We start from the raw sequence: 72,089 nt of genomic DNA on the forward strand, positions 1-72,089 counted from the left end.
CCACAATATCAAATGAATGAGAACTTCAAGTTCTGTAAGTTTATATTAGGACTAAAACCACAGATTGGAGTAGAAGTTGACATGCATGGTCCTAAAACCATGACATCGACATTTGAGAAGGCCACTAAGCAAGAACAGAAATTGAAGCAGGCATATGAAGCTAGGAATAAAAATTCAGAATTCAAGAAGAGGAAATTTCAAAACAACAATCAGAAGGGTGGAACTCAGTTTATCAAAAATATGAAGAAGAAGAACATTGGGGACAACAAAGGACAAAACCTCAATAGGAATAACAACAAAGGGAATAATAATTCTACCAATAACAGGTACAACAATAGGAACAATAATGGAAAGGATAAGCCAGAGTATAAGAAGGGGCCTAGAGATGGATGTTTTGTATGTGGAGGAAACCACTATGTTAACCAATGCAATCAACGCACAACTGAAGTAGGAGGGAAGAGACAGACTCAACATTAGATTCATGTCGCGGTTGACAACTGACAAGTAGACTTTCAAGTCTCACCAATTCAACTTAATGGTAAACTTTTTGGTCACGAAGTCTCCATTCTTATAGACACAGGTACTACTAAATGTTTTGTGGATCCCAAAATTGTATCTATATTAAATTTTAAGCTTGATTATATGTCTAAACCTTGGAATGTTCAATATGGAAACCAGGCAGAGCGAAGAGTAGACAAATGTTTGGCATGTAGCGAATTACAACTTCCCAACTTCCTAATAGAAGTGAACCTATATGTGGCTCCATTAGGAAGTTATGATATCATCATAGGAATCAATTGGTTAATTGAGAATAAGGCCATAGTGAATTGTCAAGACAAACTTGTAACATGCCTTGATGATTTAGGAAATCAAATGGAGATACAAGGAGTTAAGAAGCCTTTACAAAAGGCAAATTTCAGCAATGCAACTTAAGAGGGCCCAAAGGAAGGGTTGTGAAATCTATACAGTCCACATCAAGGACTCAGAGAATGATAAAACTAAACTTGATGCACATCTTATCCTTTGAGAGTACCAAGATGTCTTTCCCGAGGAATTGCTTGGATTGCCTCCCAAGAGGGAATTTGACTTTACTATTAATCTACATTTAGGGATTGAACCTCAATCTAAGGCTCCCTATAGAATGGCAACCACTAAATTATATGAGCTGAAAGTACAGTTGCAAGAATTATTAGATAAGGGCCTAATCAGACCAAGTGTATCACCATGGGGAGCACCAGTAATCTTCGTCAAGAAGAAGGATGGCACACTCCGCTTGTGCATTGATTACAGGATGTTGAATAATGTCACCATCAAGAATAGGTACCCACTCCCTAGAATTAATGAGTTGTTTGACTAGATGAAAGGTGCAATAGTGTTCTCAAAGATTGATCTTAGGTTAGGATACCACCAACTATGGATAAGGGATGAAGATATACATAAGACAACCTTTCGAACTCTCTATGGACATTATGAGTTCGTAGTGTTACTGAAGAGGGGGAAAACCAGCAAGGTAGATTGAGGTGGTTAGTGCACAAACAAAACACTAAAAGATATTAAAACACGAAACATGCATAAAACCACATAAAAAACATTAAGACAAAGCTTATACCTTGCTATTTTTACCTCTCCCTCGGATTGAGCTTGATGAAGTGGATGATGAGGATGCGCCCTTGATGCTCCACTTGATGTGCTGCTTGCTCGATTTTGATTTGGATGTGGATTGATCTCCTTTGCTCAACAAGAATAATGGATTTGATAGGATTTATTGGATGGACTTTGGATGGATTTGAATTTAAAGATTGGAGAAAGAAGAGGAGAAAAGAGTAGCACGACAATGCATGAGAAGTGGATGATTTGTGAGGAGAATAGGCTCCAATTTATAGATTGGAGAAGGCCAATGGAGGGCCAAGATTGATTTGATTATGAAGGGTTGAGATTGATTTTAGATAGAAGGCATGGATCAAGGGTGCCTTTGGAAAATAAACAAGAATATAAAATTCCTTGGAAAAAGCGGAGGAGAAATTTGAATTTCAAATATGAGGAATTAAAAATTCCAAAATAAGGATGCATTGAGGGATTCAAAGAAATTTGAATTTATTTGAGAGGCTCATTGTTGATGTGACATGAGTGGGAATTAAAAATTGATGGATAATGATAAGCATGATTATGAGAGATTCTAGAAGGATTAATTAGGTTGAGTGGGATTAGGAAAAGTGATTTGTAGGAATCACATGACTAGGTTAATTAATTAGAATTAATTAACTGAGTGGGGTTTAGAGGAAATAATTATTGAGATGACTTTAAAAGAATAGGGGAATAATTAATTTATTTGATAAATTAATTATTGGACAATAGTGACAGGATTAATTAAATTAGATTTAATTGATTCTGAGAGGAATAAGGATAACACAATTAAGTTAATTAATTATGTTGATAGGCTTAAATTAATTAAATATTAATTTTAGGTGTCTACATTTTTCCCGTCTTTGATATAGCGTCGTGAAATGATTTTATATCAAAGAAGAATAAAAAATAGTGGAGGAAAAGGATAAGGACTAGTAGCATGATGCCCCAGTCATGAGATGAAGAAAAAGGACAAGGACTAGTAGCATGATGCCCTAGTCATGGGATGAGGAAGAATGATAAGGAGGAAGGATGACAAGGAAGTAGTGGTATGCCCCCTCAAGAGGACACGTGGGTTTGAAGAACATGGGTGTGCTCTCGAAAGGAATTAGAAGAATAAGTGATGAAAGGATGAAGATAATGAAAGAGGGAACTAGGATGGTTTGGAGTGTTGTGAATGAAATGAGACAAAGAAGTGATAAATGGATTGGATTTCTTGTTGAGCAAATATAGAGAGCAAACCTAGATTTGATATTGCCATGGATACTCTACACCACTGACTATAAAAACCAGGATGATATGAAGATCCGAGGCATGGATTGACGCTCAGTCAAACAGGAATACCTTGCACACAATCATGCAAGTGTTGATAAACACTAATGCAGGGTTGTCGGTTCGTACAAGGAAGACCTTTAAACACACCATGCCATGAAAACTATGCCCCGTTATACACCAGCCAAGACATACCTAGATATAGGATGATCAAGGCAGTCCTGAACAAGTATAGTCCTGGGACACAAGATGAAAACAAAGCGAAAAGCTCAATCATGCAAACAACATGCACATGACCAACTGACATCTCTTACCAAGAGTAGGACATGGATTTGGATAAACTGTCGGACTAGGGAAGGATGCATCCCAATGGGCAGGGGATGGATTGATTGATGGATGACAAAAGACACGTTGGATGTGCAAGATCTGCAAATGAGAGGATTGCCAATTGGATTTTATTAACAAAGGATGGATGGGTGCTTGGATTAGGCACAAGTCAATGCGAGCTCAGGTAGATGGGGGAAGCTCAGTTTGATGGATTGGATAGGATTGGAAGAAGGATAAACGATTATATAGGATGAAAAGGGAGATGGATGACTGAATAGGATCAGACTGGGGATGGGATTAATGATTGAATTGGAAGAGATGGAGAATATGATTGGATAAGACAAGATTGGATTGGATGGGGTGGATTGGTGGATAGGATTTGATTGAATGGAACCAGTGACAAGGGAGAACCAAGGATTGGTAAGAGGATAGATGGATGAGGGATTTGTTTGGATAGCAGATGGAGGGAATAAGTGGATGGATATGGATAGGAAATGGAGGAATAAAGGATGGAGGGTAGGGTGATGGAGACCCAAGGACTATGCTGCAAAGGAGTGCAATGCCCCGCACTAGAGGTAGTGTAATTAAGGATGCAAGGATGGTGGGTAAAGATGTATGAGGTGGAAGGATAATGTGTAATTGATATGGATGGTAGAGGATTTAAGGCTTGTGTTCTCCAAAGCATGCATGCATATACATTGTTTTGCCTCTATATGATCAAGACGAAAGATAGGAATGGAAGATTCATTTTGATAGGATAAGGGATATGAGATGCAGGATATGGATAGGATAGTCAAGATCAAAGATAGGAAAGGAGAATGTGATTAGATATGATGTAGATGGATGAGAGGATTGTGTGGATGAAGCTTGCCCCCAAGTGTAGAGTGCAAGGTGATGAGGGGTTTACACATGGTGCTTGTTTGCCAAGTTTTCATCATGGTACTTACCCAAGGAGCCACAAGAAGTGGTTTTCACCATTGGATGAAATGATTTTTCTTTTCTTTACTTTTTTTGATTTTTATTTTTGAATTTTTGAATTTTTGGAATAGTTTGGATGGAGAAGGATGAGGATGAGTGGATATGGAAAATAGTGGATGCGTGAAGGAGGAAGGGAGGACTCAAGCATCTAGTTCCATAGATGGTATCCCTTAGTATTTTTTTGAACTAGAGGTATGCTCATCGATGTTGGTAACAATAATTGGGGTGATGAAATGGATAGGGGATGGAAGATAAGGATTTTGAAAGGATTGGACTAACAGAATGGGATTGTGAAAAATGGATGGTGGATAATGGATGGGGTTTTGAAGAATTTGTGGAAGATCAACATTGGCACACACCTTGAAGGGTGGTGGAGTAGTGGGGGAGAGTGTTTTGAATTAGATGGGGGATAGAGTGTGGATTTTGGGAAATGACGACCCAAAATAGAAGAAGGGGATGATGGAGTTGGGATGGTGGATTTGGGGACATAAGGACCCAAAATGGATTTTGAAGATGGAGGAGTGTTAGATGGAGGATTGGAGGACTTATGAATGGATGGAGCTTTTGGATTCGCAAGTTTGGATGCCAATTTTGATTTTGCTTTGGGATGCATTACTTCTTTGGGAATTCACATAGTTTTTTATTTTTTCTTTTGGGGCCTTTGTGGCCTTTTTTATTTTTCTTTCTTTTGAATCACATTTTTCTTTTGAGCGTGTCGTTTTGAGGGGACATGTTGATCCTTTGATTTTTGTGGATTTTGAGCTTTATTCTTTTTAGATTGGGCATCCAAATTGCTTCTAATAGCAATGGGATGGGTGCATGAGGATGAAGGATTGATGGATTTTATGGATGGGATGGTGGAAAGAGAGTGTTGGGAGGCATCCAAGGATGTGTGCCTTTGTTGATCTTGCTTAGGGATTATTTGAGGTGATGGAATGGTGGATGGAGGGATGTAAGGACCCAATATGGATGGAAGGGATGGAGGATTGAGCATTGGAACATAGGGGCCCAAAATGGATGGAAGGAATGAAGGGTTTAACTTTGGAACATAGGGTCCCAAAATGGATGTGGAAGATGAGGGATGGCAGGATTTTGATTTGTATGAGGGAAATTTGGATTTAGGAGGAGTAGAGGATGTACCAACATCTTGAGCATTATCTCGAGGACCTTTATTATTTCGAAAACAAGTTGCGAGTCCAGTTTGAGGGGGATGAGATGTGGAAGGAAGATAGGATCTTTAGATGGATTGGGATTATGACATGGAGATGAAGGGATACTTTGATCTTGACTAGGGAGGGTATCGTGAGATGGAGTGGGAGGGGTGATTGGATCATGAGATGGAGGAGGATCATGTGATGGAGGGAGAGGGTTGGACAGAGGAGTCATATGATTATGAGAGGAAGTGGAGGGGATGGGATCATTAGATGGAGTGGAGGGAGATGCATCGTGAGATGGAGAGTATTCTATGCTAGCATGCTTTGGAGCAAGCTTTTGACATGTTGGGAGTTGTGGGGATTGTGTGATGGAGGAAGATATGGAAGCTTTGATGTGAGTAGATGGGGAAATGGGAGTATCATGAAGTATGGGGGATTGGGATTTGTTTTGAGGTGGAGGTGATTGGGGTGGATGGAGGACTTGAGGAGACTTGGTCACTTTGCTTTGAGGTGAGGATTTTGTCTCCTTTGCTAGCATGTCTTGGATGAGATTATGGATGATGGATTTGGAGGATGTGGACAATATGGATTTTGGAGTATTAGGATTAGATGGAGAATTGGGATTAGATGGAGGATTGGGATTGGATGGAGGATTAGGATAATGGATTGGCGAATTAGGATTAATGATTGGAGGAATATGGAGTAAAGGATTTGGATGGGGAGTAGAGGTAATGAATGCATTGTAGAAGGATGAGGATTGGGATGTAGATGGGGGGGTGGAGATGGAGGTATACATATTGGATTAGAGGAGTATGTGGATGAGGGATAATATGGAGATATGGATCAAGATGGAGACATGGATGGGGAATAAGATGGATTTCCCTTGTTGAAGGTAGATGAAGGGTAAGAGATATGGTATAGATTGGGATTAGGTGCAATGTGTTGAGGTGAGATGGATGGAGGTATGATAGGTGGGTGGGAGATTATGGGACTAACTTGGTAGGCAGATTCGTGAACTTCCATGAGCATCTTCTCATACCAAGCTTTGAAATTCTGGGTATTCATGTTGAGAGTGGAGGATTAGATTGGAATTGGATGAATATGTTTTGGAGGGGAAATATTATGAAGATGATGTTAAATGAAGATGAGGATTAGGAATTGGCTTGGAATGATGATGGATTAGATTTGATTGGATTTTGATTGGATTTGATTTGACTAGATTAGTCCTTAGATTAGGACTTGATTTGATTGGATGATTGATTGATTGGATTGGATTGAATTGGATTGGATTGGATTGGATTGGATTAGTCCTTGGATTAGGACTTGGTTTGATTGAATTTGGATTGGATTTGATTTGGATTGGAATTGGTTCAAGTGGATTTGATTTGGATTAGGACTTGATTTGATTGGATTGGTCCTTGGATTAGGACTTGATTGGAATTGATGATGAATTAGATTTGATTGGATTAAAGGATTGGATGATTGCTTGATGGAGGATTGGATAACCGAATTAGGAAGGCGGTGGATTTGATTGATTGGAATTTTGGAGATTTGATTGGATTAGAGGAAGAATGAATATTAGTTGAGGAAGGATGATTGCTTGAATGGATGAAAGTGGATTGGGGATTGGAGAATTTCTTGGATAGATAGAAATGGATTAAAGATTTGATGATGACAAGATGGAATTCGGAAAGAGGGGTGATTGATTGGTTGTGGGGGATGGACTTGGCAATAGATGTCAAGTAAAGAAAACACAATGGTCAAGAGAAGTTAGACTCAAAAGACACTCATACTCCTTCACAACATATCCTATGGCGAGTAAGGACAATAGTCAATGGATCCCAATTGGTTTCCCAGCTACGCTTACCCAGAGCAGACACTTAGATGTTTGACCCCACTGGCTCCCCTCCACGACACTCACTTCTCCGGGGCAGCCAAACATCAATTCCCATGAAAAATCCTCATGGCGAACTTTGTGTCTCTACTAAGGGCCGTAAAAATATGGGCAGCTTCGAAGGTCCGACCTCCTGCACCAATGACTATAAGGTTTTTGGACACTATGCACAAGGTGTTTAGTATGGCTTCCCGTTAGGAGCTACCCTTCACAGTTGCACAAGTGCAATTGAGGCCTATAGCCCAACGAAGCACCAAGAACTTAGTAGTCACGCAAGTGTGATTGAGATCTCTAGGATCCTACTAAGCACCCAATGTGAGAGTGAACTCTCATATAGCCCCAACCATTGACCCTTTCATCATCAATGGCCTATTTATTTAAGTGAGTTGGGAACCCCAGGTCTGGGTGTACTCACTTGGGTCATTCCCCTCTTACCTTCTCAAAGAGCAAGTTGGGAGGGCAGGCCCACTAAGGGTAAGCATGCAACAAACGTGAAAAACTTGGAAGGTCTGGATTTCTGATTGTCTAGTTAGAGGAGAGCATACTCTCCTACCTTTACTCTTTTCACCAAACACACAAGACAATAGTCCATTTACCCTCTAATTAGATCTAGGTGCCTAAAAAAGGATTAAAAGGACACAATGTTTGCTTGTATCTCCTTAAGCAACCTGCAAAACAATTTGATTAATAGTTTGAAAATGAAGTGTTCAACAAGCGTCCTGCAAAAGACAAAAGTGACAAAATAATATTTTTTTTTAATTTTTTGGGAATGAGTAGAAAAACAAGAATAAAAACTTTTCTACTAATGACAAATGTGTATTTGGAGGAAACTTTGATAGGTAAATGGGGTTTGACTAGGTTTTTGCCACTTTCTAAGGGATAGGCAAGCATAAAATGGGGATTTTAGAGGAGAGGTGAAGGAATGGAGAAAAATTGTCCAAGAGAGACAAAGAAGCAAAAATTGGAGATAGACAATATGTTATATTCAGAGGTAATTAGATAAAACTGGAAGAAGTTATGGCAAACCCTAAAAATAGAGAAATGTGGGATTTCGGGCTTCAAAAAGTGGAATTTGGGAAAGGCCCTCAAGGAAGGATATGCACAAAAATGAAATTGCGGGGGATCTAGTGAAGTTTGGAGGAAAACAAAGTGAAGATAAAGAAGATATGGCGAAAAAATAGATTTTTTTTTTGTTTTTGTTTTTTGATTTATCCCTGCGATCGCGCTAATGCGTGAGCGGTCGCGCTAACAGACTAAATATTAATATTTAAATAGACAACAAAAAATAAATGCAGATGCGCTGATTAGCAGGCGCTCACGTCAAAACAAAGAGTTCGCGCTCAAAAATTAAAATTATTATTTTTAACAAAAACGCTCGCGCTAATCGCAGAGCGGTTGCGTCGAAGCGATAACTAGAAAGAAATAGAAGGGAGAAGATAGAAGAATGCAGAAGAGGAAGAATGAGGAGGAGATGGACGAATTTTCGCGGCGGTCGCGCTGAAGCACCAGAATTTTTTTTTTTTTTTTTGCGGTGGCGCCGAAGCCAAGACGATCGCGCTGATTAGTAGGCGGTCGCGCTGATTAGTAGGCGGTCGCGCTGATCCAGAAACGGTCGCGCCAATGCACGTGTGCTCGCGCTGAAACGTGAATCCTGCGAGAAACCTTCACAAAAAACTCAAATCTTTGTTAAATTCGGGACGTGGGTCCCACTGGGCGTGCCGGAATGAAGAGGGGAAAAACCAACAAGGTGGATTGAGGTGGTTAGTGCACAAACAAAACACTAAAAGATATTAAAACATGAAATATGCATAAAACCATATAAAAACATGAAGACAAAGCTTATACCTTGTTATTTTTACCTCTCCCTCAGATTGAGCTTGATGAAGTGGATGGTGAGGATGTGCCCTTAATGCTCCACTTGATGTGTTGCTTGCTCGATTTTGATTTGGATGTGGATTGATCTCCTTTGCTCAACAAGAATAATGGATTTGATAGGATTTATTGGATGGACTTTGGATGGATTTGAATTGAAAGATTGGAGAAAGAAGAGGAGAAAAGAGTAGCATAACAATGCATGAGAAGTGGATGATTTGTGAGGAGAATAGGCTCCAATTTATAGATTGGAGAAGGCCAATGAAGGGTCAAGATTGATTTGATTATGAAGGTTTGAGATTGATTTTAGATAGAAGGAATGGATCAAGGGTGCCTTGGGAAAATAAAAAAGAATATAAAATTCCTTGGAAAAAGGGGGGGAGAAATTTGAATTTCAAATATGAGGAATTAAAATTTTCAAAATAAGGATGCATTGAGGGATTCAAAGAAATTTGAATTTCTTTGAGAGGCTCAATGTTGATGTGACATGAGTGGGAATAAAAAATTGATGGATAATGATAGGCATGATTATGAGAGATTCTAGAAGGATTAATTAGGTTGAGTGGGATTAAGAAAAGTGATTTGTATGAATCACATGACTAGGTTAACTAATTAGAATTAATTAACTTAGTGGGGTTTAGAGGAAATAATTATTGAGATGACTTTAGAAGAATAGGGGAATAATTAATTTATTTTGATAAATTAATTATTGGATAATAGTGACAGGATTAATTAAATTAGACTTAATTGATTCTGAGAGGATTAAGAATAACACAATTAAGTTAATTAATTATGTTGATAGGCTTAAATTAATTAAATATTAATTTTAGGTGTCTACAGTTACCTTTTGGATTGACTAATGCCCCAACAACTTTTATGAACCTTATGAATAGTGTCTTCCAAGAGGTCTAGATGATTTCATCTTGATTTTCATAGATGATATCCTCATCTACTCTAAATCCACAAAGGAGCATGAGAAACACTTAAGGCTAGTCTTGTAGTGGTTAAGGGAACATAAGCTCTATGGTAAATTGTCCAAATGTGCCTTTTTCCAAAGAAAAATCCATTACCTATGACATATCATTTCCAGAGATGGAGTTTCCATTGATCCTGAAAAGATCAAAGTAATCACAAAATGGCCAACCCCTTGAAATGTTTCTGAGGTCTGTAGATTTATGGGGTTAGCTAGATATTATAGGAAATTTGTAGAAGGATTCTCTAAGATTGCAACTCCTATAATTGCACTCCAAAGAAAGGGAAAGAAATTTGATTGGACAAAGAATTGTGAGCAAGCCTTCAACTTACAAAAATAGAAGTTGACCTCTGCACCTATACTTACCGTACCTGACCCAAATGGACCATTCACAGTTATCACTGATGTGTCACAAGAAGGAATAGGAGGAGTGTTAATGCAGAATGAACAAGTGGTAGCCTATGAATCTAGGAAATTGAAGCAGCATGAAGTCAACTATGCACCACATGACTTAGAATTGACTGCTATTGTCCATGTTCTCCAAATGTGGAGACACTATCTCTTGGGTAAGCCATTTGAGTTAAAAACTGATCATCGTGAGTTAAGGTACATCTTTACCCAACCTAATTTGAATGCAAGGTAGAGAAGATGGTTAGAATTCTTGAGTATGAATTTGGGATAGACTACATTAAGGGCAAGGAAAGTAGAGTGGTTGATACTTTAAGCAAAAGAAGACACCTAGCAGTGATAGCAACCACAAGAACTACCTTGAGACAACAAGTGTTGGATAGTCTCCAAGGGGATGAACATTATGAGTTAGTCAAGAGTGCCTTAGAGACTGATCCTTCCAACCACCATTTTGATGGGTACACTTTTGAGCTAGATGGACTTCTTAGATATGTGAGGAGGATGTATGTTCCTAACAAAGGAGGGTTAATAGATTTAATCATGGAAGAAATGCATAATGTTCCTTATTCTGGACACCCTAATGTGAATAAGATGGTTGTGGATATAAGACCCTTATATTTTTGGCTGGGACTTAAGAGAGATGTGATAGCCTATGCGAGGCAATGTTTTGAATGCTAGCGAGTCAAGGCTAAGCATATGCATACGATAGGGTTATTATTTTCGCACCATGTGCCAAATTATAAATGGCAAGTGATAAGTACGGATTTTATTCAGGGGTTACCTATGTCCAAGAACAAGCATGACATGATATTGGTTGTAGTAGACAAATTGACTAAGGTATCTCATTTTATACTCGATAATCTTAAGGATGGGTCAGTGGTTTTGGCATAAAAAATTATTAAGGAAATTTTCCGATTACATGGGGTACCTAAGACAATAATTTCCGACATGGATGTGAGAATGACTTCACGGTTTTGGACCACTTTGAATGCAACTTTAGGTACGAGGTTGAACTTTAGCACAACCTACCATCCTCAAACAAACAGACAAATCGAGAGGGTAAATTAGGTAGTAGAAGATTTACTAAGGATGTACTGTATGGATCAATAGTACAAGTGGGAGAATTTCCTTGCTTTAGTTGAGTTTGCTTACTGTAATACCCTAAAAATGGTCATCTAAACCATGAGCCCCTAATCTCGACAACGTCACCAAGGTCCTAACCAAAGGCAATTAAATAAATCTTGAGCACACAATTAATTCTTTAATCATCAAATGTCACATGGCAAATCAATCACTCAATATTAATTAAATATTTATTTAATTAATTAATCATTCCAAGTAAATCATTTTAAACAATTATCTTATTTATTTTAATTAAATATCCTAGCATATTTAATTAAATAAATCAAATTGCCATAAATCTTCAAAAAAGGAAACAAATCAAGAAAGAGGAATTAATTTAAATCAATTAAATCAATTGAGCACAAATCTTCAAAAATGGAAATAAATCAAAAAAGGAATTAATTGACAAAAAAATAATTAAAATTTGAGAAAAGAAATCAATTGGAGATAATCTTGAAAAAAACAAATTAAAAATTGATAGATAATCTCAAAGAAAAGAATTAAAATAATTAAATATTAAAATTGAATGAAATAGAGAATAAATTAGTTTTTTTCTTGATTTTATCTTAATTTTAGTTCAATTTCCTTTAAATCAGTTTTTTCTTGATTTAATCTTAATTTTAGTTCAATTTCCTTTAAAACTGAGAAAAGCATCCAATCACATCAATTCACCTAGATTGTGCTTCCTCTTGGAAAATCCTGACTGCTCATCATCATTTGATCTCAACCGTTGGTTTCTTTCTGAATTTTCTATAAATTCAGGCTCATCTCTCATTCAAAGAGAGGCTGGAGAATATATTGTTATTATACTATTTTTGCTCTAGACTCATTGAATATTGCATATTAATTATTTCATATTGATTAAATCATTTAGTTTAATATTGCAAAAATATTGTTAGATTAATATTGCATCCATCTAGCATCATCATGTTCATATAGATAAAATCCTTCGTCTTGATGTTGTCTAGTCACTGGTATTGCTAAATAATCTGAGAGCAATCTTATACTCGCATCTTTTAGAAGGCAATGGGTCGATTTGTTATGGTTTATTTATTCATTGATTATATCTGATTAACCATGCATGTAATGACTTGATTGAAGTGTTGTGTATTGCAGATACAGATACAGGTCCACTTTTCACACACCACACTTACAACAACTCCTATCACTCATTTATAGGCATGACACCATTTGAGGCTCTTTATGGGCGTAAGTGTAGAACACCTATCAGTTGGGATAGAGTAGAAGACAAAGTTTTAGTTGGTCCTGAACTACTTAAGGAAATGGAAGAACAAATTATGTCAATAAAGGCTAGACTTAAGGAAGCAGCTGACAAACAAAAGAGTTATGTAGATAAAAGCAGGACATTTTGACAGTTTTTAGAAGGGGATAAGGTCTTTTTGAGGGTGAGACCTCAGAAGAGCTCCATTTCCTTCGAGAAGTCCTCAAAATTGACACCTAGTTATGTTGGACCTTTTGACGTCCTAGAAGTGGTTAATCTAGTTGCCTACCGACTTGCCTTACCACCTGCTCTTGCCTAGATTCACAATGTTTTTCATGTTTCATTACTTAAGCCCTATCACCCAAATGTTTCTCATATTCTTGATTGGCATGTACTACAGGTACATGACCTTGGGGTGGTGCTAGTGGATCCCACTCAGATTATTAATAGGCGCACTATTTAGTTCCGCAAGAGAGAGATCTTGCAGTATAAGGTCTAGTGGGACCAATATTCGAAGAGTAGTGTTACATGGGAAAACGCTGAGGATATTGAGCATTCTTTCCCGCATTTAATTTGATGGACTTAGTTATTATTTTTATTTCATGCATGTTTATGAAATAAGATATCGGGGTTATGTCTCTTCCTAGTGGGGAAGGATGTCATGAATCAAATTTATACTAGTAATTTTTACTTTATATTATTATGCTAGACATTGATTCATGATAACATTTTATATTACAATGCTAATAAATGCGCTTCACATTATGTTATTTAATGCCATTAGCAACATTATTTTATGTGATGTTAACTATCATATGATATTTGATATTATTGATGACATTTTAATTATGAGATGATGTTAGTGAATTTTTATATGATGATCTGATGTTTCGTCAAGTGTGAGGTGGATGCAAGGTCGATCGTCGAAGACAAACATATGATTGAGGAGGAGTTTTCTAGTTTGTCAGCAGTAACTCACAGAATGTGAACCTGTACACACACACACACTAATAAATAATAATTAAATAGAATAATTACATTGTATTAAAACCAAATATAAAAGTTTGAAAAAGTTTATAACTAAATAAACTAATTATAAAATTAAATTAAATTAAATTTGAATTAATATTTTCGAAAGACAAAATATTAAAATTTAAAATTAAACAAGTTGAAATTAACACATGAGTTTTAAAATGGGAACATGGAGTCAAACTATCTGTAGCTTCCCGTCAACTCTCAATTTGCATTTTCATAACTGGCTAATCTATTTTCTTTTCTTCACTTCAACTCCCCATTTTTCCTTGATTTAAAAAAAAAATCAAGATCCGTGTAATTTGGAACAAAACTTAGCCAAGATTTATCATAAAATAAATCCAGCTACCTTTCTAAAACCTCCAAGAATCTGTTTATTTTTCTTGGATGAATATTTGAGAGGATGACTTCCACATATCCATCGCATTCTTTGTGCTAAGTCCATTTTGTTGCAGGGCATCCAGGTTGGCTAGAACAAGGCGCCACTTCCTCCCCTTTTACTTTTCTCCTTCCCACAGTCTCTGCAGAGTAAATTTCTTGGGTTCATGCTTATCACTCCCCTCCCACACAATCTTCTTTATTTATCCTTTGACTCAAATCAATTTCTTTTGGTAAATGTGGTTGCCATTTCATTAAATTTTTGTATATTTCATTAAAAACGTGATAGATAGATATATTAGCATTGATTGATATTTAATTGCTGATGTTTTTCTTTTGGTGTTTTAAAAAAAAAAGTTTATCTCTTACTTTAGATTGTAGCTTGAATTGACTCCTAAGTGGGCTGTGGGTATTATGTTTCTCCCTCTTTCTCCTCTCCATTTTCCTAACCATCGACTTTGCAAAGTATATCTTTGTTTCATTGTTTCTTTTCCGCAGATTTCTTGTTGGAACATAGCCTATACATTTAGCAAAATTCCATGAATTCTATGCTAATTACCCAGTCAAACTTTTTGTTTATTGCTGTAGTCTTCACTTGCAACTTTCCTATATTTATTTTCATGCATTACCCTAGCTAATCGATGTGTATTCATTTGGACATAGTTTTCTAAATTCTTGCTTGGTTAGCAAAATCAAACCCTTGAGGGTAATCGCCCTCTCCCTTCTCTGCATATTTCAAGCCAGTAATTCTTATGTTGTTGAGAAAGATAAATGTTTTAATATTTTGCTTGCAATTACTTATCACAAGAATCGCCTTATATTCATAATGCTGACATAGTATTGATAGCTGATATAATATTTTTGGGAGAACAACTATTAGATTATCTTCTATTCATAACCAAATGAGTTAAAAATTATCAATCATATATATCTATATACATCTTTATATACATGCAAAGGGATTTGCTTATTTATATCATTTTAGGAACTTATAAAAAAAAGTTATATGAATTGGGAATGAATAAGAATTAAAATTAACTATAAGTGTCTTTAATCGGGAAGGGTGACTTACTGTTTAGGAAGGATATTTTGGAAAGATGTGCTTGATTATGGGATAAACCAGGGAAGGGTGAATTTTATTCTCACCTACCCCAAAAGGGTTAAAATTTGGCCAAACAACTTAATGAATATTCTCCCTGCCATAACACATGTAGCTAAGTTCAACAGTTTGGTTGCTAGATTATACTTGCATGGACAAGTTCCATTCCCGATAGTTGGTTCCGATTTGCTAGGGAACTTCGTCGTGAGGGACGGGAGCTCATCATGAGCACCGGGAAGCGTAAGATTTATTTGGTTGGACGGATAAAATGCCTAGGTCATATATCTGTCTTCTAGTTTGCTGATGGAGGTGAGTCCGATGGCAATGGAGACAATACATCCAGAGACAAAGATTCATTGTAAAGTCCTATGGACTATTATATATTTTTATTATTGTATTTTGCTAAATTGACCATAATGGTCTCATGATCAAGCTATGTAAGCTATGCAAACTATGTAAAGGGCTTAAGTGGTCTACTGTCAAAGATGCGATAGGAAGTCACCTTGAATATGTAACTAACAAAAAGTAAGGAAAAACCCCCAACCCACTAACCTACTAACATGTGTCAATCATGTGCATGACTTATTGCTTATATGTTTCTTTGATTAGTTTTCTTACTTTTCATTTGAGAATGCTTAACGCATGGGAAGAATGATTATATTGATGCTAATACAAGTTTGATAAGTTATCCTTATTTATATGCACCTTAACTTTAGTTATAATAGTTGTTAAAATTGACATAACATTTCATAACTTTGAGTTATCTTTACTTTATCATATTTTCATTTGCACACTAATTATGGGTTTGCAATAATTATCATATTTGCGTGTTATTTTCTTAGTTTCTACAAGCACGTTTACATCTAGTTTATCTCCCTTCTATTTATATTATATGAACACATGTTTTTATTTGATATGCACGTTTATTCTTGCACTTAACCTAATGGTAATTTGTAATCTTTTGTTTAAATGCATGTTAGACTTTAATAAGATTTGGTTATGATACTTAGTCTAAGGTTAGGACTAGCAGGGCTTTACAATTTTTTTGCTAATAATACATTTGGTCCATGCTTTGGACAGGGGGATTCCTTCCAAAAGAGTTTTCTTTGCATAAACATGTGCGTTATCATATATTTTTTTTGTGTATTATTTTTTGTAACTTAAGAGTGGTTGTTCTTATACAAATCTTCGCTAAACTTTAGTGTAGGAAGTGTATTTTGCACCACTATTTTGTCTCTTCAAAATACTAGCATATAACATCAAAATATATCAAATGTGTGTTTGGTTGGCTTAAGGTATGAGGGTAAATGAGATTAGTTTGTTACAATCTTAATATTCTACATTCCCAAGTGTAATATTTATTTTAGTTATTCTTTAATCTACTCAATTCGAATGACAATATGTGTCCATACATAATTATGCCTATAAACAAGGAAGATAAAAACTCTCCCAAACCATCATAACCTTTGATATTGATTTCATGTTATTATTTTTTAGTTATTAAAGGTCACCCCTTCAATGTGATTTGCTATTTTATTAATTTTTGAATTATTTTCAATAACTATCCAAACACAATCAATCAAGATGTGATTTAAATTTTTATAAAGAAACAAGTCCTCGATCACAAACAATCAAATACATAAAACTAACAATGATACATAGATGGTGTGTAGATAAATGCAATAAATAAATAGATAAAACAATAAACAAAAATATATATAAAAAAATGAACTCAACTTTATCCAAGATTGCACCATTTGTCATATATACATTTATCAAAACATCCCCTTCCCATGACACCTTTTCACCTTTCAACCCCCAACAAAGTTTTAAAAAAATCCTTATTTATCCTTTTGAATAATAGAAAATCAAATGCTGAAACCGAGGAGACATTAAACAAATATTATAAAAAAAACAAATATTGGATTCCTCGTTCAACAAATAAGTCGATGAAAAATTGTTCTTTTTCCAAATTACCATTCATTTAAAAAAAAAAGAAAAAAAAAAACTTCTCCCCTCAAAAAAATCTCCCGAACTGGGAGAGGGTTTACAAAGGGAATCCACTTAATTTTAGACGGTAAACTCAATAAAACACACGGACGGTGACGGTCCCACTCTACATGGCCGTCAGTCCCGACGGCAAATCAAACCTAAATTGCATCACAGGAATAAAACGTGGACTTTTTCCGTCTAGCTGTATCACAGAGTAACAGATTCCTTCTTTTGATCTGTTCATTTATATTTATCAGGTCGCGGTTCGAATCTGGTCTTTCTCGCTACGTCTTCCGATAAGCACGGCCTGTGAAATGATGGTGGAATTTGGTTTGTGAATTTATCTGCTATTGCGCAGAAGAAGAAGAAGCTTCTGGAAGCTTTTCAGAACTTTCTGGATAGTGCTCCGGGCAAGACGGGGGTTTTAAAGGGAGTCGCGGAAGATGTCGATGGATAGTAGTGTATTGGATGATATAATACGGAGGCTATTGGAGGCAAAGGGAGCGAGGACTTTGCGGCAAGTGCAGGTGACGGAGGCAGAAATCCGGCAACTCTGTCAGGCGTCTAAGGATATATTTCTCAGCCAGCCTAATTTGCTCGAGCTCGAGGCCCCCATAAAGATCTGCGGTTAGTTTTCCGAATTCTTTTTCTTCTATCCTCTTCATTTCTTTTTCTGTTTAGGTTTGATAGTTTTAGTCTTTCTTAGTTTTCTTAATTTTTTGTTTTCTATTTTTAATTTTTTGCATAGGTTTAGAAAATTGTAGAACTCGTTATGTACTGTGGCCGGCCTGTGTTATTTTCCTGTATGGTCGTTTTGTGTTGCGGTTTTGAATGTCTTTTCAAAAGTGTCGGTGCTTACTGGCTTGATTCCCCGTATTTACATTAGTTGAGGGTGGAACTCTGTGAACTGCTTGAGGCTTTTCCTAGATTTGAAATGAAAAAGAACCCTAATTAGAATTAACTCTCGTCTTCTGGTTTTGTTAACCCCTGAGGTTTGCTAACTTTTTTTGTGCAATATATACTTTAGATGCTGGAAAATCTACAAAATTTGTATCGTCTTTCTTATTTTTACTAGAGCTCTTCTTTTGGGTTTCTTTGCTGCCGTCCAACGTGTTAGAGGTCCAATCCTTGTCATAATTTAGTAGATAGATGTTTTTTAACAAGTCAGGAGACTGGCGGCTGCAATATTATAGAGTTTGCAACAAGTTTTTTGAATTTTAAAAGATTTATTATTAGTTCATTTCATTTGGTGCTTTGACAGCGTCCGCAATGCCTATGTGGTCGCTACTTGTTCTGCCTTGAGCAATAAGTTGCTTGGGCAAAGTTGTTATTGTTTTCAAAGAAGCACCTTACTCAATAGAAGACATAGCTTTGAATTAAGGAAATATTGAAAGGCAACGAGGCCAATAAATTTACTTGCATAGTGACTGTGTTTTTAGTTGTTTCTTTACTGTGAATATGGCTTTTTAGTTATTTTGGCACAATTTTAGACATGGTTAGGGGTACACCCTTCTCAATGGGTTTAGAATGTCTGTTTTCTCTTGCTTGTTATTAATTTTTAAATGATGCTGTGACCCGGAGCAGTATCTAATTCGAAGATGTCTTTCTTTCTGTTCGTTTGTCTTGTTTACAATTCACGTGAATGGAAATGTTTGATGTCAATATATTTTATCAAGCTTGTTGCACTTAAAAGTATTTTGCTATTTATGATTTCTTATGCAAGCCAAATAACTTGATTTTTGTCTTCAGGGTCAAATTCTACCAATTGAATTCTATTACCAGTTTATAGAAATTTTATGCCTCTGTGTATTGCCAATGCTTTTATCACCATTCTTGGATTTTGGATGATATACTGCTTGAGTTTCATTCAAACTTGAACATGACAATTCAGGATTTGACCTTATATCAACATTTAAATTGGACTCAAAATAGTGCCGTATGATTTAATGTTAAAATTGTCCATAAATGAAGGCAACAACTAGCATACAATATGTTTGCCAGGAATTTTATATTTATAAATTGTGCATCTGAAATTTGCATTTTGTGCTGCAAATTGATGCAATTAGTTCCTGTTATGTTCTTCCTACCAATGTGCTCACAATTATAATAAGAACAATTTTCTGTGCGGGTTTTCTATTTTTATTTTCCCAATACACCCCCTTTACAATGCGACTAGAATATTTGGTCTTAATTGTTTGTTCTTAATTGATGACGTGATTTGCATTAGGATTTAATATGAAGATTTTTTTCTTTCTATTTATATGTCTGGTTTGCAATTTATTTGTGGATGGAAATATGCAGTTTCAACATATATTATTAAGTTTATTGTACTCTCAAAAACCATTTAATATTTATTATCCCTTATGCAAGCCAAAATAACTTGATCATTTTTCCGGGGGGTTACACTGTGCTAGTTGAATTCTATCACCAGTTTATAGTTGTATACTGCTGTGTTTTGCCAATGATTTTATTATCATTCTTAAATTTTGGATGTTTGAATTCCAATTCAAATCCAAACATGATAAATTAGGATTTGGACTCACAATGGTGCCGCATGATTTTATGTCAAAGGTTGTCCATAATGAAGGCAATGGCTTGCATATGATAAGGATGTTTGTATGTACTATATATCCAGATAGCTCCTGCTGTATCCTTACTACTGGTGTAACTGCAATTATAATAAAGATCAGTTTTCTGTGTATATCTTGTTCCGGGAGTGTTTATCTTAGCAATGGAATCATTCAGGCTTCATGTTAGTGAGCATGTTTGCATATTTGTGTTTGAAGAGTATTTACATGTTGAAAACTGGCATTGAGCCAACAATATTATCACCTGGAAGCTCAAGAGGCTCATTGGTAAATGAGAAATAGAGCATTTAAGTGTTATAAATTGTCTCTGGAATAGTTTAGTAGCCGTGACACGTGTTGCTAAAAATTTAAAAGACTTACGTTGTCTGGTGTAGACAAGATTATGTTCCAAGAATTACATGCTTTACTGAAATTCCATTATTTTTTTCTGCAATCGCAGTTCACACGAAGAACACTTTCCTCAGGCTCAGGCTTGAAGTTGATTTCATGTTCCTTATTGGCTTTTTTTTCTAACTGTTGTACCACATCTGCTTTCTTTCTTGGGATCTCATTTATTGCAGATGTAAACTGATGGAAAGATTTTTTTTTGGCAGGCAAAGCTATCATTCTATCCCAGCTGTGTTTTGTACCTTTTTGTATATTCGAATTTCTCTCTTCCCTCTCTGTACTTTTGTCTACTATTTTCTATTGTCCAAACTACCTTTATCCGTCAAAGTTCCTTTTCTTTGCACCCGTGTCTGTTTCAAAAGTACTTTTTTTTTAATAGACAAACCTTTCCCTTTTCATATATCATCTCTACGTTACATGTTTCATGTTGCTGTTGCCTTCCTTAGATTATGCAACCTATCACTTTCTGGCACTCTTCATTATAAGTAAAACAAATCACTACAATTACATTCAAATTGTACATCAGTGTCTTGTCTATTATTTGTTCCACTTCTACTTTCTTGTCTTGCTGCATTCAATTCAGAATCTTTAGCTTCTCTTCTTTGAGTCCTCCAAACCCAAAACTTGTATTGCAACTACTATTCGAGGTACTTTATTTATTTATTTGACCAAGTTGTTAAGTCTTAGGGCTTAAGTGCTGGCCCAGACTTATTACAGTGCTTGAGTTCAAAGTTTATTGCTGGAGAAATTGTCAAGTAGACTGTATGCATCAGTTGTTTGAGACCAAGCAATCTTGTTGTCCAGGGGTTTACTCTTGATTGCATGGGGAATTACCTCAACCCTGTGAATAATTGAGGTCGAATAATCTGACCTGTTCTTTCCTGACAAGGGGTTTTCCTACCTGATAAGAGAGTTTTATGGAGGATTGTTTGCAGTTTGCACTACTCAATTGTGCATCATCTCAAGGCCAATTATGCATTGGCTTAAAGTTGGTTGATTTCTTAGTTGTTTGACAATCTTCTTCTTCAACCTATTTATTTATGGCATACTGGAAGTGTAATCTGTACTTCATTCTATTGAAATATCCTAATCAGCAGGTTTTATTCTCAATGCTGTTCCATGGTAGACTCTTTAAGTCCTCGTGATTCATTTTTAATGTGTAACATGATGAATTGCTCCTAATTCTTGCACACCAGCATTTCTTTCTTCCTTCAATTTTGAACCTTTTTATAAGTTTATAACTCTCATGGTAATCTGAATTTTTCTTAAATAACTCATGATCTTTGTCTGTGTTTTGATCTTTCTTTCTATTCCTCATTTTGTATGTTTGCAAATGGTCCTACCAGTTCTGGGATTTCATCTGAGCTTACAAGCTGTCAATATCTGTTATCTTGTATTCTAATTTCTAATTGTTTTATATAAAAGATTTACTCTGGCTTCTGTGTTCAATATTTTAATTTTTAATGAATTCCAGTTGCAAGTTATCTACAGATTGTATTATGCTGATTCTGTTTTTGTTCTTTGTCTTGCCAAAGATTGAATAAGCTGTAATTTATATGTACAGCTTGGTGGATGTTTTTACTTTGTAAGGGATATAATGACTTTGATTCTCAATTCTTTGGAGATGCTGGCATACTCAGATGTTTTGTTTTAATAGAATTTCTATAATGAGAACAGAAAATGTACTTACCATATTAATGGAGAAAACAGTTCTCTTGAGCATCAGATTTTCTTTTATAAAATAGTTCAATGGTCATGAAAGAGGCATGTGTTTACCTATGCCAAAGAAAATGTTTTTTACATATATATGTTTCAGGAATCACCTAAACTGAAATTTTACTCTGGTATTAGATGTAATAAATCATCATTAGTATCTTTTGATTTGTAAAGTAGATGTATAAACATGGTAGATACTAAATACTAATTATTAGGACATTTTCACATGGATCCCATGCCTTCCTTTTAATTCATTGTAGGGTGTGGCATTTGTAAATGGGTCAAATGGGTCATACTTGAAATTTCCTTCTGATAGTTACTCCGCAACTTTGACATGTCTATTGGAGTTATTGGGCCACCTTAGTTAGGTGAGGGAGATTTGAAGCTGGGCAAAACTCTTACAAGGCCACCATTACTATTACACCACTGCTCCTTGGACTTTGAATTTTTAAAAGCATTGGTAGATGGTTATCACGTATCCCTACTGAACTAAGGTTTAGTTATTTAATGTCAGAAACTGCAAATGTGTCCCATCTTCAAATATTTTTTTGGCAGGCTATATAGTCCTTCCTATATCTGTCTTGTTTTCTCCATCTTTTTTGGTGTGTTGAATTCTTCCTTATGCCTTTCTGCATCCTCAAATATTCTATCATGTGTTCTTCATTGTTCAATTTGTTCTCTTTATTCTCCACTGTTTTAATTACCTTCCATTCCTCAGCATTTATTACTTGAGAGCAGTTCATAGTGTTATTTTATGCTGCATTTTTTTCATTCATTCTGCAAATTTACATGCGTCAATTATTTCACTATGCCCTTAAATATGGTGCCCCTTATGAGTTAATAGTCTACAATGGCTTCCAGGGCTGTGGATAATATAATGAGTCTCTCCCTCACTTCCTTGCTTCTGCAGCTGTTTTTGAAGCCATTCCAATAGGTTCACTTTGATAAGATATGATAAGTGTAAAAAATTTGACATGTTGTTAGATACATGCAAAAGGTTCAATTTCTTTATTTCACTATATTGGTGTAAGTGATTAATTAAGCAATTGATATTTTATTATAACTTTTATTATTTGAACAATTGGGATTTCAGGGAATTCACATGACTGCATAACTTGTGTAGTACACTACATATCACTGATATGGTTGGGGTATAAGCTAGTTTGACATTAACATTTCTTCACTTTCCAACATACATGCATTACAAAACAAGTTGATATATCCATTATCCAGTATAACATTTATTTAGTTGATTGTTCTATAAGAACTAAATGAATATTGAACTATGTGTGCCCTTATGATCTTTTGTTTTAGAATGATATTAGATTGTCTTGAGTTCTGATAATTTTATCTGAGGTTGCATGTTATTCCCAAAACTTTGTCAGTTATTGTAATGTGTAGTTTTGTTATTGCATTAACATTTTGAATTATTGAACATTAAGTTGTAACTTTTTTCAAAGCTCAAAGGTGACAAGCCTGATGGTACTGAGTTGGACATCAATAAATCGGAACAATGATATGGGTGCAAGTATTATTTCAATAAGAGATTGTAAAAAATGTTTGGACAATGAGCTTATGGAACTGTATGAATGCAAGATGCTTATTGTAATGACTTGGAAAGGCAATTGCTTACATTTGTAGGTGTTATGTCTTGGGATTAAGAGCCATTGGTACATTTTGTTATCATATGAGCAAATAAATCCAAGATAGATGATAGGAGGTATACATGCCTTAAATACTCAAACTAAGTTGCCGGTTTTGGCTTGAAGTTTGGGTATGCAATACAACAATTTTCTTTTGCCTGGGCTTGTATACAGGTTTGTGTATATATATTAAAAGAATATAAAGATATAATACTCAATATAATTTTAATTTTAATTTATTAAAAAAATATAAAATTATTAACACTCGTAATTGACAAAACGCAAAAATACTTTAGAATTCGTAAAAAGAAAACTACTCATAAGATCATAATTCAATAATTTTTCAAATGTCAATACAAAAGTAAAATTACAATCAACAATCTTCACATTGTTCTACATCAAGAGCATTAACGTCAACATTCAGTTTATTTGAATCACAATTAGTTGCAATGCTGCTCTTGCTAGCCATGTCATATGCAAAATCTGCCCCATCTAAAGGTACTAAAATGAGTTGTGCAATAGAGGCATCTAAGTTGACACACTCGGGGGTTAGATCACAATTTCTCATCATCCCATCATTATAACTAGCTTTCTACTGTGACAAGAGACACAAGTTGGAGTGCATAGAGACCAAATCCTTGACTTCCTTTGAGTGGATAAAGGAGTATGTATTCCAATTTTTCTTAGTTGAAGAACTTGCAATAAGCATAAATTATAGTATCTAGTAGCAAAAGAAAAGTAAGAGAGTTAAAAAATTAAAAAATGCATACTTGAGAGAGATTTTTTATTGGAAGAGGTTGTAGAGCTTTGGCCATGTTGACATGTAGCTAGGTCAGATCCCTAGCGAGGGCTGACCTAGTCTTGGAATTGCTAATTGGCCTTTCGGCCTTAGCAATTCTCCATAAAATGCGCAGCTTATATGTTTAATACAAAGGTATTGGTCTGGCCCTAAATAAGTAACTTGTAATTAAATAGGACTGACCCTATTCTTGGCGTCAAATCAGTAAGGTCGACTTGAGGTCTTTTAGGTAGTATTACCTCATATATATTCAATTGTCTTGTAGTCTTTCACACACAATGAATATATGAAATTCGCAGTAAGCAAACTTGTGCTTGGGGGTGACAATAAGACCTTATCGTCTATGGTTGGGAAGGCAACAATCTGATGTTTGCCTGCGGTGAACAAGCACAGCCCGGAAATTCAACATGGTATCAGAGCTACGACTTTCCTAAATTGCAGATTTAGTCGGATGCGGCCCGAGAGAGTTGCAGTTGTAGTGTGACAATCTCAATGTTCGCTTGGCAATCATCGTATAGTCAAGGGTAAATCACATTTCGAGCTTAGTGATCACAGTCGCAAGGTACTCACAATCGCTGTGGATTGCATTTGCATTATCCGCATGGTGGTCGTGGCTTCGCAGCCCCGTGTTCGTTGCAGAGTATTCACGAAGTATTCGCAATGGACATTGGGGTATATCCAAATCATCGCAGGATCATCGCAGTGATCGTGTTAGTGATGTTCGCGGTGTATTCGCATTTGCATCCGCAGTGTGCTCACATTATCGCATAATCATGATCGCATTTCAAGTTTTGTATTCTCCATGTTCAAAATGAATCGCAGAAGTGTATGCATTGTTTGTGACCATTGGCAGCCGCATTCACAGTGTGACTGCCAGACATTGTAGTCACCATATTCACCTGGAGGCGTAAATGCAGGGAGGAAGCCGCTATTCCTCACTGCTTGGTATATTCGCCTTGTTTTGCACGATCATGGTGCTGAAGATATTTGCAGGGAGCTGTGTTCACAGTGTGAGCCATGGATGGTTATAGTTGTGTAGCAGGGAGGTGTCCACGAACATGTTTTTAATCCGCACCGTGATCACCATGAGAATATTCGCATTTTTATCACTGAGCTGATCATTTAATCGTGACAAGGTGGAAACTCGAACCAGATTTGGGTCGTGATGGAGTTATTGTGTTTGCCAGGAGTCGTGGAGGCATCAAGGTCGCAGTGGTGATCGTAGCAGGCGTATTCACACATGGAGGCCGCATCTACCGTAAGGTGATATCAATAATCACAGTGCATCGAGGGGGTGTATGGAGACTCATCTCGATACACTGAGATCGCAGAAGGTGGTGACTGCAGGCTACTCACGGTGATCTCATTGATCGTAGGGTGTATCCGTGTATGATCACAGGGGTATGTCCGCAGTATTTGCCTCGTCATAGTCATTCAAAATTGGAGGGATGGTCGCTGCCGCAGTGCTCGTCGAGAGCCATATTCACGGTGTTTGTATGCGCAATAACCTCGAAAGGAGTTCGTTGTATTTGCATTTGAATGGGTCGCAATATAAGAAATTGGCAATCGCAGAATGTGATCACAATGCATGGTCGACATTCTTGATCGTTTGTCGATTACAGTGAAAGCGTTTGGTGGCTTGGCATGTTGACGCCACCAAGATGGAGATAGACGATGAGCAATGGCGAGGGCCGAAGGCCATGCAACCATCTTCGCTAGATACTTCAGTATGGCTGGAAGCTCTGATACGGAGCAGAACGTTGGTAGAAGACCAACCTAGAAAGAGATAAGTATTCATATGGTTGAATAAATTTTGTTAAATCATGTATGATTTCAGTATTGACATTTCAGCTTCATGTTTTGAGGTAATTCTCAAGGTCAAGGGGTGTAGGCTTTTCAGAAAGTTCATCGTCATGCACATTGTTTGACCATCAACAACTTTGGTTGTTATGCCAACATTCTGAGCATCGTCACTAAGCTGAAGGTAGATGGCAAGATCCAAAGGCCGCTCAGCCACCAGAGCTTCATGAAACAACTTAAGGACGCGGGTAAAAGAGAAGTTTTATATATGCTTGTATCATGTTCATGCTATTATTAATCATGTTTGATTCTAATTTTGATGTCAATAAGTCTTAAACTATTATGCTTCAGAGGGAGCTTGGAATAGGCATGAGAGCCTATACAAGTCATCAACTCATTTCCTTACTTAAAGAGATGACTGACGATATGTCATTATGCTATGGATCCCTTCGTAGAAAGTAAAAGTAAAGGAAAAGGAAATTTAGCATTCTTCTGATTTATGAAAATCCTATGATTGTTTTCCCTAATAGGATTCTTATATTATGTATCTCATTTCAAGGATTAAGAGGGAGTCCTACGTTCCCTACAATCCTCAGTAAATTCTAGATGGAAGAATTGACAATATTCGGTAAGCTTAGGATTTTGTAAGAATTAGCAGCAGAATTTGAAATGAAGGAACTAGGTCTAATGCATTTCCTTCTAGGATTAGAAGTATGACAAAGATCTAACTAAATCAATTAATTTTTTGAAAAGATTTAGAATGATGGATTGCAAATCTATGACTACTCCTATGGAAACCAACTTGAAAGGTTGAGTATGTTTGCGGCTAACTTTGATTTGGCAGATCCATTTGAGTACAAACAGTTGATTGGATCCTTGATGTATCTAGTTAGCACTAGACCTGACACCTGTTATGCAATGAGTGCTCTTAGCCAATGTCCATTCTTCGCTTGTGTGCAAGAATGGAAGGTTCCATTCTATGCTTGTGTGCTAGATGGAAAATTGTAATTATGTAAAGACCCACTTGTGTATTACACTTTCTATGCTTGTGTGCTAGAACCATCCTATGCTCGTGTGCTAGGTGGAAGATGTAATTCTACGCTTGTGTGCTAGATGGAACTCTAAAGGTTCTGATTATGTATTCATTTTCTTCCCTAGTTAAGAGGGAGTGTTGTTTGTAACTAGGCTAAGAAAAAGGGGGATTCGGATTGCCTAAGGCAAAATCCGAATCCCTAAAGCACTGGGCCCTTTTGCCAAAGGGTAACGTGTAGAGCTGGACCCTTCACGCCAAAGAAGATAGCGTGTTCCTAAATAGGGCCAGCCCTATAATGAACACGCCACACTCAAATCAAATTGGCGCCAAAATATATATTCAAATAAGTCGACTTAAAAGGGTATAGGCACCATATAAATAAAGGCTATTTGACAAGTTTAAACACAATCATTCATTCATGCTCTTAGCGAAATTCATCTGCCTCTTGGTGTGCGAAAATAATCAGTGAACCTGGCGAATTTATCCAAGGAAGATATAGCAAATTTTGGTGCTCCTTATTGCACTGAGAGACTCATTCTTGCACACCTGAAGCACACTTGAAAGTGCAGATTCAGTTGTAATGAAAGAGCAGACCTGGTGAATATAGAAGTGCAGACCTGGTGTATTAAAAGAGGAAGACCTGATTCATTCAAGTGTGCAGTTTTGGAGGTTTTCCCAGGGTAATTGAGTTGGTCTCTTGTGCACTTGTTTTCTTTCTTTCGTTTACTTGCTTATCATTTACTTAATGTTAATCTGAAATTAAATACTGAAAGTCTGACTGCTGGTCTGAGACACTAAAATTTATTCCAACCTGAGAGACATTTGCAAGGCACTGTTGGTTATGGGCCATAGATGTGGATTACATGATGCATATCATTTCATGATGTAGAACGTCATTTGGTTTTCATGGGAGCAGCCATGATGTGACTTGCTTATTTGGAAGTATCCTCCCTAGCTAAGAGGGAGTGTTGACATGTAGCTAGGTCGGATCCCTAGCGAGGGCCGACCTAGTCTTGGAATTGCTAATTGGCCTTTCGGCCTTAGCAATTCTCCATAAAATGCGCAGCTTATATGTTTAATACAAAGGTATTGGTCTGGCACTAAATAAGTAACTTGTAATTAAATTGGATTGACCCTATTCTTGGCGTCAAATCAGTGAGGCCGACTTGAGGTCTTTTAGGTAGTCTTACCTCATATATATTGAATTGTCTTGTAGTCTTTCACACACAATGAATATATGAAGTTCGCAGTAAGCGAACTTGTGCTTGGGGGTGACGATAACACCTTATCGTCTATGGTTGGGAAGGCAACAATCTGATGTTTGCCTGCGGTGAACAAGCACAGCCCGGAAATTCAACAGGCCATTTATGTGTTATCATTCATGAGTGTCTTTCCTATGCTTGTCTTGAAAAATGGAAATATCATGATTTCTTGAAGATATTAAATTGCCAAACTCATTTAAGAAAACACTTTATATATCTACATTTTAGAATATTCTTTTGAATGCAGTTTTGTATCCAATAGCAACCTCTTCCTCTCTATATGGTGTCACCCTCTTTGACAAAGAAAATATCCATGTTGTAATATTTTGGAAACAAAGCAATTGTTAGGAGATACAAAGGTGTGGTCATTTTGTTCCAATGGTAATCAAATATCATTCACGAGTGTCTTTCCTATGCTTGTCTTGAAAAATGGAAATATCATGATTTCTTGAAGATATTAAATTGCCAAACTCATTTAAGAAAACACTTTATATACCTACATTTTAGAATATTCTTTTGAATGCAGTCTTGTATCCAATAGCAACCTCTTCCTCTCTATATGGTGTCACCCTCTTTGACAAAGAAAATATCCATGTTGTAATATTTTGGAAACAAAGCAATTGTTAGGAGATACAAAGGTGTGGTCATTTTGTTCCAACGGTAATCAGTATTTTTTTTCACTTCTTAAAAATGCTTTTGTAGGGTTATTCTCCTTGAGTTCTATTATGGTCCTTATTTTTTCAACTATGGAGTTTATGCCATCATAAATTTCTTCTCAATTTGGTTGATTTGTGTCCAACATATCTAATCATTCTTATAATGAGCTTCATGAAATTAAAAATGTATTTCATATGAGCCCACCAGCCATTGTATAGGATTAATGTTTTGACTTTTTGGGCTCTCTTTGAATATTCATACACTCTAAAGAGTGTTGACGACCATGGTGCTCAATGACACTTGCATTTTCAAAGTCGCCTCAAGATGATTATGTGATGCATATTGAGACTTGACAATCTATCATGGTGTAAAATAATAAAAGCTAAGTTAGTACTTTTGGTATGGGCACATATATGGGTATTAGAACTTGGTATAATGGTATGACAATTTTTTTTGTGCGTGAGGTACAATCGTATGACAATTTTTTTCGTGTGCGCGTTTGTGTGTGTGTGTGTGGTTGTGCAACCAATTATATTTCGATTCCTTGTCACCCCACATTGTAATCAGGTTTCTTATAACTAGAGGGGGCTAGGGAGTCGAGACCACATTGGGGTTGAAAGGCAACACCCCTCATGGGGGTTTGGTGGCAATGCCCAACAACTCCAATGGGGTCGAGGGGCAGTGCCCCTCGTGGGGGTTTGGGCACAACTCACAATGAGGTTGACAAACAACGCCCTTGCCACTTAAGGGCAAAATTATGTACGTGGGCATTTTTTTGTTTATACAAATGTTTTAAAAAATAACTTTTTTTTTTGTTAGACTACTCTTGGGTCCCCTTGGGTTTGGCCCAGGTTCGGCCAGGGTATCTCCCAAAAGAACCCACAAGGAACTTGGGTGCTCGAAATTTATTGTGGGTGTACCCATGGCCAGTTCGGGAACGAACTTGTACAGGAACTTGAGGTTTATCTTCTACTATTCCAAGTTGGAGAAGGTTTAGAAATATGATGATTTGTCACAAACATTTAGTCTCCTTAGTCTTGGTGTAGATTTCTTGAACCCACTAAATTTTTGTGCCAATCATATGTATTATTGAGTGGAGGGAGTGGATGACATGTAGTGTCCAAAACATATGCACCTAAATGTACCCTCCACTATTAAATTAGTTTCCTTATGCCAAAGGCATATTATACTCACATATGGATGCAAAAGCGTCCGTCAATAAAAACTAGAAGTATTTAATTTGACGTGTTTGTGACACTTAAATGCATGAAAAATAAAAAAATCAATTTATTATAATTTTTAATTTTAAATTATTTTATCTTCACTTCCACCTTTCAACTCCCACTGACTTTGAGTTTAACTGATCAATCAATTTTGTCCATCTCCATGATACAATCAGTTGACTTTGTCATTATGAGATCTCCATCATTGATCGATATCAGATAATCTATAAAATGGTAGTATAATAATAGATATGAAATAATCTTATTAATTATGAGGGATTGAAAATGTCCCTACATAAAATCCAATTTTTTCTCAACAATAAGGATAAGAATGAATATAAAATAAAAATATAATGATATGATAGTATTATAATAATGATGTAGTCTTAATAGAGTTTTTGTTTTGGTTTGGTCAATAGTTTAATAATAATATAATAATTTTTTAAGTGGAATAATGAACAAAGATGATATCTTTGGCGTACTTTACCTATATTCCTCTAAAGATAGGTATGCTAATTATTTTTGTTCATTATGACCTGAACAATGTTTTTGATGCCCACCATATCACTGGATTGTATAAAGATATTGATAATGAAGTTTGCATCCTTCACTTGCTCTTCACAATTGAACTATTATTTCTTTAGTTCATTCTTTGGACTACTATTATTTCTTTGTAATCAGCTTTATTGGTAATGAAGTTTGCATCCTTCACAACCATATCACTGGATTGTATAAAGATATTGGTAATGAAGTTTACATCCTTCACTTGCTCTTCACAATCGAACTATTTTTTCTTTAGTTCATTCTTTGGACTACTATTATTTCTTTGTAATCAGCTTTATTCAATAAAAAAGAAGTTTGCATCCTTCACTTGCCCATCACAACTGATTATCATTGAAACATCATCCCATTAGGGGTCACTGCAATGACAATATTGAGTGGCCTATATTTGTTCCTTTGACTATCTTTTTTATTCAGCCTTGGACAAACTCTTATTCCCAAGTCAATTATAATGCATAGGTGAGCTTACATTTGATTACATGAGCACTTATTCTCATTCTCAGATTGACTACAGTGCTAATGGAAACCCCTGCCTCCAGGAAGCTGCTCAATTTTGCATGTATGTCACCAAGGAGGTGATGCTGCATTAATTTTGAATGGCTTCTTTGACTCTAGGGTAACTGAACTAGAACTACCAACCATTTTGTATGAATAACAAAAAAAAATTACAACTCTACATTACATTAACTTGAGAAAGACAAAAAAGTGGTGGGACATTATTGTAATTTTATATCCTAGGTTTGTTAAACAGATTTATATCCTTTAAATATGCCCTAGATTGTAATCAGATTTGTAGCATTTTTAATAAGTCATAATTCAGTAAAATCAGAAATGAAGGAAGTAGATCAGAGACAAACACAAATACCTTGGGAAAACCTGAAGGAGGAAAAACCCAGCATTAAAGACCCTTAGGTCAGATTATATATTCTCTTGATAGCAAAAGTACAATACTTAGCTCCCTTTACAAATCTGAATCCTTCACGAATGACAGATCTGCACTTCTTCAAGTCTGTACCAAAATTGCCTTTGTCCTCTAGAACTAGTTCGCATAAGTCTGGACAATTTCGCACCCTCAAGAGCAAGTTCGCACTTCTTCAGGCAGAGCTAATTCGCTGAATAAATGAATGAGTGATATTGACTTGCAAGGTGTCTTATTTTTATATGCATCTTTAACTTTGTTTTATTGCAAGTCGGCCTCCTTTAATTTGGGTGCCAATATTTGTCGTAGCGTGGGGTTTTTAGGATAGGGCTGGGCTTAACCTTGGGGCACGTTACCCTTTAGGATAGGGCCCAGTCCTAAGTGGGTTCAGATGTTGCCTTTAAGGCAATCCGAAAAAGGCAACATCCGAACCCATACATTATCCTAGTTAGAAACAACACTCCCTCTTAACTAGGGAAGAAGAGAATACATAATCTGAACCTTTAGAGTTCCATCTAGCACACAAGCATAGAATTACATCTTCCACCTAGCACACAAGCATAGGATGGTTCTAGCACACGAGCATAGAAAGTGTAATACACAAGTGGGTCTTTACATAATTACAATTATCCATCTAGCACACAAGCATAGATTGGACATAATTCATTCTTGCACACAAGCAAAGAATGATTCAAAGTGCTGCAGAAGAGTCACTGAGATTGAAGCTCCCTCTCAATCAGGGTTCCGTTTTCCACAACGCCAAGTCTGTCTCTGAAGTATTCGAACTTCACTCTGGATAAAAGTTTGGTAAGGATGTTCGCAATCTGTTCATCTGTGCTAATGTACTTTAGATGAATGGCGCCTCTTTGCACCATGTCCCAAATGAAATGATAGTGAGTTTCCACATGTTTGGACCGATCATGGAATACAGGATTTACTGACATCTTTATACAGGTTTGACTATCACAATGAATGGTGGTAGGACCACTAGCTTGACCAAATAATCCAACAAGGAGCTTGCGAAGCCACACTGCTTCGTTGGATGCAACAGATGCGGCAATGTACTCAGCTTCTGCAGTGCTTAATGCTACCGAAGATTGCTTTCTACATGCCCAAGAGGTCACTGCAGAGCCCAAGTTGAAGCAGATACCTGAAGTACTTTTTCTGTCCTTGACACTTCCTGCCCAATTTGAATCTGAGTAGCCTTCCAAGAGGATTGAGGTATTAAGTGAATACTTCAGCCCATAACCAATCGTGCCACGCAGGTATCTTAGAATGTGCTTGGCAGCAACCGGGTGAACAAGTTTAGGTAAGCTCATGAACTGACTGAGAGCATTCATAGCATAACAGATATGTGGCCTAGTATTGACTAGGTACATTAGGGAACCAATCAACTGCCTGTACTCATCAGATGGATCTGCAAAATCAGAGTTAGCTGCAGAAACACTTAACTTCTTTAAGTTAGATTCCATAGGAGTATGCATAGGTTTACAATCTATCATTCTAAATCTTTTCAAAATATCAATAGTATATTTTCCTTGACTTAGAAAAATTTCATTGGATCTTTGCCATACTTCTAACCCTAGGAAGTAATGCATTAGACCTAAGTACTTCATTTCAAATTTTGAGCCTAATTCTTTCTTACATCTTATGATTAATTTACTTTCACCAGTGAGAAATAAATCATCCACATACAAAACTAAAATAAGCATCTCATCATTATAAACTTTCAAGTAAATGTTAGCATCAACATCATTCTTGCAAAATCCTAAGCTTAGTAAGTACTTATCAATTCTTTCATACCAAGCACGAGGAGCCTATTTGAGCCCATATAAGGCTTTCTTCATCCTGCAAACATGAGAATCTCTTTTATGGATTTCATAACCTTCTGGTTGCTCAATGTAGACTTCCTCCTCAATGACACCATTGAGGAAGGCTGTCTTAACGTCCATTTGATGCAGCTCTCAACCTTTGGCTACAGCAATAGCTATTATAGATCTAATAGAAGTATATCTAGCAACAGGGGCAAAGGTTTCTTCATAATCTATTCCTTCCTTTTGAGAAAAACCACGAGCTACAAACCTAGCTTTATATTTTTCAATACTACCATCACCATTATGTTTAATTTTAAACAACCATTTAGAGGAAACAACAGACTTACCTTTGGGTCTGGGTACAATGTCCCAGACATCATTTTTGATGATAGACCCATACTCTTCATCCATGGCTAATTTCCAAGCATGATGGGACATAGCTTCTTCAACATTGTGAGGTTCAGATTCAATGATATTGCACATCATAGAAATGTAGTTGGCGTGATTTTGGAATCTCTTGCTATTTCTAAAGGTTCCTCTGGGAGCAGCAAATCCTTAAGCATCTTGAATCGTGTTTCTAACCCAAAGTGGTCTCTTCTTGCAGCCCACAATATCCTGAGGTATATCGGTAGAGTGCATAGGTTCTGATGGGTCATTCTGAACTTTCTGATCTGGAAGGTCAATAGACTCCTCCTGTATCTTAGGGTTAGCATCAACTATTGAATCTTGATTTTCAATCACCATATCATTATTGTTGGATAATGAACCTTTAGATCTTTTGAAAGCAATATCTTCTTCAAAAGTTACATCTCTACTTACCTCAACATACCTTTGACCTGGAATGTAGATTCTGAAGGCTTTGGAAGATTCGCTGTATCCCACTAAGATGCCTTTCTTTCCAGATGGATCCAACTTGGTTAGTTGTTCTTTAGGCACATGGACATACATCGGGCTCCCGAATATCCTTAGGTGACTGATGTCAGGTTTGATTCCTGTGAATGCTTCTTTAGGAGTTACATCCTTTAGGGTGCGATGAGGACATCTATTCTGAATATAAACTGCTGTTTTGGATGCTTCCGCTCATAGAAAAGGTTGCGGGTCTTGATCATGGATCATGGCTCTTGCAGCTTCAACAATGGTCCTGTTCTTTCTTTCAGCAACTCCATTTTGCTGAGGATTTTAGGGAACGCAGAACTCCCTCTTAATTCTTGCTTTAACACAAAAGTCATAGAAACTACCTGAGGTGTATTCACCTCCATTGTCAGACCTCAAACATTTAATTCTATTTCTTGTAGTATTTTCAACTAAGGCTTTGAATTCTTTAAATCTGTTTAGGACTTCTTCAGACTCTTTGGATTTAAGAAAATAGATCCATGTTTTCCTAGAGAAATCATCTACGAAGATAACATAATATAGGAAGCCGCTAGGAGATGCTACAGACATAGGACCACATAAATCTGAATGAATAAGTTCTAACCTTTCTTTAGCCCTACTATCGTTTTTACGAAAAGGATTCTTTACATTCTTACCCATTGCACAACCTTTACAAGCATCATCATGAGATAAACTGAGTTTAGGCATACCTTTAACCATTTTACCGAGAGTGGGGAGAGCTTGGAAGTGTAGGTGACCCAATCTTCTATGCCATAGCTTGCATGATTCAGGGGTCTCATGAATGAGAGCTTGAATTGGATTAGCTGCAAGCTTATATAAACTATCACATCTATTTCCAATAATATGAGCAGATTTGAAATTAGATTTCTTAGGCAAGCCTGTACTTTCCCTTTAGAAAATGCTATTTGCAAACCCTTATCTTCTAAGGCAGAAATGGAAATAAGATTTCTTTTAATACCAGGTACAAAGAGAATATCACATAGTTGTAAGGAAATACCAGAATCTAGTTTTAAAGAGGTAGTGCCAGAACCTTTTACCGAGTATTGAGCATCATCATCGATTACTACATGAAGTTTGGTGTCCTTTTCAATCAGATCTGAGAGATGCTCACGAAATCCTAAGATGTGTCTGGAGGCACCACTGTCAAGTATCCACGTATTGCTGTCCGTGGGAACATTGCTGGATAGAGCAGAGATAAGAAGGTAATCTTCACTTTGTTCGGCAACTTCATTTAAGTTGGCTTCCCTTTCCTTTGGGTCATTCTGACAATCTCTGGCATAGTGACCATACTTATCACATCTGAAGCAACGAATGTGAGAGGAATCTCTTGACTTTTTCCTTGGATCATAGGAGGAGGATCTGAAATCTTTGCTTCTCTTTTCTTTCTTCCAATGTCCACCTTTCCTAGATTTAGCTAAGAGAACATGATTATCTTTGTGAGAGTTCTTGAGTTTTCCTCTTACCTCAATTCGAGATTCCTCTTCGATGCAATCAGATTGAAGACGCTCAAAGTTGGGACGATCGGCTCTTCCACCAATGCTACGAATGAATGGTTCCCATTCATCAGGTAGACCATTTAATGCAATCATAGCAAGATCTTTATCCGAGATTTGGCAATCAAGAGTGCTTAGCTTGTCCTTTAGTTCATTGATCTTCATGAAGTAGGCTATGAATGAGTTTTCTTCTTTCATTTTCATGTGAAGAAGCTGCTGTCTTAGAGCAAGGGCCCTGCTGAGGTTGTTGACTTCATACATCCCTTCCAAGTGTTTGATCATTTCCCTGGCAGACACAAACTTTAATATGACAATGACAAGATGATTCTTGACGGACTCAATTATGATCCTCCTAGCCTTGAGGGAATCTTTCTTGAACTGTTTCAGCTCTTCAGCATCTTCTGGAGGAGACAACCTTTCTTCTTCTACAAATTTCAGCAGATCATTCTCTTCAAGGATCAATAGAATACGGACTTTCCAAGCAGCAAAATCAATGGCTCCTTCAAGTCTATCTTCAGCCTTCAAACCTGACATTTTAATCTGAAAACACACAGCAGCTATATGCATCAGAAATTGGTGACAACTTGGCTCTGATAACATGTAATTTTATATCCTAGGTTTGTTAAACAGATTTATATCCTTTAAATATGCCCTAGATTGTAATCAGATTTGTAGCATTTTAATAAGTTATAATTCAGTAAAATCAGAAATGAAGGAAGTAAATCATAGACAAACACAAATACCCTGGGAAAACCTCCAAGGAGGAAAAACCCAGCATTAAAGACCCTTAGGTCAGATTATATATTCTCTTGATAGCAAAAGTACAATACTTAGCTCCCTTTACAAATCTGAATCCTTCATGAATGACAGATCTGCACTTCTTCAAGTCTGTACCAAAATTGCCTTTGTCCTCTAGAACTAGTTCGCATAAGTCTGGACAATTTCACATCCTCAAGAGCAAGTTCGCACTTCTTCAGGCAGAGCTAATTCGCTGAATAAATGAATGAGTGATATTGACTTGCAAGGTGTCTTATATTTATATGCATCTTTAACTTTGTTTTATTGCAAGTCGGCCTCCTTTAATTTGGGCGCCAATATTTGTCGTAGCGTGGGGTTTTTAGGATAGGGCTGGGCTTAACCTTGGGGCACATTACCTGTTAGGTAGGGCCCAGTCCTAAGTGGGTTCGGATGTTGCCTTTAAGGCAATTCGAACCCATACATTATCCTAGTTACAAACAACAATTATAACGCCTATATTATGTATAAAAGGTTTAGAAAAATATTCAAAACATTTTCAAAAAGTTGAAAAAATTTGGGAAAAACTGAAATGATTTTATATAACTTTAAAAAATTACAAGATAAACTCATTTTTGATAGATGAATCTTCTAGGTGCAGTTCTTTATTTCTTGTAGCCTTCATCTTGGAAGAAATATTTAGCAACCTTTAACAAGAAAACATGGCAGCTTGGAGGCAAATATTGTTTTGGTCTCTTCTAGTTGTGAAACGAAGGAGAAATGACTAACTTTAGGCAAAATACGGTTTAGGACAAAAACAGGTCATTTAGAAGTCTTTTTGTTTTAAGAGATATTAAAAAAATCAGTGATTTTATGGTCACTGCCATGTGGGTCCCTTCCTAGGTACCCATGGGCCTAGCCTCATCCACAAGATACCCAGGGTGGCTTGGTTGAATCTTGCCGAACCCCAGGCCATCCCAAAGAAATTTGTCTCGGACTCGGCAAGGCCGAATCATCTCGGGACTCAAGACTTGGAGTCAAAACTCGGCTCTGACTCAGTGGGACTCGGCAAAGTGAAAAACTCAAAAAATTTAGAGATTTTTAAAGATTTAAAACTTGTTTCATGCACCCTTTATTAAATACACCTTAAAGACACAATAACATCATCAAATAGAAGCTAATTTGATTACATACACAAGTATACATCAATCACACAAGCATAAACACAAATTGTAGCTGAAGGAAATAACAAACATAGATATATAAATATTGTCAAATTTATACAATATTACAAAACTCCTGGAATAAAAAATCCATGCCATCATATGATCAAATGTTCCATACAAATACCAAAAGTAAAAACAACTACAAGCCTATGGCTCAGAGGAGCTTGCATCCCCTGGCGCCGGCCCCCTGCGAAGTCATCGAAGGTAGATCCTGGATGATTCGGCAGCCATAGCCTCTCCCTGTGACACCATGCTAGCCTCACCAACATCAGGAATATCTGTCACTGTCTGCCTTTGACTCTGCTGTCTTTGCTTGTGCTCTCTCCTCCTCCTCTGCCATGGCTATAGCCTCAGCCTCTGCATCTGCCTGGTCGACCCAATCAATGTTGTCCTCACTAAAGATAGGTTCTGTCTTAGTGGCCCACTCGGCTTTAGGATCAATCTCATCTAGAATGATAGGGGTGATGCCAGCCAATGCATTCCTTCTCATTCCGAGGCGGAGGTTGTAGTGAGCAAAGACAAGATCGTTCATCTTCTCTACAGATAATCTCTTGCGCTTCTTGGAGTGTATGTGCTCAAACCAAGGTTGCATGGGTACAGGGGCACTTGGAGACTTTGGAGATTAGTGCTGGCACTGGTACGTCTATTTTTTCAAAATAGGAGACGTGGATACTTGGAGACGCCAATTTCTTTTAAATATAATTTAATGATTTATAGAAATTCTGAAAATATAATGACATTAAATATAATATAATAATTTAGTAATGGCTGTTGCAACGTTTTAAGAAATCCTTGTGACCTGCATTTGTTTTGAGCATTGTTTTTTTTTCCGTTTGTACTACATTTTGATTATTTTGTTGCATTTTTTTTTTTTTTTTTTTAACATTTTAAGGTTTCCTTTTTTTTGTTTGGCTTGGAGACGGTGGGAGACGGGCAGATACGTTAGCGGGAAGTCTCCTCTCTATGGAGATGCTTCCAACCAAGTTTTTGGTGCCGGATACGCGTCCGAGTCTCCGGTACGAGTACCCAGGGGTTGGGTACGAGTTCCCATGCAACCTTGGCTAAAACATACTCCAATTGCGCTCACAACCAGATGCGCTGCATGGTTGGCTCAAAATGCGAATGGCCAACTTCTGAATATTTGGTGTTTTTGGGCCAAAAAAGTTCCACCAATTATCTGAATTTGAAATGAGAAAAATAAAAAAATCAGTCTCACTCTCAACTCTCATTTAACAATATATAATAAAATTAAAATTATGCCTTAGAATGTATTTTTACCTGGCATCATAGTTGTCCTACTTTCTTTGCAGATAGTACGAGAGAAGTTCTCCCCTTGAGCATTTGAAAACAACTGTATCTCTCGCATAAGTTCGGTCTGAGTACAACCAGCAGGTGCCATCTTCTCCATGACTGAGTACAGCCCACTAAGAACCTCCCCATCTGCCTTGAAATTAGGGCTGAAATGGAATGCCGGATTCAGATAATATGCTGCTGCATGGATCTGGATCAAATTTTTCCAATATTTCAACCTATATAGGAGGACCTTGTAAGTTGTAGCATAGTACTTAAATTGTCAATGGTCATGGATGCAAAATGGGCATTCTATAAAATAAGTTTAGATCAGCTCCTTGGAAGAGAGCATTCAGTTGAGTGCTTTCAGTGTTAATTCAGTAAAATTTTTTTACATTATCTCTTATATATGTTGAACCATAGCATTTGTTTCAAATACTCCTAATATGTGGACTTTTTCAAAAATTTATAACATTCATCTCTGAATTAATGGGATTGAGACTAGACATTGATAAGAACTCTACACGGACATTTACTGACAATTTTAAAATTGTTGGGTATCTGAGATTGTTTATAGCTGTTTAGTTTACTTGTCGTCTAATCCTCCCTTGTATCATCAATATTTCCATGCCTGCCATTGAATTGAAAACTACGAAAAGCATTTACTTCCCTCTATTCATGAAGCTTGAATTCTGGGACTTAGTTTATGCTGTACAGGTGGGCTGCAGTCTAACAGTAAGATGTTGTGCTTGTAGTCAAGATGACTTAGGTCCTAGAATTTGTACATATTATTCATTGGGTTGTGGTCCAGTGGTAAGTTTGAGGATTTTTGGCAAAGATATCAAAGGTTCTAATATTAATGTACACACATCTTGGGTTATCATTGTTTATGTATACATCAAAGTTTGCCTGCCACTCCTAGATGTATAGTTTTTCTGATGTGCTTGTGGCAAATAAACTGTCTCATCTTGTCTTAATTTTAAAGAAGGGAGAGTCTGCTTGCAGGGCTTTTTCTCATATCCAATTTGGGTTTTCTTAAAAAATGTTTGGATTAGTGTTTTTGCAGCATTTATAGTAAAACATTTTAAATACTATCATATCTAAAGCCATATCTTTAGGGGTTATTGGTGGAACTCGAACCTTAAAGTCAAAAGCATACCTCAAAGAGCTATATGAGAACTATAACCACCAAAAGCCAATTGAGCCTGTTGGTTTTATTTTGCATCAATCATGTTAGGATGATTCTGCAGTGTTTACCTAGCTAGCTCATTCTTTGGGATGCTTGCCAAGAGTATGTTCAACAGGGAAAGTACCATATATTTTCAACTGCGATTTTGTAGCATTGACAATCAACAGAAAACATATATCTCCAATGGAAATATATAGTCAGTTTATCTGAATTATGGATGCTAGTCAGTAGCAAACCCTTCAATCAACAGGCAGTGTTTTGACTAGGTTCAATTGACTGGAGTCCAGTCTTGATGTGTTCAGTGTTAGGTTGGGTTTTGCATTAGTTTGAGCGAAGTTAAATGGCAAGTCCTGAACTTGTTGGGGTCCATGCTTCATCGCGTTTTGCAGGTTGTACATCACTTGCTTAAATGTATGGATGCAGTCCCAGGTTATCTGAAGCTCTTGATAATCTCAATCTCTGACAAAAGGTTTAGTAATAGTGGCATTCAGAGTGCAGGGCATAAACATATAAACTGGTACTTAGGTCAAAATATAGAAATACAGTGTTCTACTGCATGTTTGAAATTGCTATGGCATGCACATCATGTAGTGAATTTCTGAAACAGTATGCTTGTGCCGCAAGTACACATGAATGTTTCAAGACTAATACACAAAACAGATTTGTTTTGGCTAGATTTTTTGTTCAACAATTTAATGTATGTATCTTTCTTATTGTTTCCACAGGGGATATCCATGGTCAATATTCGGACCTTTTAAGGCTATTTGAGTATGGTGGATTTCCACCAGCAGCAAATTATTTGTTTCTAGGCGATTATGTAGATCGTGGAAAGCAGAGTATAGAGACGATATGCCTCCTGCTAGCGTACAAGATAAAATACCCAGAAAACTTCTTTCTCTTGAGAGGAAATCATGAATGTGCTTCTATTAACAGAATTTATGGTTTCTATGATGAATGTAAGCGCCGGTTCAATGTTCGTCTGTGGAAAATTTTCACAGACTGTTTCAACTGTTTGCCTGTTGCTGCACTTATTGATGAAAAAATTCTCTGTATGCATGGAGGCTTATCTCCTGAGTTGAATGACTTGAGTCAGATTAGGAATATTTCTCGACCTACAGATGTACCGGATCAGGGATTGTTGTGTGACCTTCTTTGGGCTGATCCAGATAAAGATGTTGAAGGCTGGGGGGAGAATGACCGTGGTGTCTCATACACCTTTGGAGCTGACAAGGTTAATGAATTATTAAAAAAGCATGATCTAGACCTTATCTGTCGTGCTCATCAGGTTTTTCTCTTGGATTTTCTCTCCACTTTTTGAGAATTGTGAAATATTTTGGTGGCATCTCATCAATTACTTTAATCTGTAGGATGTTGGTATTTTTTTTACAGGTCGTGGAAGATGGTTATGAGTTCTTTGCGAAGAGGCAGCTTGTTACAATCTTTTCGGCCCCCAATTATTGTGGTGAATTTGATAATGCGGGGGCCATGATGAGTGTTGATGAAAGTCTGATGTGTTCGTTTCAAATTTTGAAACCTGCTGAGAAAAAGGGGAAAATTGGATTTGGTAGTATAAGTATACCAAGGCAAGCCACACCAGCAGTCCGTAAGGTGAGCTATTATACAAGCTAGTTCATTATTCTTTGTGGGTTACATGTTCGTTTGTGCTCAAAAGAAGTCTGGGAAAGGAGCAAACCTATTTATGAACTTTGCTTGATTGTGACTGTGGGTTTCCCTACACTATGAATTCCTGAATGTGTAAATCAGTTGGAAGATTCTGTTCCCAACTTGGTTTTGTGTATTTTACAATTTATTGAATGCACTAGTGGCTCCAACTAAAACAGCAGAATTTATTCTCTGCTAAAGTCCCAGGTAAGACTAAACTCTCCACAAGCCCTTGCCAGAAATTATATCGTGGTCTGCAAGAAATTGAAAGTTGTGAGCCATTTTGAAACCTGATCCATTTCATGTTTTTTAAGTAATTATCTGGATGTAAATTTAAAATTTTAAACTAATCCAAATTGGCACGAGCAATGCAATGCTTATTTGTTTTTCGTAAGACACCAGAAAATGCACCATCTTTATTCCACGTGTGCTAGTGTAATTCTAAAGTTATGATTCTGTCATCCTTGGTTCAAATATGGATGGTTGTTGTGGTGTTGTTTGAAAGTGAGCTTTACGTGGAAGTGGTAATAAGCAATTTTTATTGATGAAACAAGTTTGAAATTCAGGGACCCAGAGGTTAGAAGATGAAAATTTGCTCCTCCTGCATCGGTACAATCTCTTTGGATTTGGCTTGTTGAAATAGCCAATGAAATGAAAGAAATATGAATTTGGGCTGGTGCTGCCAAGAGTTCACAAATTTTGTGTTTATTGATCAATGACTTGAATATCAGCTCTTAGGAGCATTCTTTTGTGTGCAATATTGAAAATAAATAAGAAAAGCCAGGATGGATATATAGGACATGACAAGTTCACTAAAAGAAATGGAAGAAACTAAGAACACTTGAAATTGTTAAAATGTAAAGTATCAAAGCGCAAGCTTAGCTTTCTGAGAAGCTATTTTGTCAGCTCATTTATGGAAGAGCTGGCATTCATTTCAAATGTCTGGATTTCATTGCAAAAGTCAAGTTGTGCCTCTGTATTTTTATACGTCGGCAAGCTTTGACTTTGATAAAATATTTGTTGAGATGTTTCTGCATACATTATTTATGTTGGTCAATGCTTGTGTAAAACTCATCCGATTCAACCTTATCAGTTTATGGTTGTCCTCTGCTGCACACGCTATGTGAATAGTTAACACTAGAAATTGTACTGGATTACATTGAAAGTAAGTAAACCTTGTAATGGATTACGTTAAAAATATGCAATGAGTTAATGTTGTCTATGGGGTCTACCTCCTATTTGTCGTGTCTTCAATTTTTTAGAAAAAATCTGTGGGAGCAGTGTCTTCAAATGTGACATTATGTCAATCGTAAAAGAGGCATAACCGTTTATCCAAAACATTCAATGAAAGCAAAACGTTTATCCACAACATTTAGTGAAAGCAAAATTTGAATTCCTCTTTCTAGTATATGCGGCATAAGCATTTTTCTGAACATTTGATGGAAGGAAAATTCAGAGTCTTAATCTAATATCTTCTAAGTGTAGCAGTGTGTCAGTCATTGAAGAGGCACATTAATATGAAACATTTGGTGAAATTGGTTTGAGTAGTGCTTCCCAATACAGTAAGATTCTGCACTCTGCACACCTTAACTGTATTAACATTCATTTTAGTAGATTGGTATATTTCCTGCCAGCCAATGATAGGTGTTTGAGGAGGTGTAGTTTCTTTTAATGGGCAGAATTTATTTGTATAGAAATAATTGGCTGTGAATACTCTCATTACACGATGTATTTCGCTCAAAGCAAAGCATGACTTACTTCGCAATTGAACTGGGTTTCACATCCAGGGCCATAGGTGATGAAATGTAGGTGAGCGTTCAAGAACAGCCAATGTGTAATAGCTGGTAATCGGTTATTCAAATGGTGTAGCTTCTTTTAATTCAACGTGTACAATATATTACAAAGAATTAAATGATAATGAATAATAATATTGTATGCTCTATTCTATTCAAAACAAACTGTATTATTTCCTTTTTAACTGAAACGGGGATCTCTAATTCTAGGCCCATCGGTCATAAAAATGTGGGGAAAGAGCAGGAACAGCTGAGTTGTTATAGCTGGTAATTGGTTATTTGAATTCATTTTCATATTCAAATTCAGATTGAAAAGGGCCCTTTTACTTCAGGGCATCCCCCAAAAAGCTCAACCTTTCTCTTTAAGATTATTTGCTGTGGCTCCACAAAGATGTTTTCTATCTTTTTAGACCAAAGTTTCCCCTAAAGATGATAAATTGTAAACAAGGCTCCTCACAACTGCCTTACTCCCATTACAATCCCCTCTTTATGTTCAAAGGCCTTCTTTCTTCTAACTCCTCTCAACAAAGTTCTACTCTTTCTACAGAGGTGATCTCTCTATTTTCTATCTAAAATTTTCGAACGGAGAGATCTCTTCCTAAAAAAAAAGAAGTAAATATGCCCATGAAGAGTTATCTTCCTTAAAATAGAAGATAAATAACTTGTTTGTATGACCAAGGAAATTGGCCAGGCCCTGATGCCATAGTGAGAAAGAATGAATAGTTGTGAAAGAAAAACCATGTAGCTAAGGAGTTGAACGCATGTACTCGCCAGACCAGCTGTCAGAGGTAGAGGTTCTCTAATGATTTTCAATGGTCGAGAATAGTGCCAAAACACAGCGTAAAAAAAGCCACAAGCTTAGAGAGAATGAAGAGTTGTCTAGAAAAGAAATTATTTCGCACTCATAAAAACAGAGTAAAAAGTTTCAAAGGGCAAAGTAACAGCCTTTTCTGTGTAAGTTAGAAATTAACACCAAAACCAGCAAAGAAGAATAAGAATAATTTTAATGCCCACGAGACTAACAAAAGCCTATGGGACAAACTGTCAAATCAAATCGACTTCCATAATTCCAATCTCTTCCTATGCAAGGTGATGATAAACGTCCCCAACTTCTCCACTAACCCCTCATTAAATAAATTACACCAGGAGCCAGCTGTCAAGATACTCACATAACTGTCCTTGATGTCTTGAAAAACATCACAATCCAAAATGAAATGTTTTTCAGTTTCCACCTCCTCGGAAGTGCAAAAATTACACTCTTTCATCCCACACTTCTTTTGGCCTTTTCTAACGCCCGATTTCAGAACGGAGTTGATGAGAGTTAGTTCTAAGTTGAACAATAAGAATTTTAGCTTTCCACGAAATATTAGCCTCAATGTACACTTTTTGATGATGGTAAAAAATGGGATTGAATTGGGATTGAACTCATTGATATAATACTGCTTCTTTCTCCCTAGCCCTTTACCCCAAATGCGCTTACAAAACTTATCCATCACAAAAGTCTTTATCTCCTTACTAGTCGTGGGACAAGTATTGAAGTATATATACATTTACTCATCCAAGTTTTGTTTTGCCGCATCCAAGTTTTCTTTCTTTTGCACAAAACATCGTTGAAAACAATATTAGGCCATATGCTTTCTTTCATTTGCTGAATTTTTTTTAAGTACCTTAACAGATGCCATTGCTTCAATTGGAGCAGCCCCAGTTGCAGCCAACATGATATCATTAGGGACTGCTTTTGATTTTGAACTTGCTTGTAATCAAACGTTTTTGAATTTGCTCAATTTGCCTCCATTGTAAATCTGAAGTACCACTGACCCACAATTCACATCCATAAAGAACCATTGGAAGCACTAGAAGCCCAAAAAGAGTTTGGGTAGCGTTCCAATCCCACAACTCTGTTTCTCTACATCTATTTTGAAGAGCATAGAATGCTTTCCAACCTCCCAAAGTTCTCTTATTTTTATAGCAATTCTAACTCAAGTTTTTGCTAGTGTCAATTCCGAGATATTTGTAATCAGTGACTTCTTCAAGGATTTTATCTTCAAAGAAAAACTTGTGTTGGTTTTGTTTTCTTCTATTAGAAAATCATGATTTTAGTTTTGCTGATATTGACTTGCATCCCAAACACTTTGCAGAATCGTTCAAGAATATAAAGGTGCTCTTGAAGGCGAAGAGCCAATTTAGTAATCAAAATGAGATCATCTGCGTAGAGGAGAAGCCTAATCACATACTCTCCCAAGTGAATACCATCGCCATCTTGTAAATTCAGCTACTCTTAAAGCTTGTCAATTTATAAACCAAAGAGGGTAGGGGATAGGGGGCACCCTTGTTTGACCCCAATATCACAACCGCTCTAAAATGCAAAGGAATCCCAAGCTCCTCCATCCTATGCCAAAGCTTATTTCTAGGGATCGTGTCAAAAGCCTTTTTGAAATCAATAAAGCAACAAAAAGCTTCTTCCTTTTTCTCCTAGACCTTCTCAATGATATGCCTCAAAGTAATACAATGATCTACTGTGGAATGTTTAGGCCTAAATCCAGCTTGTCCCTTAGCACGTTTATCTTCTACTTCTGCCCATTTGCTAATTTTGTCTTCTATCATGTTGCCAAAATGTTTTGCAAATAGAGGATTAATCATAATGGTCTTGTAGTTGGATGGGCTGTTGACATCACCACTCTCAAAAAGAGGAATAGTAAGGCTACTTGTCCAATCTTTAGGGAAACCACGTTGAATGATGTCATTGAATATTTTCATAATGTGCGGAGCGAGAGTTTTCATACACCATTTTAGAAACTCAGCTCGAAGCTCAAACAAGTCTTTTGCTTTTCCAACACCCAATTTCTTAATTCCCACCTCTCTTGTATGGTGAACAAATTTGCCACAGTATTTACCAAGGGTGGGGGATCAATCTCAGAGACTTGCTCATAGGGCTGCTTTGCGTAGTCAAACCATTGAGTCGCTGTGATATTATTTACAGTTTGCTTCTTTTGTGGTTGAAGCCCCTTCCAAAATAACCTGGGGTTATTTTTACCAAGGAAGATAAGCTCCTCTCTCCTTGTGATCATGTAATCAACTTTTTTCCTTTTAAAAATCTGCTTGTAACTTTTAATGCTTAATTCTGATTTTTTTGAATCTTTCAGAGATTTCCTTGCCATTTTACATTCTTCGTCAAACCAAGCATTGATCGGAATTTTTTTTTAATCCGATTTCTTATTTTTTTCTCTTTTGCACTCTGCAAGTGCACTATGAATTAAATTGGTTAACACATTACTATGCAGACCGTGACACAAAATTTTCTCCCTCTTAAAAAGCCTCTCGAGGGTTATCTTGAAGGTATCACATTTTTTTTGGGTCAAAAGAATTCTGCCCTTTGACTGAGATTGATGAAGACATTGAGATTCATCCCCTACTGTTGTTTTTTAGCTCAGAAAAACTTAAGTAGGTTGGTTTATGGTCTGACTTTAAATCCCAATGTTGCTCACCAATCAAAACTTCCTCCATTTTCTCACATAAACTGACTGTGACAACCGATTGCATAATCCACAATGCTTGCCCCATTGTAAGTATTACAAGTGAAATTACCAGATTTTTCCCATCTGCTGATACCATTGCAAATGATTAGATCAAAAGTGCTACACAAATTAAGAAATTCTTCTCCAAAGTGGTTGAAACCTTTGTTGTCTTCTGAAACTCTTAATTCAATGAGCCAAATAGGATTGCAATCTTCTGAACAACAAAGAATGCTAGCTTGTTCATTCTTGCAGTCCTAGCATTAAAATCACCTACCAAAAGGACTTCCCCTTGATGGATATACATTGCAATGTCTTTCTTTAGGGCTGCAAAGGGGTCTTTGTGATCTATCCCATTTTTTTGTAACTTTTTGAGACTTTCGGTGCAAAATAACATGCAACAATTCTAATGATGTTATCATTTTCACAAATTTTGAGCCAAAGGAACTGTTTATTTGAATCTTCTCTTTCAAGTTGAATGATACGACCTTCTTTTTCTCTTACTAAAACCATTATACCCCCATGCCCCTTGCCATTTCTCGCTGCCTTGTTCCACAATGCCATTTTCGAATATCCCTCAAACATCGGAGTCCTGCAACCCTCATGCTCATGTGTCTCTATGAGACAAATAATGTCTCTACCTTCTGCAATAGGTCCTAACCCAGAGCCATGCCTCCATGGATAACCTCTACAATTCCAACAAACTATGCTTAAGTGAGTCTGGGTGGAAATTGATTACTATTTCTTTTGGCCCACGAGACTCAAAGTTGAGTCTTCATTACTATTTGACCATGTGGGCCTCGTTGCTCCGCTTCCTCCTAAAGAATTTGCTATCATTTCTTTGCTTTGAGTTTGCTGTGCTGATTTAGAATAAGGACCAAAATGGACAATAACGACTCTGCCCTTGTATAACCATGCTCTTCTACCCTCATCTCTTGTTGCTCTAACCTTTGCCACTTCCTCTCTTCTTTCCTCTTATTGCTTAACAGTTAAATCTTCATCCAAAAAGAAGCGAGAATCCCTCAAGTGCTGCTTCTTACTTAAAAGATTTTGCTTGTCACGAACACTTGACATGATGACTTTTATCGGCCTAGCTCTCTCCTCACATATCCTACCCACTCTCCATGCTTGGCAAATTGTCCTTGCCAAACCCCCATGTCTCTAAGAAAACCACTTGCAAGAACAAGAGTACGTTCATCTCTCCCAAATTCTTTTACACCTTTAATAATTACATTTGCTGCTCTACCTTGCCTTTCTTTGAGCTCTTTGTCTTTCCCATTGCCAGTTGACAAGCTTGCTTCTACCCCTTTATTGGCAGAATTGTCACTGATTTGGGCCCATGTTTTGGAACCTTTTGGGAAACTTCTTTTTTCCACTTCTTTTCCTTTTATTTCATGTAAATATGCTTGTAGGGACATTTTCCCTATAACCTCGGGAGCACTAGAAATTAACACACCTTTATCTTCACTTACTTGAGCTTTCAAAGATTGCTAGGCTGCCTTCATGTCTTCCCACTCCAACTTTCCTACTCTAAGAGCTTCATGCAATGATGCGACCTGCTCCTTTAAAATTTTATTATCATCCACTAATGAATGATTTGTTGCTATTAAAATAAAGATCGAATGATCTCTCTGCTACTCTTTGAATTCCAAGGTCTCTAACCTCTGCTTGCCATTTATCAATTCTTGCACATAAAGGTTAGAACACCAGGTGAGAGGTGTGGTAGTGGGATTGTAAATGACAGATTCCTTGGAGTCGTTGTTGTCTTTGGACTTACAACAGTCACATTGTTGCATATAAAACTTGCTTGGGTTAACCTTGTATTTAGTGTTACCTGCCTTTACTTTAAGAGACTATTTCCCTCTTGTTTGTTCCCATTTTAGATGAACACATTTGTGTTTCAAAATATCTTGATATTGCTTGGCATTGACCTAGACCCACTTCCCCCTTTTGATTGAGGCAATTTTCACTTGCCCTAGATGGTTTGTTTCAATTGAGTCTGAGTTTTCTTGCCCATTAACTATGCATGGTATTGATATGTTTTCCATTGCCAAAAGGAAAAGAAAAGAGCAATAAAGTAGGAAATAAAAAAAGAGGCACTACTAGAAATCTTGCTTGCCAAAAGGGGGCAAATCTGAAAACTGGACCTGGAACTGCTCAAGAAACTCCGACTGGTTTCTTTTGTGAGGCAAGTTGCGACATCTGTGGGTCCGACTGACTTTGGGAGGGACCCCTCTCCTCTCGGTGGGCCCCAGTTACTTCCAGTTGCTCTAGTTGCGAACTCCCTCCTAATCTGTAGTTGCGGGATTGGTGCCCTTCGTCCGGATAGCAACAACTCCCTCCTAATATGCAATTGCGGGATTGGCGCCCTATGTTGAGATAGCAGTAGCTTTAAGGCTGCTCCAGGGGACAAAAGAAATCACATATTATTTTGCCTTAGGTAGGTATTTGCCTCTTCCAATTTCTTCCTGATTCCTTTAACTGCCCACCTTTCATGATAACCCAAAAATCTCACTTTCATTTGTTTTCCAACTTTGTCTTTGTCTTGTCCAATATGAAATATAATTGTTGTGGTCACCAAACTTCCATATTTTGTTGCTAGCCAAAAGATGCGGCCAGAATTTAGTAAAAAGATAGGTAAATATCTCATGAGCATCAAATCTGTCCACATCAAGAAAAATGTGTGAAGGCAAGAGGCCTAGAGTAGATTGACCAAAAAAAGGGCCCAAAATTAATTGCCACATGAGATAAATCATTTCATATATAATTATTTATTGCATAAAGCAATGAAAATCATGTGTCTAATCAAAACTAAAAGATAACTTAGCTTGACATCTTCTATGGCAGTCCTCATGCAATTTCTATTGGTTTTTGCCATAAGGCATAGACATTCAAATATATAGAATCCTCCTGTAGTTGGAAATATACACAGTTCTTGTTGTATTTTTGTAGTAGCTTATAAATTACAAAACACATATCCTATAGCAACTAGAAGAAATGGCTCATTGGGAACTAGTAACTCCCTACAACAATCTTTCAAGAAGCAAATTGAAAAAACTAACAACACACATAACAAATAACAAGAAATAGAAACATGAAATTTGCAATTTTTTTGGTGATAAAAGATTACTTGTGGACTTGGATGTTTTGCATCATACATTCTTGGTAAGAAAATTTGTGAGTATGGGCTCATAAAATAGAGTTGAATGGTAAACTTACCTTTCTAAAGATCAATTTACAACAAAATCCATTATCATAGGTGTATCAAAAGCTTCTTGTCACCTCTTTTAGCTTTTAGGTAGGACAAATACTATAATCCTTTGTTTTGTAATCAATTTTTTTTCCTTTTATGGATCTTTGTCCACCATGGCCCAACTTTCACAAAATGCATCTCCACCAACACTTCTTCTCTCTTCTTCTTTTGTTGGACTTATCCCCCAATTGTTTAATCTCCACCAAAATATTTTTCTCTACTCCTTTTGTGGGATTTGATCCATTACAATATGACCTTTATCAAAATCTTTCTCCACTCTTTGAAATCACATGCATAGAAATCAACACTATTGACATTATGGAAACAACAAATTCCCATCATAACTTTGTACTAACCACTTCTTCCTCACACTTCCCTATAAAACACTACATGTATAATTTTTGAAACTATATTTCTTCCCAATCTCCCTCTTCTTGTGCATTGAATTGGATAACACTTGCTAACATTCTCAAGCCCTTCAAAAGACTTTCTACTACTACAAATTGATGCCCCACATTTGTTGCAACTTCTTTTTCTTAATTAATCTCAGCTACAACATCTTGCATTACCTTCACCTCCACCTTAAAGTCTTTTGAAAAACATCTTTTAGCCACAACCTTGTCCTTTTTCTTTGTTTATCCCCATTGATATGACACTCAAAACTTCTTTCTTTTGCATAAAGATATACCCCACTCTTGCTTTCCTTTTCTGCCCTTACCATTCTCAAGTTTACTTTTCTTTATGGAATCTAACATTCCATACATTTTCATGTACATGCTCTCAATCCTTTTCCAATTTCTTTCCTCAAACTTTTTCTCGTCTTTATAAATAAATTCTACATCCTCTCTCAAGGTTGCTTCAATCCTTTTCCTCGAAGAAAATTTCAGCCCCCATCATAAAAGCGTATACAACTTGTTTCATTCATATGACACTATAATTGTCTTACAACCCGCAACTAATCTTTTACATATCTTCTACCCAACAACAATGTTGAAAGCATATGATAACTATTCCTTCTAAAAAAATCTAGATGGCTTCCAACGACTCTCTCACCTTGCCAGGTTTGAACGCAGGCTCTCCCGCCCTACTAGGTTTGAACACCCCTGTTTCTATCGTGGAGGTTGCTGCCCCTGTGCGCCCTACGCCTGCTGCTGCGCTGGCTCCTCTGGTTGAGGGTGGACTGGGTGCTCTCCCCCCATGGGTGACCTACTTGGGCATCGACTATGGAGGCAACAGATTAGCCCTAGCCGACCCTATGCCTGTCTTATCTCCCCTACACGTGGGCTCCAAGCCCCATGTCACTCTTCCCCAAAATAACCGTCACCTCAGTCAGGACTGCCAGACAATTTTAATTTTTTTTTATTTGTCATGTTTTTAATGTTTATTTTTATATGTTTATTATTATTATTATTATTTTTATTTTAATATTGTATTGGTTTTTTAATATTAATTTTTATAGATGTTTATATATTGTATTGTTAAAATATTATTTTTTAAAATAAATATTGTATAGAATTTTTAATGTTAAATATATATTTTTAATATATTATATTATATTATATAATTGTAGACACATAAATCTGTCCATGAATTAAATGAATATTTAATACACTAATATTCCTCTATTAATTAAATGTAATTCATTTTAGTCCATTTTGATTATAAGCCAACTATTAAATAAATGAATAAATTTATTTAATTCCCCTTTCCTTTCATTTAAATAAACTAAACATTTATTTAAAATCCCTAACCAAATCCCTATTTAAATAAATCATTATTTATTTAAAAATCCCATCCACTTGCATTCTCCTACAATTGCAAGTTGCACTCCCTATTTTAATTAAATAAAACATTTAATTAAAAGGCCTATTTGTCCTCACCCACTTGCCAAACCCACTTGCTCACTAATCCCCTTCTAGATTCAACCCCCTTCTAGATTCTTCTAAGCCCTTCTATTTAGCCTAACCCCCCCTTCTAATCATTTGCATATTCCTAATCCAAAATTAATCCCCAACCCATCATCTAAACTACAAAGTCTTAAAGGCTTTCTTCTTCAACACACTAACCCACATGGGTTTTGTCCCTTTGGTCAAAGCCTAACCATGGGTAAACTTTGCACAAGAGTTTACCCATTGGATAATAACCTTACCGTTGGATACAAGCTTTATCCCATAACCCCAACCATCCATTGTAACCCTTATTTCCTCTCAAGCATTTAACGCTTCTTCCCTCTCCTCTCAAGCCCTCTCATGGTGACACTTATCATCACTGCATTGGTTTGAAAGTGTCACATGGATTGAGAATCGTGCAATCCTAACCCTTCACAAACCAGATCAATCTTGACCCTCCAATCCACTATTTTGCCTATAAATAGAGCCTCATTCCTCAAGCAAAAAAAGCAACATTTTTTAGCATTGTTATTATACTTGTATTGACATAAACACTTAGGCTTTCTCATAGTGATTTTACTTCTAGCATTTGCATAGCAATAGAAAGCATCATTTCTCAACCATTTTGAATCTCCATTTGGTATCCATGGTTAGTGCTAAAAACTGAGAGGTACACTCATTTGGATCTTGGAGAGGAGAAAAACAAAGGAGAAGCAACAAATGTATCATGAGAGCATCTTAGGGAGTTTCTTCTCCTTTCTTTTCATTTGATATTGCTTCCTTTGTGTGCTTTTAAATCTCTTTTGATATGTATGTCAAGGATCTTAGTTCATTTGTTTTGCTTTTTATGGTTGGCAACTAACATACTAACACTTGAACTTTGTTTGTAACTATGCCCACTTTTCCATGCATCAATTATATTATATTATATTTATATTTATGTTTATATATATATATATATATATATATATATATATAGAATGTTGAAGGCTGCGACTAAACTGGCTCCAAAAAGTCACAATTTCTGCATAACACGAAGGTTAGTAGAAAATTACAGATCTTGGTCGTGCTCAGAACCAACTGCATCTTTCATTTTTCGCAAAAGTGTATAACACGAAGGTTAGTGATTCGTTTTGGAGCCAGATTAGCCGTGTTCCATAATGTATCATGCATTATGTAATATAACATAATGGGTTATTCTATACAATGTGATATAACATAGTGTGTTATCCTACAAAATGTAATATAACATAATGTGTTTTCTTGAAGTATGTAATATAACACAACATGTTATCCTATACTAATATTGTGAATAACCTAGGCTTGTTATTATGCTACATATTAGATAGCATTGTATTGGGGGCTTAATTTAATATATTTTAACATCAAGATATTGGTTTATACTTTTTTATAATATATATAATATAGATTCACTTAAAATTTAAACATTATAATTTAATAAATATATAAAATAAATAATATCATAACAATTAAAAATTATATAAATTAAATTAAAAAAATTATACATATTTAATAAACTAATATTCATTTGAAAATAAAAAATAGAATATAAATAAGATATATTAAAATATAAAAAAATATAATATAAATTGAGTATATTAAAAACTAAAGAAAGTATAGTATAAATAAAATATATTATAAAAATAGTATAAATAAAATATATTAAAAAATAACTAAAAATATTAAAATTTATTAAATAAAAAAACATATAAAAAATTATGTACAATATTTATTTAAAAAATATTATTAAACAATATAATATATAAACTTGTAAAAAAATTAATACACTATTAAAATTAAAAAAAATAATAATTAACATATTAAAAATTCATATAAAAATAAACATAAACAACATAAAAAAAATAAAAAAATGATTAAAATTTTGGGCTTCAACCCAGCGGCCCTAAGTGATGTGACAATTATTTTGGGGAATGGTGACCTGTGGCTCGGAGCCCACATGCAGGGAGATAAGACAGACATAGGGTCGGCTAGGGGCAATATGCTGCCACCATAGCCGTTGCCCCCTACTTGATGCTGTGGATGTTGCCTCTAGTTTGAAACATTTTGTTGTGGGAGTTGGTAATGATGCCGTGGGTGCAGGAGTTGTGGCTGCTCCTTCTGATGTTGTTGCCTTTGTTGTTGATGGTGATCCTGTTGTCAGTGCTAAGGTCCCTCCTAGACCTCCTTTTGCTGGTGGGCAAAGCTTTGCTCATGTAGCCAGATCTGCTACTCATCCCTCCAAGGGGATTGATCCTCTTCCTTGTGCCAACACCTCCCCTGTGGTGGTCTATGGCTAGGAGGTTGTGGAAAATATTGATTTATACCAAAGCTATGTGTTGGTATGCAGATTTGCTGGGTTTTGGCCTTCTCTCTTAGACCTCCTCACTAGGTGAGTGATTCCTCGAAGTCTTTAGTTGCTTGTAGTATTGAGCTTTTCCCTTGTGCTAAAGGTTTTTTCATTGATTCCTTTGCTTCTTCTCAAGATCGTGATTTGGTATGGGGCAAGTTGTGGACTTGGGGTGTTCACTCTCTCTCTCTCTCTCTATCAAACCCTGGACAACTTCCTTTATCCCCCTTACCAAGCCTTTTAATGTGCATCCGATATGGGTACGCCTTCCTAATCTTTCCCTTCATTTCTAGGAGCACTCTTGTTACGAGGCCATTGGTAACTCTATTGGCCGATTTTTGAAGGTTGACGATTCCACGTCTTCCATGGCTCATTCTACCTTTGCACACATTTTGATTGATATTGACATCTCTATGCCTCTCCTTGGGGATGTGGTTCTTATGGTTGGGGATAGGCCATGGACTCAATCATTGTATTACGAGGGCCTCCCTTTTTGTTGTCGTAGATTCTTTTCAACGGGTCACTTAGCTTCATATTGTTCTCTCTCTCGCCACAGAGGTGTTGCTACTTGGTGGAAGGATGTTGCTACTGATCACTTGACTATCAATGCTGTTGATTTTGATTCTAACGACTCCTCACAAGAGGATGACTCCTCCCAGGATGAGGTTGTGCCTCTTACTACTATTGAAGCTTTTGCTAACCCCCTTGTTACTACTAATGTGGCCTTTTCTTTCCCTGAGACTCCTACACCTATTGCTCCTCTTATGCAACATCGATTCGCTCTTGGTGATATTGCTCCGGATGCTATTTTGCAGCGGTCTATTGTTGTTGCGGACAAAAACTCTGTGGGGACCTCCCCACTTGATTCTTCTTTTGATGTCCCTAATAGTAGTATTGTTTGGACTGTTGTTTGTCGTAGGCGGAAAGGGAAGTCCTTCCCCCTCCCCCCCCCTCCCACTCCCCAAACCCCTCTTTTTCAAGTTTTGGGTGTGTCTCCCCACTCTTGAGCTGAATTTTGGGTTGTTGCTGGTTTGGCAAGCTTCTAACAATGGACTTTTGCTCACTGTTAAAGGTCTGTCCGACCTTGTTTTGTTTTGGGTTAGTACCCTTGTTTTTTTGCCTTTCTTTTGCCACCTATGGGCTGTTGTATAAAGGGCCAACACCCTTTTTTTCTACTTTAAATAAAACAACAACAATGTTGAAAGATGTAAACCCAAAACCCCCTCTACCCACTTTCCACATTGTGAAGGAGATAGTACATCTTCTACCTTGCAATATCCTTTTTGAACCTTGTAATTGCCATTAAGGCTACACTCAGCTTGCACTTTGTTAGTTGTAGGGCTTCCTCCATTGCCACAATGGAGGCCTATGCTCAAGTTTTTGCCTTAGAATATTATAAACACATTAATCTAAACAAACACTATTTTCATCAAAGGTAGTTTCTTGCTTGAAACTATCATTTTTTAGTTCAAATTCGGTGATATTGGTGTGTGAAGGCAGTTTTAGACGAAGGCGATAATGGATTTGGAATTAGGGTAGCATTAGGGATTATTTTGGTGAATCTTCAATTTTTTGACTGATGATGTCATAATAATCAATATTTGCATTTTCTCCTCTAACTCTAGGCCCTCTCCAATGTAGTTTTGAATTTAGTAGTCTAACTTTGGGAGGCTATTCTTAGTCATATAGAGGCCTTTTTTGAAGCAATTTTTCTTTAATTTGTGAGATTATGATTTGATGCTCCGTTTTGTGGAATTTTAGGTTTATTACATATTTGGCTGCACAATTGTCATTTTGGAACCTTCTGAAGGCCATATCTTTTGCATACAACTTCCTTTTTGGGTCTTATTTTTTTGGACTGCATATTATTGTATGTACTCTACCCTAGTACTATATATATTATCTCATATTGTACTTTGAGCTATAGTTTTAGTATTTTAGATTTTTTTCAGTTGTACAAGATTAAAAATTTGGTAAAGTGCCAAACATTGTACTTGTCAAGGGGGGTATGTGTTCTCTTTTTCAACATGATTTACTTTTAGTATTCTTATTTTCTATTAAATAGATCAAAGTTCAAATCCTTTTCTACACCACGCGACTACTTTAAATCGAAATATAAAATGATTATATATTCATGAAAAAATAGTTCACATAAAACCACTACATGGTTATAATTTGAACCAACTTTTCTTGCATAAAATTATAAGTGGTTTAACAAATGTGATCAGGTTTGTGAAACACAATGTCTATATCTCCATGGTCCGTCTTTCATATTGAAACTTCGAATTACCCAAATGTAATATGGACTAAATTAAAAAAGTTTTTTTGGGACTGAAGATTCTATTAGTAGTCACTAATTGGAAAATGAGCTTATTAGTTTGAGCCCAAGTGGTTTTGGCGCCATTCAGCATTTGTTTAAAAAAATGAAATAACTAAGATTGTAGTTGAAATAGGGTAGAATGGAAGATAAAGATGAATAATTGGTCTTCAATATTCTCTCTAAGCTTGGTCTTGACAATCTAATTTTTGTTTCAACCTTGTATGCTACCAAGAGTGTTTTTGGTACTTAGTTCACCTTGACATCTTTGCATCAATTTGTCATCTCTCACTAGAAAACAAGATAAGCTCATTCAAATGGCACTCTTAAATTATTTAAGTCACATTATTTGGTTGTCAGTCAAAGCACAAAATAACAAAAAAGACTTAGGTAATGAGGATAAGAAACCATAAAATGGCAAGGAGAAAAAGGATAAAAAATCAATTGCCTCAAAAGTAGCCAATGCGACCACTTTTTCAAAACATGACAAGCATAAGAAGGAGAATTCAATTGTGCCCATCACAAAAAGATTGGTCACGATGAATATAAATATTTGAAGAAATAGATAGATCACTTGACATGCATTTTGGAGAAAAATAAAATTAGTTTTCTTGAGTCAATAAAGTAGACATTGAATGAGGGGTCTAATAAGACAAAAGATAAAAACAAGGGGGAAGGAAATTGAAAGGTCCTTGTAGCAATTCTTTGACATCACCTATTTGGGTTCTCAATTTAAGTGCTTTGAATCACATGGCTTCATCTCAAGAGGAGTTCACATCTTCAAAGGGGTGATGAGACTACTATTGAGGTGTGGGGGAGAGGGTTTTTTGATGTGAGGATGACATATTTTAGGATCTTCTTTGTGTGCCCCCATTGTCAAACAATCTCCCATTAGTTTATCAGATCATTCACATAAGTTAAAGCAAGCATGTTGAGTTAACTTAAATTGATTTAATAGTTATCAATAAAATGTACAATGGTTCTAAATTTAGTGCGAGGGGGAATCATTAGCCTTGGATATATCTCTTTTCTCACTTTGTTCTTGGTCTTCACTGACTATTTTTATTCATTTTGAAGAGGTAAATAATGGCATGAGCAATTTTACTTGCAACAACTTATCCAACAAAGAATGGCTATATGGTTACCCTTTGTTTGTTTTTTGATGGTAAAGAGAAGTTTTATAAAGGATCCTACAGGGCTGACTTGTCATCAAATGTGTGAATGGCCTAATCGACCTTACACATTTAATACATAGTTTGAATTCTATAATGCCGACCTTTGATTTATGCTGGCAGATTAATAAAGTGGTTTATTAATATAAGTAATACCTAACTCGCTCTAATGAAGATGTTGGAAACCAATAACACTGAGAGAGGGGGGGGGGGGTGAATCAGTGTTATACCAGAATAGTAGATTTTAGCCTTAACAAAACATTCATGCACCAATCGGTATATCGGTATAAACAGAATTGAAAGAAGTAAAGCAACCAATAAGCCAAACACATAAATGAGAACCATAACACACAGATTTATGCGTGGAAAACCTCAATGAGGAAAAACCACGGTGGGATTTGTGACCCACAATATCAATCCACAATATGATATTGTGGGATTTGTGACCCACAATATGATGGGCCTGCACTTGTAGGAAGGCTTACAACCTAGAGCACACTGCTCAATCACAATAGGAGCCTCACTGACTACATAAAATTATAGACAACAATCCGGAGAAGTGTGAACTGCTAAGATAACATCTTCTATGCTAGAATACAGTTCCGGTTTAAGCTCTGTCTGTTCCAGTGAAACCCTAAACCCCTTTACTGGAATAACCCTTACAATAAATTCTTCACATACATAATCTCTCTGATATATTTTGCATCATGTTACAATTACATATCCATTACATTTCCTCCCTATCATATCTAAATGATCTAATCAATCTGCCCTATATACCCTATATAAATTTATGCCTTGTGTTAGCTTACAAGGATATACACAATATCAAATTACATGTCGACCAGATAACATAAGTGATTAAACATTAAAACAAGTCACCGATGTTGGATCCAAGATAAGTCGGTCTCCAATACCGATAACCTTTACTATACCATGTCGACCTGTATTGCCAGTGACTAAAGAAGTCCTTTTGACCTGCCAGTGCCGGTGCTAGTGTAGAATCTGTGAAGTGCTTGCCGATACACCATATGAAGCCAGAACACAAAATCATGTTGCCATCAATGACAACATAGTGAAACTAACCAATAGAGTGTCAATTGCCAACAATCTCCCCCTTTAGCATTGATGACAAAACTCATGTGAAAAAAAAATCATGGTTTCATCTGCCAGTTTTGTCCTGCCTTGCTCCCCCTGAGATGAATATGCAAAATACTCCATATCTCCGAAATTCCAAAAAATCTGTAACTCCCCCTAATGTATGCAACCCTTTTATCCTTTTTCACATCTATACTACTCCCCCTTTGACATCAATGCCCAAAAAAAATGTCAAAGAATAAGTACTGTACACTGAATACCTTTAAAAATGTCTTACCAGAGCTTGACCAGTTTCAAGATTTCCAGATAAGCTTTCTCTAGTAATTCCACATATGTATCCCAACCGGTTTTGAATGTGCCGGAGATAGATACAAGTCCACTCAATAAATATGCAAAAGATTCTTTCTCATTGACCTCTGCCGGTGTGGGCTTTCCCAGCATATCCATGCATTCCTTCTTATGTACACAAAGTGAATCCAATCTTGAACTCACTAAACCTCTGAGACTTCTGGCTCTCCGAATGATTTTATCTCTTTCCTTTTCAAGAGCAGAAATTTGGTTCTCCAAAGTCAAAATTTGACCATCAATTGATGTTGTCAATGAAATTAATCCATCAAAAGAGTTAGCAATACTAGCAATATTCTCCTGTATCTCTTTTATCTTTTTATCTACATTTGCTGTAAGTATCTCAGTATTGCAACATACCCTATATATGTTTGTACATTTTTTCAAAGAATTTTCAATTAGAATTAACTTCTCCGCAATCTTTTTCTTCTCTCTCTCAATGATTTGATCAAAAGTTGAATCTTTCAAGTGCTTGACGGTTAGAGATCTGCTGTAAGGATTGAAAGTCTTTTTATATGTGCTCAGTGATTACCTTAAGCTTGTTTGAAGGGCTTGCTTCATTCTCAATCTTGCATTTTGGGACCAATCTGTGTAGAACAATGATTGATTGATCTATAATCCCCTTGTCTGTGGTTCCCTCCTTCATCAGTTTCTGAGCAGCCATCATCATTAGTTCGGTGGGACTCATCTCTGTGATGGTTTTCTTTTCAACTTGAGAAGTGTCAATTGTCAACAATGATGGGCTAACAACTGGTTCCCTATCAGATTCCCCTGTTTTCTCTGATGATTTATCCTTTATTACCTCCTCACTTGCACTGGTGGCTTTGCCACTTGGTGTAGTCTATGTAACTGCCGGTTCCTCTCTAGGAACAATATCCTGAACCTGTACATTAGTATCCAGAGGACAATTGTCCTCAATGTTAGTATCCTGTACAATGTTCTCAGTATTAACCCGTGTTTCAGTATTTGTTTGTACATTTGTGTTTACTGGTGGCTCAATTTCTACTATCTTGATATTTTTCAAAACTGAGGGTGGAGTACCCATAGTCCCTTTTCCTTTCCCTTCAATCAGGGTGTCTACAGTGTTGGTCTTGGTCTTCGATGAAGTAAAGAATCCTCTGTGTTCTCCCAAAAATTTAATCCAAGCTTTCTAAGTTTCCTTTATTACTTCATTCATTCTTCCTAGCATCAGACTAGTTATCCCGTGTTTGCTATTGAATACCTTTCTATCTGCAGCCTCAATTGTCTTATCCATTTCATCTAGAGTTATACTAACACAGATAGCTAAAAGTTATTTCATTTTAATGTGCTTATCCTCTTGCATAACAGATGCGTGGGAGATATTTAGGTGTGCTGTATTCAATGGAAATATGGAACCTTTTTGAAGGGTAACTGAGTTTGATGATTGGTGGCTTCCGGAGAACTCCACCCGCAATGCAATCAACATTGGTGAATTCGCTACTGTGATCTATCAAGCCATTGGGGGGCAGGTGTAATTTCAAGATAGGGTTGGATTAAGAATTTTAGTTTATTTGGATACTGTGGGATGATAATTTTGGATCTATATGTAATTTTGGGTCTATGTGCATAGAAAATGCTGGTAATACATAGTCGAGTGGGTTTCTCTTGTATAAAACTATATGTAATTTTCATACTCTCATGCAATATAGGGAGCTACCCCCATTAAATGGTAGCACTTATCTTAGAAAGACAAACAAAAAAACAAAAACAAAAAACAGGTAATCTTCTAGTATCTAACATGTTATATAACTCAGCCGGTATTTGATTTTCTATCTCTATTAAGGCTTTCTTATAGATATCCAAATATAATAGATTTGCTTCCTCTACTTCTCTCTACTCATCATCCTCTAAGTTTCATAATAAAATTTAACATTCTTCAGCATGCCATCTTTAGTTATTTCATCTACAATTTCTACACAAGTTTTAGGTGTAACCTTACCAGAATCACTGTCATCCTTCTTCTTCCTCTTGACAGTACCAAATGTAGCTATAGGTGTAGCATTAGGTGCTTGCTTCTGAGCCGGTAACTTGATTGTGACCTTTCTAACTGGTTGCTTCTTTGCTTCTACCTTAGGTTCTTCCGGTTTCTTCCTAACAACCCTCTTGAAGGTTAATGGTGTGTTATCCTCTGATTTAGAATTTGCAGTAACAGGCTCAATGTGAACTACCAAATCCTTCCTCTTTCTCCCTTTCTCCGAGACATCATCAATTAGTGCCTTTATGTCCTTTGAGACCTCCTGTACAAATTTGCTTGCTTTTCCTTCTTGTTTTTCCCTTCTCTTCTGGTTGCACTCTATTTCAACCTCTAGAGTCTTCTGCTGTGCAGTTCCACAGGGCTTCTCTGCCTCATCAATTTTTGCATCAATCAGAATTTTTGCATAGGCATCAAGGATTAATGCATCTACCTCATAGCCCATTTCCTCTATCCAAATCTTCTAGGGCTTGACTGCCTCCATGAGAGTCACATCCTTCTTAACCATAAAACATATGTCGGTAGAGTATTTCTCTACTATATGCTCAGGTATTCTTATCTTGGACCTCATAGATTTTTGAAAACCTTGAAATAACCCCATATCTTATCATCTCTTTGACTTCCTAATGCCGCAATTGATTGTTTCAATTGTGTTCCTACCAGAATGTCAAAAGCCTATTACTTCCTACCAGAACCGACTGTATCATTCAAAAAGTATAACATTAAGCAAACTACCAAATTTCCATACTGGAAAGTGCCCTTCTTCTCACCTTTAATCTTTCCTAAGTTGATCAATAACTCTTCAAGCATCCAATCACAAAGATCTAACTTTACATTTTCTCTCATCATCTTATATGCAGCCAAAATACATGAACTGGAAACAGATTTCAGTCGGTTTGACTGAGTTACCTTGTATCCTATTACCATGCTGCCGAACTTGATGTCGGTGTCAGTGATAGTGGTCACTTTCATCGATCTCTTGTCAGATGTGGCATCGGTGATCTACCTCACGAAGTCATTTGACACTTTCTTATCCAGATGTTGCCCTACCGATGACAAACCAGTAATTGCTCAGATGGATTCCTTAGTGATTTTATAAGGTGTGTCCAACCATATGAATTCCCCATGTACTCTACTCAGTACATATGTGATTATTTCATCCTCAAATTTCAGAATATCTAGAATATTTGTAAACCCTAGATCTTGAATGTGTTGATATGCCAGTTTAATCTTTCCATATTCTCCCATTAGTTCATTCATATACATTCCCTTGATCTCTATAGTTCCTAAGTCCTCTAAATGACAGTTAATGTATGCCCTAACATCTTGTACATACACCATTCCCTCCAGAATGCGAGAAAATACTCCAACCGAATCTTCCTTGGTAGCCTCATGTGGATACTGCTTGAAAATTGGCCTAGGGCAGTCCTTAACCTGGCAGTTGGATTTTCAACAAAAATAGGAACAAAAGACGATCCCACTTCCATGTTTCAAGAAAAATGCCTTTAGATTGTTCTCGGTAGAAACCTCCAACAAATTCTTCTAGACGTCGGTGAAGTCACTCAAGAGGAAATCTGATTGCCTCTGATCACACTTAGTCACTCTGAATCTCTCTGAATGAAGGGTGATTAATAATGAAGTGTATTCGACCTTTTATCCTTCGACAAAAACCCTAATCTTCCATTGACATAAATGACTGCCGGAGAAAGATATCGGATCTTGCTCAAAACATATCCATGTCGGATAATCCTCTCCAATATCTAGAACATCTTCCAGAACCTCTTCTCGGGGCATATGCAACATCTTCATGAGTTTTTCCTACCCCTAAGGCAGATGCCTTAGTTACCGGATGAGCTCACTGCCGGTGTAGGAGTAGTCTCTTCTGTCGGATAGGTAACCAAGACATTCCCATCTGGTGATTTCTCTTTAGTCTTCCTAACCCATCTCTGAGTGTGATCATGCTGGATTTCACTAACCTTCTATTTTCCTTTTTCATTTGATCCTCCATTAGTAACCGGTGGATTTTTGCTTCTATAGAACTTAGCAATATGTCCAATTTCATTGCATGCATAACATGTAACATTGTTCTTTTGAATTGCTTTGCTAAAACCAATGAAATTGCTTGACCTGCACTGATTAGCCATAAGTCCAAATTTTCCACAAGCTTAGAATTTTACATTCATTCTGCAATCTTTTGTCTTATGACCAATTTTATTGCATTTAGAACATTTACTGGGAGAAGAATCAGGGCTATGATTTGCTTTGTTTCTACATTGCCTAGCCATGTAACCAAATTTATTGCAAACAAAACATCTACCATTGAATTTATAAGCATTGAATTGTCTTATCGGTGCCTTATGGTTTTTATCTTCATTAGCAGTACCAGAACTCTGTCCTTGCTCAAATCCAAGTTCACTGGAATCTTGAATCTGCCTCTGTCTCTTTAATAACTCATCAAGTTGTGCTGAGCTGATCTTGAATTTTTCTTTGTACTCACTTGCAGCAGTTAAATCTTCTCTTAGTATTATCATTTGTCTCTCAAGTTCTTTCTCATTTCTCTAGGATTGTACCAAATTAGTTCTCAACATATCATTTTCATGAACCAACCTACCACATTCTTCAAACTTGTTCTTCAGGGATACAACAAGATTTTATTCCTTTTTCTTTCTGTTCTCAATCTCCTTAGACATCATCATAGTTATAACTTGCATTTCATTCTTCATAACGATGTTCTCTTGACTCAATTTCTGACATTGTTCCTTAAGTGCATTTTTCCCTTCATCATCCCGATTTTGCAAAAGTTCCTTCCTCCTAGCTTGAACATATGATAACCTCTCTTGTAGGACAAGAATCAATTTCTTAGAAGAATTCAAATCATCTTATAGTTTTAAGTTCTTCAACCTTTCAACATCATAATCTTCAAGTGCCATCTCAAGCTGCTTCTCCAAAGCCATATTCAATGTTTCGGGTTTCAGGATCTTCCTCAAGCTGTTAAACTTCCTCCGAGGCACAAGGATCTGATACCAATTTTTGGAAACCAATAAAATTGAGAGGGGAGTAGGAAGATCTTTGCAAATGGGAAGAAGTGTATTGGAAGGGGAGTGGGAAGAGCTTTTCAAATGGGAAGAAGTGTATTGGAGACAGAAGTCAAGAGAGTTGTGGTTAAGAGAAGGTGACAAAAATACAATTTTTTTTCATGCATCAGCAAAACAAAAGAGAGCAGCCACAACCATATCTTAAATTAGAAATTTTGATATTGGATGCCTGATTAATGATGAGCAAGGTATTCAAAATGAAGGGGTTAGATTCTTCGAGAAATTGTTAGCCCCCCCTACTCCACAATCACAAGTGGATAACTCAGCCGACCAACTACTTAGCTGCATCCCAAGATTAATATCAGATGATGACAACAAGATCTTACTTGCACCTTTCACTCTTGAAGAGGGTCGTAAAGAGGTCTTTTCGTTTCCCCCGGACAAAGCTCCAGGGTCAGATGGGTTCACAACTTTATTTTTCCAAAAATGTTGGGAAGTGATTTGTACGGACCTCTTAGCAGCTATGGAGGAATTAAGAAGAAATGGATCAATGCTCAAGAGATTCAATACAACAAATATTTCCCTCATCCCAAAGGTGTCAGTTCCTAATACATTTGCAGATTTTAGACCTATATCTCTTTGAAATATGATGTATAAGATTATAACCAAAGTAATTTATTTAAGATTACAACATCTCATTCCATGAATTATATCTCAAGAACAAGGTGGCTTTGTACCGGGAAGAGAAACAATGGAGGGGGCTCTGGTGGCTCATGAAGCTCTTCATTCCATCCACTCCAATCAGAAATCTAATTTTGTTGTTAAACTGGACATGATGAAGGCATATGATAGGGTGTGATGGGATTTTTTATTCAAAGTTCTGTCTAAATTTGGATTTGCACATAAAGTGTGCAAACGGATTAAAGCTTGTGTTTTAGGAGCGTGGTTCTCAGTGCTCATTAATGGTCATCCGACAGGGTTCTTCTCATCAACTCAAGGAGTAAGACAAGGGGACCCACTTTCACCAATCCTATTTATCATCATGGTTGATGCATTCAGTAGAAGCATTATCAGAGATTATGAGATGGGGCTATGGAAAGGGGCGCACATTTCAGGTACCTCCATATCGGTAACCCACTCATGTTTTGCAGATGACACACTCTTGTTTGGTAAATCCTCTGTCAAAGAAGCTAAACAAATCAAAAAATATTTGGAAGTGTACACTGATGAATAATGATGAACTACTAAGGTCCTAACTGGTATTGAGAGGGGGGAGGGGGGTGAATTAGTACACACAAAAAATTGCTGAGATAATTTGACAAATCAAAACATAGATAACCAATTGTCATATGCCACTGGACTTAACCATAGCAATACCGGTTAAACAAAAATACTTCAGACAACATTCAACAGATCTCAAATATTGATGACTACTTCATCGATATAATCATGCATGAGTTGTATCAATAGTATCACAACCATTTAACACTGCATGCATATCTAACTTAATCATAATCACACAATCATCACATGAAAAACTCACAACCCATAACACAGATTTTTCACATGGAAAACCAAATGGGAAAAACCACAGTGGGGATGAATACCCACAAGCTTGTTTGTGAACTATTTTGAAGTCCGCTCTGTTAGGAGCCTAGTCTGGTTAAAGACTTTACAATAAAGGTTCTGTTAGGAACTAATCTTGTTAGAGATCACTCGGTTAAGGGATGGCTATATACACTATTAAAGGTTACCTCACTAGAGGATTTAAATAACTCAATGAACTTGAGCCACCTGGTTAGAGGATTTACAACAAAGCCTGTTAAAGATACCCGGTCAAGGGATTTACCTTCTGTTGAAATGGTTAGAAGACAACAGGTAGAACTCCGATCTGATAACAACACTCCTTGCTAAGGTAGATCCTTTACAGTTCCTCTCTTCTACAATCACACTTTGCAGATTCCTCACTCAAGTTTGGCAAGTATCAAAACATGTAGACACACACACAACTTTTGCCGACTCCAATAACAAAACTCACCGACCTTATAGACAACAATTAGGTCGGTAGCATAAACCCTAAAAATTTTAGGTTTACAATTACAAGCGGTCCAATCCTGATCGTCAAATACAATATATAGAATGAAATGATCTAAAAAAGATCTCAAGTCATTCTGCATCATCCAATCTTCACCGCATTTGGAAAATAGTAACCCATTACGTGCTTTTCACATACCTCTAAGAAAAACACACATTTCTGAGGTAGACATTCAATGCATTTGATCTTCACGTGCAAGATCCTTGAATAAATCCTTCACGTGCACATAGCTGACATGGCATCTTGATCCTTATCCTTGTTCTTAACTAACCCATCACAAAACATCATCGGTTGCACCGCACAAGCCAAACCGAAAACCCTAGAGCTGAATTGAGACTACCAACTGGTAGTCATACTTAGTGAACCCCGACACCGGTCCACTCCATCCTGATTGACCATAATCTCTTCCAATCTTCATACTGATACATACCGGTTCATCTGCTTGAGCACTTATTAACATCAATGACAACATATGTTGTCACTGCTTCATCATATGTCAACAATCTCCTCCTTTGGTATTGATGGCAATACTAAGTGTATCAGTGCTTAGTGTCTGCACCATTCTGAATAGCATATACTAGTTCAACTTGAACGATCACCACCACCAACTGGACTAGTCAGTGTGCACTTTGCTCAAATCACTTCTCACACTTATATCTTCTCCCCATTTGACAACAATGCCAAAGTGGAGGCACAAGCTTCCAAGCTCCACTATGCTGCTCCCCCTTTGGAGTAGCATCCTTTAGCACATCAATCCTGTAAGATCTGACATGGTAGTATCTGATTGATGTGGAGCACACATCTTTAATTTACTCCATGAAGGGGCAAAACCCCTAATTCACCTCTCAAATAGGTAAATGTAGTCTTCAGTAAGGGCTTAGTGAATATGTCTGCTAGCTGCTCCTTACTAGAAACATGTTCTAATACAACCTCTTTATTCTGAACCTTTTCTCTCAAGAAATGATACTCGAGTTCAATATGCTTGGTCGTAGCATGCAATACTGGATGTTTGGAAATATTTATTGCACGGGTAAAATAACAGAAAATACTCATCGGTTCAGATATCATCACTTTGAATCCATTTAGTACATGCTTCATCCAGATTGCCTGAGTTCAGTTCATAAATGCTGCCACATGCTCCGCTTCGACTGTAGACTGGGAAATACAACTCTGTTTCTTGCTCGTCCACGAGACTAGTCTTCCACCAAGGAAGAATGCTCCACCGATTGTGCTTTTCTGGTCGTCCACATTACCTGCCCAATCTGCATCGGTAAACACTCTGAGATCAAAGTCACAATTGTATGGATACCACAATCCATGATCAACTATCCCTTTTAGATACCTAAGAATCCTCTTTACCGCTACCAAGTGGGATTCTCTTGGACTCTTCTGAAAACGGGCCACTATGCCCACTGCATGAGCAATATCTTGTCTGTTTTGCACCACATAGTGCAACTTACCAATCATCGACCGATACTCCTTCTCATCCACCAACACTGTATCATCATCCTTTGTTAGTTTGCAGCTGGTCACCATCAACGTTCCAACCGGTTTTCTCTCCTCCATTGCAAAGATCTTCAATACCTCTTTGATATACTTGGACTGGGTAATGAAGATACCTTCTTTCATCTGCTGAATCTGTAGACCAATGAAAAACTTTATCTCTCCAATCAGAGACATCTCAAACTCCTTTTTCATCTCATCTGCAAATGCACGACTCATATCATCATCTCCACCAAAGATTATATCATCTACAAATACTTCACATATCAAAATCTGATCACCTTCATATTTCAGGTAGATGTTGCTGTCCTCACTTGTTCTTTGAAATCCTATCTTCATAAGATGAGAGTGTAACCATTCATACCATGCCCTTGGTGCCTGTTTCAATCCATACAGGGCCTTGTGTAATCTACACACCATGTCACTATCTTTTGACAAAGCAAACCCATCTGGTTGCTCAATATACACTTCTTCCTCCAGGATGCCACTGAAGAAGGCATACTTCACATCCATCTGGTATACCTTAAATCCCTTGAATGCTGCAAATGGAAGTAGCATTTATACGCCTTCCAGTCTAGCCACTGGGGCAAAGGTTTCTCCACAGTCTTCTCCTTCTTCCTGAGCATGTCCATTGCATACAAGTTTTGCCTTGTTCCTTACCACTGTGCCTTCTTCATTTAGCTTATTTCTAAAGACCCATTTGGTACCTATGACATTCTTGTGTTTTGGTCTGGGTACCAAGGACCATGTTGCATTCTTCTCTATTTGGTCCAACTCCTCTTCCATTGCCTTTATCCAATCTTCATCGGTAAGTGCCTCTCTAGAGGTCTTAGGCTCAAATTCTGAAGTCATGCAAGAATTTTCTTTCACCTTTCTTCTTGTAAGTATTCCTGCATCTTTGTCTCCTATGATTTGCTTTGGATCATGATGCAATCTTACATACCTAGGAATGACCGTAGCTAGTTCAACTTGCATTTCCTCTTCTTTTTCCACTTCATCTTCTTCTTCACCTACTGAAGCTTCTACCGGTATAGAAACACTGACATCTTTGCAGTGTTTGTCACTTATTTCTTTCTTAACCAGTTCCCAGAAGGCTAAACTCGGTTCATCTTCTGTTTGCTTGCTGCTAGTTTCCTCAGGCTTTTCAGGGGATTCATCAACCCTGACATTGATACTCTCAACAATCTTCTGAGTCCTCCTATTGTAGCACTTGAGAGATTTTCTTTTAGTGGAATATCATAGAACTATTCCTTCATCACACTTAGCATCAAACTTGCTTAGGTGCTCATCTCTCCTGATATAGCATTTGCTCCCAAACACTTTGAAATAACTCACATTGGGAGTTCTTCCATTCCAATACTCATAAGGGGTTTTGTCTTTACGTTTCTTAATGAGTACCCAGTTCATGGTATAGACTGTAGTGCTCACCGCTTCCCTCCAAAATGTGTGAGCGACATTTCCTTGGATCAACATATCTCTGGCCACTTCAACCACAATCCTATTGTTTCTTTCTGCTATGCGGTTCTACTGTGGTGTCCTTGGGGCAAACAATTGCCTCTTAATACCGTTCTCCTCGTAGTACTTATTGAATTCATCAGAAGTGAATTCACTTCCTTGATCGGTTCTTAGGCATTTTATCCTTCTGCCACTCTCCTTCTCCACCAATGCCCTAAAGGCTTTAAACTTTCCAAATGCCTCAGACTTGTCTTTCAAGAATGTGACCCACATCATTCTTGAGCAATCATTGGTAAGAATCACGAAGTACCAATCTCCTTGAATACTTCTAGTTTTCATCGGACCACACAGATCGGTGTGCACTAGATCAAGTAAGTTCTCTGCTGAAAAGGACTTACCTTTGAATGTTGAGGAAGACATCTTCCCAAGTTGGCATTCTTTGCACAAAGCATTCTCTAGTTTGTTCAACAAAGGCAATCCTCTTACTGCCTTGATCTTACGAGCCTTTTCAATATTGTCAAAATTTATATGACAGAGTCTCCTATGCCATATCCAACTATCATCAAATTTTGCCATCAGGCACTGACTAATCTTGGCATTCAGCTGAAAAAAGTTTCCTCTGGTCTGCTTACCGGTGGCAATAAGTTCACCACTCTTTCCAATTATTCTGCAGAATCCACCTTTGAACTCTAGAATGAGTCCTTTGTCATTCAGCTGAGCAACACTCATAAGGTTGTGCTTAAGGCCTTCCACCTAGTAGACATCATCCCCACTTTTCTTTCCATTCAGTGAGATGGATCCTTTTCCTTTCACCATGCACGGTGCATCATTACCAAACCGGACAACACCACCATCATATTCTTCAAGAGACAGAAACATTTTCCGGTCACTAGTCATGTGGTGAGAACACCCACTATCAATGATCCACTCATTGGAGTTGTCAATATGTGAGACAAGGGATTGCTAGTCAGACAACTCTTCCTTGACAACCACAAACACTATGTCCTCATTCTCTTCATCCTCAGATTCCTCATCGGTAACACCTTCATCCATTGCAACAAGACAATTTCTCCTACCTACTCCTTTATACTTCCTAAAACTCTATGGTTTATCCTTATTGTCTTTGTTAGGACAGTTAACAGCTATATGCCCTATCTTATTGCAGGAAAAACACTTTAGAGGAAGCTTACCTTTGTATTTTCTGGTGCCTTTTGGAAGTCTTTTGGCAAGAAGAGCTTCAAACTCCATCAAAATCTCCTCATCATCCGTATCTTTGCTTAGCCTAGATTCATAATTGGTATTGACCTCTTTTCATTTCCTGGTAGGTGCGGAGGAAACAGACACTCTGAAGGCTGACTCGGTCTTCTGAAAACTACCATCATAGCTATTCAATTCATATGCAGTCAACTTTGCAATAATAGAGTCTAAAGATACCTTGGTTTTGTCGATAGACCTTAGCTCATGAATATTGGGAACCCTGATTGCATAGACCGGTAAAAGTGATCTCAGAACTTTACTGAGAACAATGGCATCATCAATTGTTCCACTTGTGCTTTTGATCTCTCCAACCACTATCTTGATTCTTATGCCATACTGCTGAATGGTCTCTCCTTCAACCATCCTCATATCTTCAAACTTTCCTCTAAGGTTTTCTTCCTTAGCCTGCTTGACATGTTCATCACCATCATAAATGGATTCTAGTTTGTCCCACACTTCTTTCAGATTGTCCTTATCTTGTACATCAATAAACTCTACATCAGACAAGCTGCTAATAAGGGCTTCCATGAATTGCCCATTTTCTTGTATCTCTTTTCTGATCATCAGTTAGAGTGCCAGTGGGGATTACATAGGCATTCTCAACATAGCTCCAGTGTTGTGCACCCAAAATCCTGATATATATCTTCATCCTGTCCTTCCATATTGTGAAGTTATCCCTGTTTAACTTAGGACCTTCTCTCTTCATCATTAAAACAAGATCTTTTTCCTCAAGCGGTTAAGCTTATATCACCGAGGACCTAGATGAT

The 72,089-nt window shown here is 36.9% G+C and overlaps 1 protein-coding gene across 2 annotated transcripts; it reads left to right on the plus strand.

The window, feature by feature from the left end:
* The first annotated feature begins 17,430 nt into the window (after positions 1–17,430).
* LOC131031143 (serine/threonine-protein phosphatase PP1) lies at positions 17,431–43,275 on the plus strand. 2 transcript variants are annotated; one of them, XM_057962184.2, is made up of 4 exons: positions 17,431–17,973; positions 41,301–41,860; positions 41,965–42,183; positions 42,804–43,275. In XM_057962184.2, the coding sequence occupies exons 1-4, from the start codon at positions 17,790–17,792 to the stop codon at positions 42,816–42,818; spliced, it is 978 nt and encodes a 325-aa protein (XP_057818167.1). In that variant the 5' UTR covers positions 17,431–17,789; the 3' UTR covers positions 42,819–43,275. The 2 variants fall into 2 exon arrangements, with proteins under 2 accessions (XP_057818167.1, XP_057818166.1); XM_057962183.2 differs by lacking the exon at positions 42,804–43,275 and having other exon boundaries at positions 17,433–17,973; positions 41,965–42,631.
* Positions 43,276–72,089: the final 28,814 nt, after the last annotated feature.

Source organism: Cryptomeria japonica, chromosome 7, assembly GCF_030272615.1.
Source record: "Cryptomeria japonica chromosome 7, Sugi_1.0, whole genome shotgun sequence".
In the NCBI taxonomy this organism is placed as follows: Eukaryota; Viridiplantae; Streptophyta; class Pinopsida; order Cupressales; family Cupressaceae; genus Cryptomeria; species Cryptomeria japonica.

Bases quoted from the DNA above. Each gene is read 5' to 3' on its own strand.
- LOC131031143 (XM_057962183.2), top strand. From the start codon at position 17,790: ATGTCGATGGATAGTAGTGTATTGGATGATATAATACGGAGGCTATTG. The intron at 17,974-41,300 runs GTTAGTTTTCCG...TTGTTTCCACAG, and splicing joins GGCCCCCATAAAGATCTGCG to GGGATATCCATGGTCAATAT. The intron at 41,861-41,964 runs GTTTTTCTCTTG...TTTTTTTTACAG, and splicing joins TTATCTGTCGTGCTCATCAG to GTCGTGGAAGATGGTTATGA.